General features: G+C 35.8%; 4 protein-coding genes and 1 long non-coding RNA gene across 8 annotated transcripts; 3 read left to right on the forward strand and 2 right to left on the reverse strand.

The window, feature by feature from the left end:
* Positions 1-12438: 12438 nt before the first annotated feature.
* LOC142541527 (uncharacterized) lies at positions 12439-18327 on the forward strand. Its single transcript, XR_012819367.1, has 3 exons — positions 12439-12747; positions 12841-13083; positions 18252-18327. It is a non-coding gene; the product is annotated as an uncharacterized LOC142541527 (long non-coding RNA).
* A 1120-nt stretch (positions 18328-19447) lies between these two features.
* LOC142543008 (ubiquitin-NEDD8-like protein RUB2) lies at positions 19448-20877 on the forward strand. The gene is made up of 3 exons (XM_075649963.1): positions 19448-19619; positions 19993-20252; positions 20582-20877. Exons 1-3 carry the CDS (start codon positions 19527-19529, stop codon positions 20685-20687), a joined length of 459 nt encoding a protein of 152 aa, XP_075506078.1. The 5' UTR covers positions 19448-19526; the 3' UTR covers positions 20688-20877.
* Positions 20878-23337: 2460 nt separating this feature from the next.
* On the reverse strand, positions 23338-27713 carry LOC142543009 (putative protein phosphatase 2C 59). 2 transcript variants are annotated; one of them, XM_075649964.1, is made up of 9 exons: positions 27603-27713; positions 26876-27194; positions 25850-25977; positions 25129-25227; positions 24873-25031; positions 24501-24587; positions 24314-24405; positions 24035-24109; positions 23338-23783 (listed from the first exon to the last, which is right to left on the reverse strand). In XM_075649964.1, the coding sequence occupies exons 2-9, from the start codon at positions 26956-26958 to the stop codon at positions 23625-23627; spliced, it is 882 nt and encodes a 293-aa protein (XP_075506079.1). In that variant the 5' UTR covers positions 26959-27194; positions 27603-27713; the 3' UTR covers positions 23338-23624. The 2 variants fall into 2 exon arrangements, with proteins under 2 accessions (XP_075506079.1, XP_075506080.1); XM_075649965.1 differs by lacking the exon at positions 26876-27194 and having other exon boundaries at positions 27603-27683.
* Positions 27714-50197: 22484 nt separating this feature from the next.
* On the reverse strand, positions 50198-57063 carry LOC142543011 (uncharacterized). Its single transcript, XM_075649966.1, has 14 exons — positions 56753-57063; positions 56445-56526; positions 55737-55974; positions 55428-55469; positions 55074-55145; positions 54791-54926; positions 54394-54551; positions 53532-53616; positions 52989-53176; positions 52602-52763; positions 52374-52523; positions 51991-52251; positions 51536-51808; positions 50198-50479 (listed from the first exon to the last, which is right to left on the reverse strand). The coding sequence occupies exons 1-14, from the start codon at positions 56805-56807 to the stop codon at positions 50234-50236; spliced, it is 2148 nt and encodes a 715-aa protein (XP_075506081.1). The 5' UTR covers positions 56808-57063; the 3' UTR covers positions 50198-50233.
* Positions 57064-58182: 1119 nt separating this feature from the next.
* Positions 58183-59916, forward strand: LOC142543013 (uncharacterized). Of its 3 annotated transcripts, none has more exons than XM_075649971.1 (3): positions 58183-58394; positions 58467-58561; positions 59778-59916. In XM_075649971.1, exons 1-2 carry the CDS (start codon positions 58299-58301, stop codon positions 58530-58532), a joined length of 162 nt encoding a protein of 53 aa, XP_075506086.1. In that variant the 5' UTR covers positions 58183-58298; the 3' UTR covers positions 58533-58561; positions 59778-59916. The 3 variants fall into 3 exon arrangements, with proteins under 3 accessions (XP_075506086.1, XP_075506085.1, XP_075506084.1); XM_075649970.1 differs by lacking the exon at positions 59778-59916 and adding an exon at positions 59341-59645 and having other exon boundaries at positions 58184-58394; XM_075649969.1 differs by lacking the exon at positions 59778-59916 and adding an exon at positions 59337-59645 and having other exon boundaries at positions 58186-58394.
* The last annotated feature ends 514 nt before the right edge of the window (positions 59917-60430 follow it).

The raw sequence follows: 60430 nt of genomic DNA on the forward strand, positions 1-60430 counted from the left end.
TCCGATTCCAGTGGTAGGTATAATTTTTGATGTTTGCATGTTAATCAGATAGAGTAATAGAATTACTCAGTGTGTAGATGCCGACGGCAAGGGACGTTGTTTGGACCCCTTTATGCAAATGCGAGTTCTCATCGACATTTCCAAACCTTTACATCAAATCGTTCGAATCGCTTTGGGGTCTCGCTCATTACCATTTGTGTCCATCCTTCGTTACGCACGCTTGCCTGATTACTGTTATAGTTGTGGCATCTTGGGACATATAGCTCCATAATTTACTTCTCTCTCGTTTACTCCTCATGTCTCTTACATGGACTTCCTCTGTGGACCTTGGTTATGATCTGAATCGGAAATTCCAATTGGCTTGAAACTCAAATTTTTAATGATTTAGTATTATGAATTCCGTGGTTTATGAATTTTACACAATATCATTCTGAAAAGTGTAGAGAACATCAAGATGATTCTAGGTTAATGAGATCGATATGATGATGGATATGATCAACAACTACGAACCAACAATCAAAAGATGAATGAATAATCCTACTCATGAATTTCCCACTCTCACAGTGTTACAATTTGGAAATTTTAATAAACCATTTCAACGGCGAGGTTGGGAGAACCGTGAAAATTTTGTGTTGGAATGCCCGAGGGTTAGGGGATACTCGATCGATCCATTTCTCGCGGATGGCTATCCGTGCGCACACCCATAGTTTGGTGTTCATTTCGGAAACCAAAAATTTTGGGTCTATACTTTAAAATTACAGCCTGGATACTCGACTTGGCCAAGGTTCGGCCACGGCTCGGGTTTGACTCGGACCAGAACCAGTCTTGTCCAGTGGTCAACAGGCCGGTTAACTGGGTCAACGGATTTGACCAAGAACTGTGACCATAACCGCCCATATGCAGATTTCGGATCTAAAATTCATCGACCTTGTGGGTCTGGTTCGAACCCATCAAATCCATAATATTTTTAAAAATCTTTTCTAAAAATAAAATTGATGAATGTTTAATTCTGTATCGATATCTGTGTAGGAATATAAATTGATGAAACATATGAAAAAATATAAAAAAATGCAAATTTCAACAGTATTATTGTGCAATAATCGAGAAAGATCGACAAGATGAGAAGAAAGACTCTATTAGGGCATCCGCATCCGTAGTAATTAATGTATGCTATTAACTTTCTATTTCTTCAAAAAGTGTGGGGTCTATGAGCCACATAATCATTATATTAACACTTTCCCATTATTAATACACACCCACTGTGGGGACCCGGACGCTAATTCATTCCTTAATTGTCTTTAGGAATAATTCAAACAATTATAATAAATAGGGTCTAAATTTTTTTTTTTAAATACAAAGCGGAAACGTAATGTAATTCAATTCAAATTACATATTAAATATAACATACAATTCTTGTATTATCTACAAAAATTCACCTAGGTTCAACTATATATCAGTGCTGAATCCTAAGTTGCTTCGAAGTCCGGATCTCCACGCTATCTAGTCCAGCCTCGTTCTCTTCTTGACCCTGATCTTATCCCACCTGTTGCCATGCACACATACAAACAAGACAACAGCCGGATAACTCCGGTGAGAATTACATTCTCAGTATAAATCATGTATACATGCAATCATAAAAACAATATAAAAGCATATAACAGATATGTCTAACATGTATTCAAATCAGAATATAAATCCATATCAAGAATAAATCCTATTCTAAACATGTACCATCATCAGGAACATAAATCAATATGTACCATATTCAGGAACATAATCAACATGAATCAATATAACTGTCAATTAGACTCATGACTTCACATTTAAGACTAGACTCAATCCTAGTCTAGGGATCCCGGTTTTCAGAAGTTAGCATTCTCATATCGACCAACAGTAATAGAAAAGACTCCAGTGCTATCCACGTCGATAGGGTATCGATCACCAGTAATAGAAGAAATACCAATTCTATCCACATCGATATGGTATCGATCACCAGTAATAGAAGAAGCTCGTATTCTATCCGCATCGGTATAGTATCGATCACCAGTAATAGAAAGAACTCCAATTCTATCCACATCGATATAATATCGATCACCAGTAATAGAAGAAGTTATGATTCTATCAACATCGATACGGTACCGATCACCAGTAATAGAAGAAGCTCCGATTCTATCCACATCGATATAATATCGATCATCAGTAATAGAAGAAGTTATAATTCTATCCACATCGATAGCCAAACATCCGGTGACAGACTTTGGCAGAATCGTCAATACACTATCTTGTGACATCGTGCAATGTGCCCGTGGCGATCCCACCACTATCAGGCACTTCTGTCACAAGATTACTCGTCTAATACCTACTGTCTATAAATCAAGAGAACAAGTACATCAATCAAATCAATACAATAAGGTAAAGTATGTGATTTAGGGAAACTCGAGCCAAACCTCACTCAAGTTGTGCAATCCCAACTCAACATTAATTTATACATTTATCTTCTCGGTCCGATGAAGATGAAGTATTGAAGTCAATCCTGTCCATTCTCAATCTGGTAATAACAATACCGAACAGACACAATATCAGTATATAACTCAATTCAACACCTGTTCTGATCAATACTCAAATCAAAACATAATCTGATCAATGCCAATTGACATATGGTATCACAATACAATCTCAACCAATATCAAATCTGATCAATATCAATTTACTGATGTTTTGACGGCATAAAAATACAGTCTCAATAATCTCGTCAGTCCCAACATCACAGATATAATACCAGAACTCATAATCGGTATCTGTTCAACTCATAATCTCAACGATAATATAAATCTGATATCGATTCTCAATCAAATGGACTCCAAAATTCATAACAATTCCATAATCAGTCCGTTTCTTAATCTGACTTCGATTCTATGATGTCTAACATGTCAAGAACATCATATATGACGGGTATTCAATTCCAACAACATCATAATTTCAGAACATGTCTAAACGTAACAAAACTTACGTCCAGTTGTAGCTGTCGTCGTTAGGAATGCGGTACTATACTCAGATTCAAAATCAGACGGGCGGATTAAAGTAAAAAGGCGTAAGGATTTGGAGCTTCCCTTCCTCGGTTCTCTCTTTTTTTTTCGTTCTTCTTTTCATGAAATGAATTCATATAATACATATATATATACCATGCATGCTCAAGGAAACGTGGCTCGTTCCTTCAAGAAACACGTCTCGCGCATATGCGCGACATCATTCGGCGCATATGCGCGAGACACCATTTCTCGGCGCGTGTGTCTCGGCATCTCTCGCGCATATACGCGCCTCACCTCGGCGCATATGCGCGAGGTTCTCTGGACAAAACATACTACAGCTCGCGCATATGCGCGCCATCACTCCGCGCATATGCGCGGGATCTTCTGCCCAACTCGCGCACAGCTCGCGCATCACGTCGCGCATGTGCGCGAGTGGCACCTCCCTCGCACCTAATTCGTGTCTTTTCTCGTCTGTCCCGGTTTGATCTGTTCCGTCTTTAATCACCTCTCACTTACCCATAATTCGTATTAATTATTGCCAAATCATTTCAGATTAATCTCATATTACTGTAAATATACCCAAATCATTTCCGATTACGGTAATCAAATTCTCGGGCCTTACATTTCTCCCCCTCTAAGATATGATTTCGTCCTCGAAATCACAGGCAATCGAATCAGATAAAGAAAGAATGTATAATAGAGGTTACTTCAGAAAATTCATTCTATCAAACTATTCTGATAAAATTACTTGCAAATACTGGCTATACAACATTCGTATATACCAATCAACAGCTCATACCAAATCCATATCATCAGCTGTTATCAAATCTATTTATCCCAGTCAAGGATTTACTCAATCTTCGGCTTTAAATACCAATCGTCACTATCCGACGTCGGCATATTAAGTCGGTTCATTCGAAGCTGGTGTTCATCCTTTTCTGAATCAACTTCATTTTCTTTATAAGATTTCTGCTTTTATTAACTTCAATCTCAGTTATCACCGTAATATAATTCTCATTCAGCGGAAATCTGCAGTACTCACTGTACAATGTCTCGTCTGTAGCTATCTCAATACTCGTTTGATAGCTATCATTATACAATAATTCATAAAGTGACAAGACATGAGGTCACTAGTGCTAAAATCCAGCACTACAGTTCCTGGATATCCTCCAGTATCTAGATAGTTCGCTCCGACTATCCGTCAATCTATAATCCATAGATAAAAATCATGCTATACATTCTGCCAAAAGTTTAAAATCAACCAAAAATCACGGTATGATATAATTAACTCTGGCATTCAATACCATCTGACCTCTTTTCTGACATATCTCTCAGTCGTCTTGTCATATCTGCACGTCATCCTGTACAATATACATATGCAGATTTGAACAATCGTTCAATAGTAATTACATCATATCACCGTCATAGCAAGATTTTCGATAGTTTCATCACAAAATTCATAGAAATGTACCCCCATTTCTATTCAAGAATCGATAATCTGTATAACCAATTTCCTGGTTTCTATCTTCCTGTCTTCATCTGTCAGCGATTTAGACATTTCAATATAAATTCTGACATAACAGATTTCGTTTAATTCCATCAAGACTGTCCGTTCGAGTTATCACACATTTCCTGTTACCAGAATAATACTGAATCTACTACTGGGTGCATCTGACAATACCTGTCATTTCAAATTCGAAATATCTGGCACAAACAAATCAGCTAATTATATAAAATAAAGCATTACCTACCTGATATTCTGATTGACACACTGTTCTGACTATCGAAATCAAGTTCTGAACAATCTGATCACTGTCTCAACTGTGCTACAATCAATCAGTATACTATCTTCAGATATCACAGACTCTGAATGCAATCTGGATTCATAGCCGAACAATTCTGTATACAACAATCTCAGTTCTCAGAATATTCAATACAAATTTCAACTGTTCGATTCAATCAATCATACGCTGCGAATATATCAAGATCTCATAGATACAACGAGCATACAGTCATCAGAACACTTCGGAACACAGGATTTATCAACCCATACACAGAACTGAAGTATTTCCCAGAGGAACACATGATCAGATGTAACTCTAATTCTCAGGCAGTAAATCTTCTAACTGACATTTCAATTCTTTCAATTCAATCAATATCATTATGTACAGAAGTCTAAAATGAAATCCATACCTGATATCAAATCAAGGCTGAAGTCGCTCTCCCTGATATAAGACAAACCCGGATTTCATCTGGAACGACTATAGCAACTCTCCTGCTATTGACAAATCATTCCCAGATAGGCTCAACTTCAGTAATCAACTGAATACATAAGGAATTACTCCATTTTTTTCGATAATCATCGAATCATACATAACAAGGATATCAAGGAATTCAAAATCGAGAATTCTTACCGTATCTCATTCGTTCATCAGCCATTTCAGGTCCGAATCTTACCATCTCCTGGCAAGAATCTATAATAGTTCTGTACTTGTTAGTATAATAATATCAATAATGTAATCAAAATCAGATAACACAAGTACAATACAATCTAATTCAATCTCATTCTCTTTTTACTGCAGTACACAATATATCACAGAATTCACTGATATCAATTCCTCTCCCCAAAAGGTACAAGGATCAGTACTGCAGTAATACAGATCCAGCAGGTACAACATGTATCAATACAACTCAGTCAAAGATAATCGTAGGGAATGCATTAGTATATATCAATACATATGCAACATAATCATAAAAGATTATTACCTGCCACTATATCATCACGTGTGTCCTGGGTCTGTTCCTCGATCACTACCACCAGATGATTCTACTCCCTGAAATCTTCGGGAACCTCTCTGTGGACAGACTCTAGCAAAGTGTCCTGGTTGTCGACAAACATGACAACTACCAAGTACACCTCTGCATTGTTCTGTGGGATGCCTTCCTCCACAGGTTTTACAATAAACTCCGGTGTAACTCGGGTTAGAACCACTGGAGCTAGATGAACCGCTCCCTAACTTCTTGAACTGCTTCTTTCGAGCTTTCAGCAAATCTTGCTTCCCACTCATACTGCCACTATCCAATCGGAGAGGGAATTGTTGTGTCTAGGGTTGCATTGCACACAACCTTTCTTGTTGTCTAATCAGACTCGCCTCAGCTCTTTTTGCTTTATTCAAAGTATCAGCAAAATGGTAAGGTCGCTGCATATTTATCAATGCAACTATCTCTGAATTCAATACTTTGATGAACTGATCAGCTACAGCTTCATCATTCCCAGCTATCTGAGGAACAAAACGCAGTAGAGTAGAGAATTTAGCAACATATTCTTCAATATTCAGTTGGCCTTGTCTCAAATTCTCAAACTCTGCTCTTTTGACCTCACGGTACGATCCTGAGAAGAATCTTCGATAAAATTCAGCTTTAAAGACTTCCCACGTAATCACCGTAACCCCGCTGTTCTAATACTCTTTTGGTTGTAATCCACCAACTCCTAGCGACCTCGTGTAACTGATTGGGCACTAGTTTAATTCTCTGTTCCTTTGGGTAGTCAAATGAATCAAACAGTATATCTATATCATCTAACCAATTCTTATACTCCACTGGTGTCTCATTACCCTTCAGAATCGGCGGTTGAAACGATTGAAACCTCTTCATCTGTGTTTCCATCAAAGTTTCTGTCTCATCCATCTGATCAGTCGAAATACTACCCAATTCTCGAATTCTTCTTAGAGGTATATCTGATTACCACAAGGGTTAGTACCACATGAGATAAATCAATCTCAGTCCCTTCCTGATCAGCTTACCTTCTGATCAAGAATTGGTTCTGATTCATTTTCAAATCAAATACATTACCAACTCAACTCAGGTATTCATGTAACATGTATTTAAAAGCAATAAACATAATAGCATGCTAGCATACACAATGTAATTCCACATTATAAGTAATTCACATGCTAGCAATCACATGCAGAAAAGAAAACTCAATCTACCCCACTCACTCTCTTCTATCTCAATCTCAAAGACCTACTGTTCTGGAACCTAATGCTCTGATACCACCTGTTGTGGGGACCCGGACACTAATTCATTCCTTAATCGTCTTTAGGAATAATTCAAACAATTATAATAAACAGGGTCTAATTTTTTTTTTAAATACAAAGCGGAAACGTAATGTAATTCAATTCAAATTACATATTAAATATAACATACAATTCTTGTATTATCTACAAAAATTCACCTAGGTTCAACTATATATCAGTGCTGAATCCTAAGTTGCTTCGAAGTCCGGATCTCCACACTATCTAGTCCAGCCTCGTTCTCTTCTCTACCCTGATCCTATCCCACCTGTTGCCATGCACACATACAAACAAGACAACAGCCGGATAACTCCGGTGAGAATTATATTCTCAGTATAAATCATGTATACATGCAATCATAAAAACAATATAAAAGCATATAACAGATATGTCTAACATGTATTCAAATCAGAATATAAATCCATATCAAGAATAAATCCTATTCTAAACATGTACCATCATCAGGAACATAAATCAATATGTACCATATTCAGGAACATAATCAACATGAATCAATATAACTGTCAATTAGACTCATGACTTCACATTTAAGACTAGACTCAATCGTAGTCTAGGGATCCCGGTTTCCAGAAGTTAGCATTCTCATATCGACCAACAGTAATAGAAAAGACTCAAGTGCTATCCACGTCGATAGGGTATCGATCACCAGTAATAGAATAAATACCAATTCTATCCACATCGATATGGTATCGATCACCAGTAATAGAAGAAGCTCGTATTCTATCCGCATCGGTATAGTATCGATCACCAGTAATAGAAAGAACTCCAATTCTATCCACATCGATATAATATCGATCACCAGTAATAGAAGAAGTTATGATTCTATCCACATCGATACGGTACCCGATCACCAGTAATAGAAAGAACTCCAATTCTATCCACATCGCGAGGTTCTCTGGACAAAACATACTACTGCTCGCGCATATGCGCGCCATCACTCCGCGCATATGCGCGGGATCTTCTGCCCAACTCGCGCACAGCTCGCGCATCACGTCGCGCATGTGCACGAGTGGCACCTCCCTCGCACCTAATTCGTGTATTTTCTCGTCTGTCCCGGTCTGATCTGTTCCGTCTTTAATCACCTCTCACTTACCCATAATTCGTATTAATTATTGCCAAATAATTTCAGATTAATTTTAGATTACTGTAAATATACCCAATCATTTCCGATTACGGTAATCAAATTCTCGGGCCTTACACCCACATTCATTTAATATCAACTTTCATTATTTATGGGTCTCACTGTTCATTTATTCATCTTTTTTATTTTATATTAATTAAATATCTTTCTAATTTTGTTTAAAAATTTACAATAAATATTATTGAAAATAAATAGTATTATTATTTTAAAAATAACTTAATTTCAATATTGATTAAAATATTATTAAAAAAATAAAAAAACAGTTGAAATCTTTGATATCATTTGGTTTTTTAAATAAAATATTTTTTTTGGAAGGATTTATTTTTTATAACAAAATAAAAAGAATAAATAATATATATATATATATATATATATATATATATATATATATATATATATATATATATATAGAGAGAGAGAGAGTTAAAAGAGCCGTTTGGCTTTTTTGTTTTATGTGAATTAATGAGATTAATTCTGATGAATTTTTATGTTGACATGACAGCCAAGATTAATAATGTATATCTCCACATTGATGCATTAATATTAATTGGTATTAATAATTACCCATTAATGCACTAATGTGTGTGCTCTTAGTAGAAAAGAAATAGAATCTAATGTTAATGGGTCGGGGATTAAATATTAATAATGGTAATATTGTGGGTTGGCCCAAATATATTCAGTCCAGTTTTTATTTCTTAGAATTCGGTCTCAAAGCTTTCCTCCGTTCAATTCCTTCTACTGCTCACAGCAGCTTGGGGCCGCCGTCGCCGACGCTGTCGCCACCCTAAGCGTTGCAGTTATCTGGAACCAATGCAATCTGTAAGTGAAAGCTGCTCTCTCTCCACTGTAATCCTGTACAAATTCTAACTTTTAAATTATTATGTTCCAGCTTTTATTATCCGCTCAAGAATCTTATTTTTTTCTATGATTACTGTGGGGACCCGGACGCTAATCATGTTCTTAATTATAATTGGGACTAATTAATCAATTATAAAACAGGGTCTAAATTTTTTTTTTTAAATGCGGAACGTAGTGAAATAAAACGTATATACATCTCAGTATAAAAGTACAAGTCCTGTACCACATACATTTATTCAACTAAGGTTTAACAGCTAATATCATGTGTCTAACCCTATCTCTAATCCAAGTCCGGAGCCTCCACTCTAATCACGATCTTTCCTCATCTCCTCGACCCTGAACCTGTCCCACCTGTTGTCATGAACACATACAAAACAAGACAACAGCCGGATAATTCCGGTGAGAATGAATCCCAGTATAAACAATGTAAACATGCAATCATATAAAAACATATACAAAAGCATATAACAAATATCATTCACATGCAGCCAATCAACAAACATGAATGATATAAAACTGTAAATCAACTAGTCATCACAGACTCGACTCAACTCTAACCTAGGGATCCCAATGTCTGGATATTGATAATTATATCGAATCTCAGTCGATAGGAATGAATCAACCCTAAACGGCATCGATATAATTCATATATCCAGTGTCTGGGCGAAACAGCCAAAGAATTGATGAATCAGTCAGTAATTAAGCGAATCAGCCAAAGTTTAGACGAATCAGCCAATAACCAGACGAATCAGCCGGTGACTAGGCGAATCAGCCAATGACTAAACGAATCAGTAGTCAATACATGCAGTGGCTATAAATCAATAGACTATAAGCATCAATCTCATCAATTACAAATATCAATGTAATAAACTAAGTATGTGATTTAGGGAGACTCGAGTCAAACCTCACTCGAGTTGTGCAATCCCAACTCAACATTAATTTATACCTTTCTTTCTGATACTCTGACTCTGTCGAAGTCTCGAACTCAAAGCCTGTCAATACTCAATCTGACAATAACAATATCGAGGGTACGGTATCAATACACCACTCAAACAATACTGGATATAATCAGAATTCAATCAAATTCTGTTTCAACGGCATAACATCATAATCTCAATATATCCAGCAATACCATATCAGTCAGATATCAATTCTAACATCTTATACTCGATAATCACTCAATCTTGATATCAATTCTTACTCAACTTAACTCTAAAAATCATAACAATTTCATATGGTATCTGTTCCTCAGTCCGGTTTCGATTATACGATGTCTAACATGACCAGAACATCATATAAGAATCGTATCAGATTCTGACAATACCATAATTTCAAATCATATCAAAACGTAGTAAAACTTACGTCCAGTTGTAGCCTACGTCGATAGGAACTCAATACCGAAGTCGGATTCAAAATCAGACGGGCGGATTTCTCACAAAAGGCGTAAGGATTTTCGGAGCTTCTCTGAATCTTTCTTCACGATTTCTTTCATTTCTCAAGATTAGATATATGTATATATATATATATATATATATATATATACACATACGTAACATGCAATAAGCCAAGTGGCTCGGTATGCCTACTGCACGTCTCGCGCATATGCGCGACTAATATCGGCGCATATGCGCGAGACCTACTGGTCTCGTGAATAAGATTCTCGGCAGCTCGCGCATATGCGCGACTCATCTCCGCGCATATGCGCGAGGTCCTCTGGACTTCGCTTGTACAGGCTCGCGCATATGCGCGAGGTCCTCTGCCCATGTCGCGCATATGCGCGCATCTGTGCCGCGCATATGCGCGAGGGCTACTGTTCCTCGCACATTTTCATGCATTATCTCGTTTTTCCCGGTCCGATCCTTTCCGTCTATAATCATATCAATTATCCTCAAATCATTTCAGATTAATAGGATAAAATTCTCGGGCCTTACAATTACTGTGTGGGAGCTTCCAGATTATAGAGTTATTTAAAGACCATATTTCTCTTTATTTGTTCGAAATACAGCTTCGACTTGATTGAATCTAGGTAAGAGCATTTTCTTGATTTTTGTATGTCATATTTTCAATTTCGGAAGCGTGAATTGACAAAACTTTCATATTTTTTTCAACATTTGTTTAGTAGGTGTGTGAACAGTATTCAAAATGAAAAGGAAATCTCGGATGGCGGAGGAAAGCCAAGTGGTGCGGTTGTCAACGTTTTAGATGCGTTGTTGAAAGGAAGTTTATATCGATTAAAAGCCATTAGGTTTGTTTTTTGTGACTTTAATTAGTTGTTTGTTCTATATCTTGGTCCCATATGAATTGCAGTTCAATGCTCGGGGATGAACTTATTATTTTTTAAAAAAAAAATTAACATCAAATTGAATTTTATTTAATTGAAATCAATGTAGTTTTCCAGACTGCTTTTATATACCCTTTTAGTTGAGGAGTTGTTTGCCCTGACTCAGTTTCATTGTTGTTTCTTGATTTTAGTTAGATAATATTGGTGTAATTTACAGTAGATGGTATTCGGAAGTTTGCATTGCTTGCGGCTTCTGAATGAAGGAATTTTAAGCCTGTTTTTAGGAGAGATTAAGATACTAAATCCAATATATTTCTACTCACACATTGGACCTTGCTACAGGAATCCAACTTTTTTAACGCTGAGTTAGTTGTTATCCACAAGACTAAGTTGAGGGTGTTGGGGGCAATTGGTTATTCTGTATATTAAGAGTAGTGTTGTAAATGGCGGTGGCTGTGGCAAGGTGGTCATTGACCGCCTACCGTCTAGATGGTTGAATTTTTTTAAACAGTGATATTTTCATTCCAAGTCTATTGGGTTGTTTTGAAGCCCAACAATTCACCATAGAAGACTCATGGCCCGTTTCTTAATGGGCTAAAGCCCAGTTGGCCCAAAAATACAAAACCCTATAATCGAATGGTTTCTTCTTGTCTTCTCTTTACATGCATAATCTGCTTTTTCTTTGATATTGTATCTCGTTTTTCTTTAAAACTCGAATCCTAGCTCAAATGACTTCTTCTTGTCTTATCTTTACACGCCTGGCCACACTTCTTTTCTTTTCTTTCAAGTTGATATCACATCTCTTTTTCCTTTAAAACTCGAAAACTTAGATCAAATGGTTTCTTCTTGTCTTCTCGTTACACGCTTCGGCCGTCTGTTCGCCTGCCTCCACCGTATTGACCGCCTTGCCCGTCGGATAGATTAGGGCCGCCTGATGCAAAGGCGGGCTGTCAAGGGCCGCCTACCAAGTTCAACCATTTGATTTCTCACAGACAATGCCTTATATCTCACTTGCATGTTGTTAGTCTTTTACCTCAAATTTTACCCTTACTGGATTTTAGCAATATATATTTTAAGAATTGGTTGAATTCTAGAATCGAGATGGACAAGGCCTTGTTGAAGCATTTTCCATCCATGACCAAGGAGAAAATGGCATTGGCTTTGGATTTGAGTTGTCTATGGTGGATCCTTTCAAATTGGATGTCGAGATGGATAATATCCTCCATCACTGGCATGAAAGCAGCAGATGCCCGTTGTAGTTGGAAGTGTGAATATGTTCGTAAACAGACGAGCATCGGATTCAACCCCACAACCTTGAAAGTTGAAGTTCTCTTATTATGTCAGGTGAGATACAAGTAAAGTTTTAAAATTACCATTTATCTATGCTATTTTCACCAGAACCTGGTGCCTAATCAAATCGTTCGAAATACATTTTAGGCGCATCCAGAAGGTGAAAAATACGTGCTTACATATTAAGATGCTGGAAAATTGGCGACGGTTTACAGAAACGAGAGGTAAATAAATGTGATAAGAGGACATGAGATGATTCCCATATAGTTCGACTCCAACATTAATTCTTGGATTTGCTCGAGGGTGATCCACACCTTTCATCATGTATATTGTGAATCAGCTTTGGACAAATGAATCCAAGAGTTGATATAGAATGATCCTATGGCCAATGTTGAAATGTCTTCCAAGCTGGCTAGTCAACAGGTGTAGGAGAAGAGTAGTTAAACATTTTGTTATTGGCCATAACAAAAAGGGATAGGCCATCTCCGGTGACACAGGGATGGGGAGGAACTCACATACCTATGATAAACCGTTGGGTGGCAGTTAGGAGAAAGGGGATCCCGGTAGCTGGTCTCCAAAGCGTGCTTAAAAGGGAATTCAGTTGCAAGTGAAGGAGACACTCTCTCTGAAAAAGACTCAGATTCTCTCGGAAACATAAGAAAGGAAGTGGAGGGAAGATCACAGCAAGAAAGCGTGGAAAAGAAGAATATAGATTGGAGGAAGAAATCTATTCTGTAACTCTTCATTTTTGATGTGTCTCTGTAATTGACTCCACTTCTTTGGTTGATAATAAAGGTTGCTGCTCTCCTCGTGGACGTAAGCCATTTTTGGGCTGAACCACGTAAACGTGTTGTGTCCTCCTTTCTTTCTTACTTGTTAAATTGTTGCATCGGGTATTATATTCGAACGTGTGCATGTGTGTATGTTCTTGGCTGGTGAATTGACATAACAAGTGGCGCCGTCTGTGGGAATCGAACCCACGACATGAGTTCAATGAAGTATGATATCGAGAAATTCACCGGGAAAAATGATTTTGGTTTGTGGCGGATCAAGATGCGTGCAATCTAGATTCAACAAGGATTGATTGGAGCCCTTATCGGAGAAGATGCATCTTCAAGCTCTGAGATGGGAAAGGCACATACCGAAGAGGCTCTAAAAGCACAAAGTGCTATCATCCTTTGTCTAGGAGACAAACCAATACGAGAAGTAGCTGAGGAGAAGTCAGCATCTGCAATGTGGCTGAAGTTGGAAAAATTGTATATGACTAAGTCTCTGGCCAATAGACTCTATATGAAACAACGTCTATACTCATTCAAGATTGGGGAAGGAAGAAGCATAGGTGATCAAATCGATGATTTCGTGAAGATTCTCGATGATCTTGAAAACATTGAGATAAAGCTAGAAGAAGAAGATAAAGCACTCATTCTCTTAAACGCCCTTCCTAAATCATATGAGAACTTCAGGGACGCCATGCTATATGGGAGAGAACAAACCATCACCCTGGAAGAAGTACAATCTGCTGTGCAAGCCAAAGAGCTACAAAGAAAACAAAGCAATCAAAGTGAACAAACAGGGGATGTTCTTATGGCTCGAGGCAGACCTGAAAAGAAACCATACAAGGGCCCAAGAAACAGATCAAGGTCGAAGAGCAAACCAAGACTCAAATGCTATCAATGCCATAGGGAAGGTCACTTTAAAAGGGACTGCCCAGAGAGGAAAATCAGGCCCCAAGACAAACCAAGATATGATGCAGAGGCAGCTGTAGCCTGTGAAGGATATGATTCAGCGGAAGCATTGGTGATAGCAGATCAGAACCCAATAATGAATGGATATTAGACACTGGATGTTCATTTCACATGTGCCCCATAAAAACATGGTTCCAAGATTTAACAGAAACAGAGGAGGGACTAGTTCTCTTGGGAAACAATAAAACATGTAAAGTCCAAGGCATTGGAAGCATTGCACTAAAGACTCACGATGGACAGGACCTTGTGCTTCGCCAAGTCAGGTACGTACCAGAACTAAAATGAAACTTAATCTCTCTTGTTACATTTGACTCTAATGGTTATTCATTTAAATCTGAAGATGGTATGTTAAAGGTATGCAAAGGTTCTATGGTAATAATGAAAGCCATGAAAAAACAATCGCTATATTTTCTACTAGGGAGAACTATAGTGGGGGGGACTGAGATTGTACAGAAAACTCTAGACAAATCAAACCTATGGCATCAGAGACTTGGTCATGTTAGTGAGAGAGGTCTTGTGGAACTATCTAAACAAAGCTTACTATGTGGGGATGAGGTTAAGCACATAGACTTTTGTGAATATTGTGTGTTAGGGAAGTCTAAACGAGCTCACTTCGGAATAGGCAAACATAACACAAGCAAGCCTCTAGAATATGTTCATTCTGATCTATGGGATCCCGCAAAAACAGAAACACATGGGGGTGGAAAATATTTTATATCCATAATAGATGATTACTCTAGAAGGTCTTGGGTGTATGTCCTTAAAACTAAGGATGAAGCCTTCATAAAATTTAAAGGATGGTTGCTGGCAAATGAAAACAAACGAGGAACAAAACTTAAATATTTACGGACTGACAATGGCCTGGAATATCTTTCAGAGCAGTTTCAAGAACTTTGCAGGTCTCATGGCATTACACGACATAAAACTGTTGCTGGAACTCCACAACAAAATGGTGTGGCAGAAAGATTAAACCGCACCCTACTGGAAAGAGTTAGGTGTGTGATTCTAAATGCTAAGTTGCCAAAGAGATTTGGGGAGAAGCTGTAACTACAGCATGCTATTTGATCAACCTTTGTCCCTCAAGTGCTATTAACTTCAAGACACCAATGGAGATGTGGAAAGGTGTTCCAGCAAACTACTCGGGACTCAGAATCTTTGGTTGCTTGGCTTATGCACACATCAAACAAGACAAGTTGGAACCAAGAGCTATAAAATGCATTTTTGTGGGCTACCCCGAAGGGGTAAAAGGGTACAAAGTGTGGAACATGGAACCAAACGGTCCAAGGTGTTTCAACACCAGGGATGTCACCTTTGTGGAAAACAAAATGGGTTATGCTCAAAAGGAAGAAAGGCAAATTATGAGGCCCGAGCAACCATATAATTCACAAGTTGAGGTGGAGCTGCCACAATTAACTACACAACCAGAAATTGAAGACCTGAACCATTCATTCAAGCACTCAGAAGATTCAGAGGATAATAATCAATCCAGAGAGGATCTAAGGAATTATACCCTGGCTCGAGACAGGAAGAGAAGAGAAGTTAAACCCCCCGAAAGGCTAGGTTTTGCAGACCTGACTTGGTATGCATTGCATGTAGCAGAACAAATAGATACCTATGAACCGTCATCATTCAAGGAAGCTGTGACTTGTAGCAGAAAAGACAAATGGCTAGAAGCTATGAATGAAGAGATAAATTCACTGATAAAGAACCAAACATGGCAATTGGTACCCAAAACAGAAAAACAAAGAATGCTAGGTTGCAAGTGGATTTACAAACTGAAAGAAGGAGTTGGTGGGACATAAAGTATGAAATATAAAGCTAGGCTGGTCGCCAAAGGATACTTGCAAAGGGATGGAATAGATTTCAATGAAATTTATTCCCCTGTGGTGAAACACACTTCAATCAGATTAATGCTTGCTGTAGTAACTCAGTTGGATTTAGAACTGGAACAACTAGATGTCAAAACCGCCTTTCTTCATGGAGAATTGGAAGAAGTCATCTACATGGACCAACCCGAGGGCTTTGTCGCCAAGGAGAATAAACACAAAGTGTGTCTATTGAAGAAATAGCTTTATGGACTAAAACAGAGCCCTAGACAGTGGTATAAACGATTTGATGACTATATGATAAAACTAGAATTCTCCAGGAGCAAATTTGACAGCTATGTTTACTTCAGAAATGGAAGGGGTCAAGCCATGACCTTCTTACTACTATATGTTGATGATGTGCTCGTTGCAAGTAACAGCAAAAAGGAGATTCAAACATTAAAGGATCAACTGAACTCTGAATTTGAAATGAAGGATCTAGGGGAGGCAAAGAAAATCCTTGGTATGGAGATAAAAAGGAGAAGAGACAATGGTAGTTTGTTTCTTAGCCAAGAATCCTATCTGCAAAAGGTACTGCAAAGATTTAATATGCATCAATCAAAACCAGTGACTACCCCACTTGGACAGCACCACAAGCTATCAAGTACTCAATCTCCATCAGATGAGGCAGAAAGTGAACATATGAACAAGATACCATATGCAAGTGCAGTCGGTAGCATTATGTATGGAATGGTATGCAGTCGTCCAGATCTTGCCTATGCCATAAGCATGGTCTCCAGATTCATGTCTAACCCAGGATAGCAAGCACTGGGAGGCTCTAAAATGGGTCCTAAGGTATGTCAAAGGAAAACCAAACTTGGGACTAATGTTCAGAAAACAAGTAGGTGTAAGAAATCCAGTGGTAGGCTTCGTGGATTCAGACTATGCAGGGAATTTGGATACAAGAAAATCCCTTACTGGTTTTATATTCACGGTATTTGGAACAGCAATAAGTTGGAAGGCAACACTCCAACCTGTGGTTGCCTTATCCACAACGGAAGCTGAATATATGGCTGTGACAGAAGCTATCAAAGAAGCTTTATGGTTGAAGGGAATCACAAAGGAGTTTGGGATAACACAAGAACAGGTTGTGGTGTATTGTGACAACCAAAGTGCAATACACTTGACTAAACATCAAGTGTATCATGAGAGGTCGAAGCATATCGATGTAAAATTGCATTTTGTTAGAGACATCATCTCAAAAGGAGAGGTCAAAGTGGAAAAGATCCAAACTGAAGAGAATCCAGCAGATATGTTGACAAAGACATTACCACAGACCAAGTTCAAGCATTGCCTGGACTTAGTGCAAGCTGTGGAATGGAGCTAAACATAGGAAAAGGGATTGGAGAGCAGCCATCTTGTAGACAAGGTGGAGAATTGTTGAAATGTCTTTCAAGCTGGCTAGTCAACGGGTGTAGGAGAAGAGTAATTAAACATTTTGTTATTGGCCATAACAAAATGGGATAGGCCATCTCCAGGTGACACAGGGATGGGGAGGAACTCACATACCTATGATAAACCGTTGGGTGGCAGTTAGGAGAAAGGGGCTCCCGATAGCTGGTCTCCAAAGCAGTGCTTAAAAGGGAATTCAGTTGCAAGTGAAGGAGACACTCTCTCTGAAAAAGACTCAGATTCTCTCGGAAAACATAAGAAAAGAAGTGGAGGGAAGATCACAGCAAGAAAGCGTGGAAAAGAAGAATATAGATTGGAGGAAGAAATCTATTCTGTAACTCTTCGTTTTTGATGTGTCTCTGTAATTGACTCCACTTCTTTGGTTGATAATAAAGGTTGCTGCTCTCCCGTGGACGTAAGCCATTTTTGGGCTGAGCCACGTAAACGTGTTGTGTCCTACTTTCTTTCTTACTTGTTAAATTGTTGCATCGGGTATTATATTCGAACGTGTGCATGTGTGTATGTTCTTGGCTGGTGAATTGACATAACAGCCAAGGAATGGATGCATTCAAAAGATGTAAAAACGATGATGATGATGCTGATTAATGTAGATTTTCTGTCTTTTCAATATATAATGAATCATCGTGGGGTTCATGGATTAATCTCACCGTCAACATATAATTAACGATAAAATAAATAGATAGCATCTTATCTGAATTTTGAATAAATTCAATATAAGGAATCTCATAAAACCCAAATAAATGCCCAATAATTCTTTTTTTAAAAAAAAAAAAATCAAACTTTATGCCTGATATATTGCAGGAACGCAATTGTTTATACACACTCCTGTGAGAGGGTATGAATGAATTTTGTTAGACGGGTCTTTTATGACAAAAATTTATGTGAGACGGTCTCACGGATCGTAAGAGCGAGATTATGAAAATTTAAAATAATATAAAAAGTATCCTGTTAGCAAGAGCTATTCAACACATATATTTTTATACTATAAATACACTGAGATACTATAATCTTCCATATCTCTTTTTTATTTTCCATCAAATAAGAAGAAAGGTCAGAGAGTTTGAGAAAACCATTTACCAAGAATTAAAGGGAGATTTGCTGTTGATTCCTTCATTGCTTATGATGATGCCTCGTTTTGTGTAGTCCCCACTGATCACTCGTGTTCCAAGTGCCGGAAGGTTCCACTATCTTTGAGGGTAGTGCCTCCACAGGATCTGAGCCATTGATTTTAAAGAAATTAATGGACCCCATGTATGTATGTATAAATCTGGATCTTTGATCTTTTCATGGGGCAGTGTCCCATAAGGTAGGATGAAATCTTCTCCAAGTGCCGTTGTTATCTAAGTCTTGGTGTTTTTGCAAGAGTCGATGCAAATTTCCATTGAAAAAATGGGGATCTCTTTTTAAGATATTGATTTTTCAATTATTCTCATTTCTTATAAATTAAATGATTCCACTACCATACGAATATTCAAGTTCAAAATACTTTTAAATCCAAAACTTTCTAACAACTCATTAAAAATATACATATTTTTAAAATATAATTTAAATTATTTGGTGCCAACTTTAAAAATATTTAAATTAATTTTCCATTGTGGCATTTAATTCTTAATTAGAAGATAGATATCAAGATTGGAGAATAATGCGTAGGGTCCATTTTCGGGTTGGCCCAATTGCGACAAATCAGACCCGCAAAGAACCACACATTATATAAAGTGATAGACCCGAATTGGTCCTGGCAATCTGATAATACAGACTCCATTTTCAGAGTGTGTTCAAGTTCAACAATTTGAGAGGGCTTGAATTCAAGATGCAGATCTTTGTTAAAACCCTAACTGGAAAAACCATAACTCTCGAGGTCGAAAGCAGTGACACAATCGACAACGTCAAGGCCAAGATTCAGGTCCGACACTTTTCCTATTTATGAATTGCTGTAGTCAATTTTTTCCCCTTTTGTCTCGATCATCATTTTGTTTTTATTTGAGTATTTTTATCCAATTATGATTTTTTGGGTCGTTTCTGCTTCTGTTCAGCTTGTTGGTTGAGTATGTTCTTTTTGTTTTCCTTTTTTGTGGCCGCTGATGATATTGAATGAATTGGGTGGATTCTAAGAATTTGTTGTGACGTTTATGTGATGATTAGTTTGCGTTGAATTGTGTGTATTTTTTAGAGCAGCTTGAATGATCGTTTGTTCAGTTGCTAATATATGCCATGATCAAGGATGAATCTTGCTTAGTATTCTACTACTAAACGAACATGTGAATTACTGGTCCTAGGACAAGGAAGGTATACCTCCAGACCAACAGAGGCTCATTTTTGCGGGTAAACAGTTGGAAGATGGCAGGACCTTGGCAGATTACAATATCCAGAAAGAATCAACTCTTCACCTTGTTTTGAGACTTAGAGGAGGAACGATGATAAAAGTCAAGACCCTTACTGGAAAGGAAATTGAAATTGACATTGAGCCTACTGATACCATTGACCGGATTAAGGAACGAGTTGAGGAGAAAGAAGGAATTCCTCCTGTGCAACAAAGGTTTGCATTGTTTTCTTTGATTGATATTGTGTTATTGTAAGCTTGGTTTATTTTCTCACTGATATTGTGATATTTTATGCCATATCAATGAAATTTTCAGTACCAATGACCAAATCTTTTTACCATTTGGAAGGAAGTACTTGTGGGTAACAAAAGTTCAAATTCACAATATAAATCTCCACTTATTTTAATAATTTCAAACTCCTAGTTATCTCAAATTTAGCTGCAGAATTATAGCCTCAAATATTGCAGAAATAAAATTCATATATAAAACAGGTATTCTCCAATTATCATTGCTAACATGATGAATCTGCCATGTTTTCCATTAGGCTTATATACGCTGGCAAGCAGCTTGCAGACGACAAAACTGCCAAGGATTACAACATTGAGGGTGGCTCTGTTCTTCATCTTGTTCTTGCTTTGAGGGGTGGTTGACTTTAGACAGCTACTTGGGTTTCTCGAACAATTTGCAATGAACTACTTAAATTTGATGTTTACCGTATCTCCTATATGTATTGTCTTCTTGCCTTGTGTTCTTGTACAATTTTGAATCGTGTAAAATCTCATCTTTGAATCCTCAAATTTGATTGATTGTTGTATATCAACTTATGGGTTTTGGCCATCACCACCACGTGTTCCGTAATTCTTCACTTCTTGCTGGAACCTTGAGAATAATTTCTGCGTTTTTACATTTGTGAACTAGTTACACACACACACATATATATTAGAAAAGTGCATGCGTGTGCTGTATGTGAGTGACTAACGTTTGAAATACGCTTACAAATTTAGATAATATTTAAAGTCATTTGAATAACATCTTGTTTATGAGTATTTATCTATATATACCTATAAATATATTAGTTTCTTTTGTGAGCTTACTATTTTGACCTCGTGTTTTATATTTTGACATAGTTGATGGGGTTATTTTAGTCATTGTCCATCTTAAGGAGTTCCATTTGTGAGAAGCTTACTATTTTGACCTCGTGTTTTACATTTTGACATAGTTGATGGGGTTATTTTAGTCATTGTCCATGTTAAGTATTTGAGTTCCATTTGTGGCTTACTATTTTGACCTCGTGTTTTACATTTTGACATAGTTGATGAGGTTATTTTAGTCATTGTCCATGTTAAGGTTAATAAGATTTAATTCATTTTTATGTTTCCTATAAAAAAAAAGATTTAATTCATTTTGTATTTATGTCGGTAGAAATTGACGTCTTATGCATTTTTTGTTCATGTGTTTGTTATGTTCTTGTGACCTTCCATTTGTGAGCTTACTATTATGACCTCGTGTTTTACATTTTGACATAGTTGATGGGGTTATTTTAGTCATTGTTCATGTTAAGGTTAATAGGATTTAATTCATTTTAGCATTTATCATTCAATTGTATTTATGCCGGTAGAAATTGATGTCCTGTGCATTTTTTGTTCATGTGTTTGTTATGTTCTTGTGACCTTTAGTATTATTACCTTAATATTCTTTTTTTCACGTGTTTATTATATTCTTGTGACATTAGTATTCCCTCTGTATTCTTTTTCACTTGTTTTATCATTCTTCTTCGCTTTTTTGTATATATATTGTTTTCTTCATGTTTTTCTTTTTCTTCTTTGCTACATTCGTTTTTTGTTATTTTCACCCTATTTTTTCCTCTTTGTGGCATTTGTTTTTTAGTCATTGTACATATTAAGTTAATATGATTTAATTAATTTTAGTAGTTATCATTTAATTGTATTTATGTTGGTAGAAATTGATGTCTTGTGATATTTATTTCTGGTTCATGTGTTTATTATATTCTTGTGATCTTTGGTATTACCTTTTGTGTACTTCATTTAAGTACATTGTTGTTTGGACCTTGGTAAAATCTATTACTCTATTAATTTATATTTACTTTTTTCCCTTTATGAATGATATTTGGATGAAAAAAAATCTTTTATGGTTTGATGGACTTTGTTATTATATCATAATCAGGTTGATTGAAAAGTTTGTCATATGAACAAGTGAATATTATGTTTATGATTTCATCTATTGTGTTTTGATCTGTTTAGATTGACAAATACTCATAAATATGATATTATTCGAACAATTTTAAACAATATTTAAATTTTGTAATTATGTTTTGATCGTTAGTCAACCACGTGTAATGCACGTGCACTTTCTTAGTCAATTTAAAGAGATCACAACACAGAAAAAAAAAAACCATCATGACTATAATTAAGATATGTTCATTTATCCATACGACATATTTTACAATCTGCTTCTAGATTGTTTTGATATAATGAGACTCAAATTATAAAAGATATATCAATCATAAATGAAAAACAATAAAAAGAAATTAATAGAATATTTAATTTTAACAACGTCCAACCATAATTTATTTAAATGGAACACACTAACTATATATATAGACATTTTTAGAACTCCACCACCAATCACTCAACTATTGGGTAGTTCTCAAACTCTACAATCACTTCATTATTGGATATTTCTAGCACACTAAATTCTAGATATCAATTTGAGAAAATTAATTATTCATTTAAACTAACGCATAATATGACATTAACAACATGAAAGTATGACAAAAAATGTCAATACAATCATAGAGTCATATGTATCTTATTCGTGAAACAGGTCAACATTATCCATATTTATAATAAAAAAATAATATTTTGATATAAAAAATAGTAGCCAAAATAAGATATACATCTCATAAATTTGTCCTGGGATATCATCTCACCTAAGTTTACTTGCCGAGAGAAATAGTCCTCGCGACAAAATGGGGCACAGTTAACAGCTCTTCTACAATGTGCCATGTGGCAAATAATTAGGAAAACCACAATGGAAGAAAGAAATATAAAAATTGAAAGAAAGAAAGGAGAGTAGAGAAATTGACATTGTGCGTGAGACAAAGTATTAATCGTTTAATATCAGCCATAAAAGATGAAAAATACCAAAAGACTCAATTAATTGTTTATAAAACCATCTAGACCAAATATTATATCTCATATTTTTATACTTTAAACCATGACTGTTTTTGTTACATGCTTAATTTACTGTGAGTCATATTGATAGTAAAAGAAAGATATAGAAGAAAGAGAGCACAATCTCCAACAATCTGCAAATTGTGGCAAAAAGATCTTCAAATAAATATACATACCAAAGGCTCTAAAAATATTACAGCAAATATTATCAGGTCTAAATCACTTCTTAAATAAGGAGATCTGAGCCAGACTGGGGCCTATGTTGTTTCTAAACTCGAGTAAAGTACAACTTTCTACATATATGTTGGGTATGAGCTATGTCCCCCCTCCTCCATAAAGTATGGAACCAGATTAAAGATGTTGAAACAAACCATGCCAGAGATATATCCACCTTTAACCAGAGTTACTATTCGAGGGTTCGGGCTGGTTAGCAAGAAACCGGACCACAACAATGGTTATGTTATCAGCACTGCCTCTCTGATATGCTTCCTTCATCAGCAGTTTCGCTGCTTCTTCAGGTTCTTGGATCGGTTTAGTCATAGAAACGGCTTCCTGAGAAAAAATATGTTATATAGGAAAAAAGTTGAATACGTGTACTCGTGCCTAAATCAAGGTGAGGACATCAAATAGATGCATGGATGCAGAAGGGAGCAAGTTATGGTAATCAGACCACTCCCCTAAATATATCAAATTTGAGTTTTTTTTTTCTTCTAAAAATATAAGTTTTGCACTGTCAAACAAATCTGAAATACTAGGGCCTGTCCCTGGATTCAAGAATCAAAAATTATGTACAGATGCGTCACCTCGTTCGTTACTACATCCCAAAGTCCATCGCTAGCGAGGATAAGGAACTCAAGGGTGTCATCAACTTTTTCCTCCTGTGGAATTCAAACAATGATATTGTTGGTTAGATGTTGGATTTCGTTTGCAGCTTCTTATATAGGCAGAATTTTTTTTTCAAATTTCTTTTCAACATATTATAATCTGCTAAAAATTTTCAAGAAATGGCTACATACTGCTTCAACAGTGTCGATTTTCTCCTATATGTATACATTTTCTTTACCGAAATTCTTACACCATACCCTAATTTCTGGATCAGCAACCACATACTGCTTCAACAGTCTATCACCAAATGCACGAGACACAGCAAGCACTCCTCCAACTCTCCAAGTTCCTGCAGGCAATACCGAAAGAAAGGAAAGGCAAAAGAAAATGTCACGTCATTCTGCAGAAAGCTCGGACAAACAGAACATGGCCATCTTTCTTTACCTGCCCACATCACAAAACCTCCGGCATCTTCAATTCGCTGTCTCTCATCTGTTTGGTCTGGTTTGTGATCTCGAGAGACAGCAATGGCTGCAAGGTACAAATAAAAATTTAATCAGATCATACGATATACACCGCAGAATATCTTGGACTGACGAAATAAGAATATCTATGGCTAATCGGATCCCACAGTATGACATATCTTATAGTTCAATACATTTATGGCTCCTGATTGCAGGTCTTGTTAAACCCGGTACTGATGTAAATAAGTTTTTAGTTTCCCCCAAAGAAAACAAAAAAGAAAATTATGTGGGGAAAATTGAGTTTGTTTCAGTTCATCGCAAGTAGATTGATAGATAATGCTTGTTCTCTTACCCTTGCCACCCCTAGAAATAACAGCCCTCGAATCCCCAACATTTGCAACCAACAAACGGTCACCGACAAGGATTGCAGTGGAAGCAGTCGACCCAGCATCCCTATTCTGATTGTTTTCTGATTTCAGGAATTCCGAGTCTGTATGACAGTATGCATCAGCTGAAAAAGGAAACATACCCAAAAATGAGGTAAGAGCGAGAAAAAAATGGCTTATAGAGCGCTAAGTCATAACCATGGTGACAATACAATCACATACCTATGGCAGATTTGGTGTCAGAAATAAACTTTGGGTGCCTGATCAGATTGCTAAAAAGGTTTTGCTTGACATATTCCGCAGCTCGAGCTCCCCCATGACCTAAATAACAAAAAAACAGGGTACATACGTAAATAATGGCTCCAAACCTACTCTCTCTCAACAGCAAAGATAAATCATGAAAATTTAAAAAAATCTGACATTATGCAAATCGGACGGCAACTGTTCATGCAAACCCGTAACCTATGGAATTACCATCAAGTCATATGGTAGTAAAAGAGAGACCTTAAAGTATTAGGTGGAAGAAATTTGTCTGCAACTCCATACCATAGATGTATAAATTTTACTGAATTAATAATTAGTGAAGCTTTGTTCTGAGTAAACTCTATAGCAAACTCATTTTATGCATCCTTCAACCAATTATAATAATATTTTCCTTATGAAAAAAATGAAGTTTTTGATAGCTGTTGCATATAACATTTTTGCCATTTATTGGGGCTAGGCCATGAATCTTCTACTTGATAAAAAGGGGAAATCACATCCAACCATATCCAAGCTCCGTGAAAGCTTAAAAATATTGAATTTGAGGACGAATATATGGGTGTTACAAACCATGGATGAAAGAATGGGTTCTTTTCCCAAAACTTTCACCAATGCACAGAACAGCATATATGAGCCAATGCCTAGTGTGTAGTGTGTATGAGAGAGAGCGAGAGAAATAGACCGTCAAACACTCCGAAGAGACCAACCACCTCTCCCTCCACACCATCAATCCTTGTCTCGTAAAAATCCTCCATTGAAGATCTTTTACCCGGAAAACTCGAGTATCCATAGCTAAATTTTCCATTGTGACTGCAAGAAGGTATAGTACATCAAAGTTACACAGCAGATTGCATAACCTTTTCTTATTGCATAATGGCCATATCTCTGATATCCTCGAAACTCCAAACTTCAATAATGAACAAGTTTGAGAAACTAGAAAGAAAAATTTGAATGAATAAATCATAATGCTTGAAAACTACAACCACAATATTATACCAATTTAAACAGTTATAAATAACATGATTATTTTCCTAGTTTAGATTTACGCCATCAAATTCCTCAAAACAAAAAGGACGGACAATTTATAAAGAAATGATAATACATTGTCAAATACGACAAATTAGTTAAGTTTTTTACTTAGCAGACAAGGTGATCTCAACGGTATCCACACACGCACATTGACAAACATAGCCCGCGTAGGAGTTTCCTTTAGCAGACGTAAGCAATTAAATGCTGCCTCATGGCGCATGCTTGAAAACTCAATGATCAAAATTCTCTTGACATGTGAAAACAAACCCCAAATCTCAGTGATTTGCCGACCCGACAGCAACTAGACCGAGATTTTCAAAACAACAAATCAAAGTAAACCGCACAAGACATCACCAAACAAAGCCACCGACAACTTTTGACCTACCAAAATAAAGATTGACACACAAGTCATCGACAAAAAGGCAAATGAAATTTTACCACCTCCATGACATTCATACTCCATACAAAGCCCAACTGCAAGTTCAATTTTAACACAAGATCATGCAAATTATTAAATGAATACTATGCACACACGCACATGCAGCTGCAAGGTCCAATTCAAATCAGCCAAACTAACAAGTATTTTGGGGTAAAATACTCACCAATAACTGTTGATTAGGACTTCGGCAAGAAATATCAAGAACGATAAATAGAACGACTAAGTCAAGAATATAATAACCTGAGGCCGCCGCCACTGACCGGGGCATCACCAACATGGATTTGGCTTGTTGATTGTGGCAACAGAGAATTCAGATAACCCATATAACGAATCTTTACCTTAGAACTTCAATTTTCCTTTATGCCTTTTTTTTATCTTTCCAAATCCAATGAGAAAATCACCTAACCTTTTCCTATTATATCTGTGGCTAACAAATCTAGACAACCCAACATGGGATTTTTCTTAGCAAATTCGTGTAAAGAAGAGCACAAACGAAGAAGTCACACGATCACAGCATGTGAGGTATTTTCAATTCCAAAATCGGCTTTCAAAATTCAACCTGCCAACCATAATAAAAAGATAAATGAAACATATCCCATCAAACTTGATATTCATGAGTAGATTTATAAGAATCTACAGACATATTAAGAAGCATAAAAATGAAGAACTACCACATTTAACCCACAAATCAAATTGCAAGGCTAAAGAATCTAAAAAAGACGAATAATATTTGCTTGTGTGCATGTGTATCTGTTATGATACATCAAAACCATAAAAAAATTATCTTTTCCTTCTACATACATATTTCTGGGCCGCAAAAATCAAATACGGTTCAATAAACTTCTTGATCACTTAATATCATTTTCGAACGGATATAAGAATACAGAAAAGGAATACATGAAAACGATGTATCATAAATAGAATGCTATATTTTGAATGTATTTGTATACAGATTTAGACAGAGGACCTGGAAGAGGCAGGAGTTGGAGAAGAAAACCATGATTATAGAGAAGAATAGCTTAAAAGATAGAAGGGAAAATGAGAAAAGTCAAGACCCAAAAAAAGGGGGCGATCTTGTAACAAAATGAAAATATTGGGACATGTCTATTGTCTAACTAATAAAGAAAAAAGAGTAGGTTTTTGTGAGACGATATTACGGATCTTTATCTTTGAGACGGATCAAATTTATCGATATTCACAATAAAAATTAATACTCTTAGCATAAAAAGTAATATTTTTTTATGGATGACTCAAATAAGAGATCCGTATCACAAATACGACCTGTGAGACCATCTCACACAAGTTTTTGCCAAGAAAAATTATTAATACCATTTCCACCTATCCAATTGTGTAAAGTTTTTAATATCTTTTCGAGTAGGTCTCTTGTGAGATAATCTCATAAATTTTTATCTGTGAGACGGGTCAACCATATCTTTATTCACAATAAAAAATAATACTCTTAGCATAAAAAGTAATATTTTTTTATGAATCACCAAATAAGAGATTCGTCTCACAATATACGATCAGTAAGACCGTCTCACACAAGTTTTTACTTATTTTTTCTCGGTTTCTCTACTAATATCATAATATATTTTCAAGAAACAGAAAAAAAAATCTTTTCAGTATTATGATGATAGTTTTTATTCGATTTTTTGGGATTTATTATTATTATTATTAGGCGAAAAAAGAGGTGATTTGAGGGGAGAGTGAAGGACAAAAATTGGTGTAACTTTGAATTGCGGTTGCCATACACCTTGGCTCCCATGCATCAAAAGGTGTCCATCTCAATTCATTCTCAATTAATTCCAACCACGCTGACATAGTATTTCGGGGATTGTAAAGTGTTTTTTAGAAAAGATGAGACTAATTGCCGTGATAAACTGATAAAAACTGCCGTACAATGTGAACAATCAATGTTTAGTTAAAATGCTTCAATAACTTCCTCAAAAAAAAAATTTGTTTTAATAATTCATTAACGTAGCCAAGCTGCTTGAATCGATGATATTTTTGTTATAGTTTTTCTCAAAAATCATGTTTATGCATCATAAATAAATATGTGGAAGCAGATCAAACGTTACATCTGGTCATCGAATAATTTTTAAATATTATGTTTTTTTTTCGATTTGAAGTTTTATAAGCACTACAATCATATGTGGATGATATAGTAATATTCTTATGGGATGTATACTTAGAACCTCAAAATATGTTATTTATAGGTATTTCTCATATTATCAATGAGCTGATCGGGCGCTTGAGAGTGAAAAGAAAGCGCGTCTCAATTTTCTAAAATCGAAGCGATAGATGTGATGTTTGTCAAAAATGTAGGCTATGGTCGTCGTCAATGTCGACATGTTTATTATTCTTTTGAATATAATTGATATAAGCTTTTTTTTGTTGCATTCTCCCATTTGACCCCTAGATATCTTATTATTTATTATAGGAGAAAACAAAATATATGAATCTCAGCTTCCATAGTAGAAGTAGCAGTCAATATCTACTTTGCACTCCTCCAAGATACAGCTCCACTAGCTATCCTGAAAATATATCCTAAAGCGGATTTCGTAAATCAATACATCCAGCGTAGTCTAAATCATAGTAGTTAATTACTTCCAAATTTTCAGTTCGTCTGAACATAAGTATATAATATTTGGTCCCTTGAAGGTACCTTATCTCTTTATTTGCAGCTTTCGAGTGGTCTAAACTAGATTTTTATGGTATCTTCCCAATATCCCAACAATAAATGGAATATCAGGTCTAGTATAAACCTGAGCATACATCAAACTTCCAAAAACATGATCATAAGAAATGTTTTTCATTTGTTTCCACCCTCGATCATTCTTTGGGTATTGACTCAAATTGAACTTATCAATGAGAGCTATACTAGGAGAACAATATTTCATCCAATATCTTTCTAAAGTTTTGTTGATATATGGTTTCTTGAAACAAACATAGAATATCTCGAAGTGTCTCTGTGTATCTTAATGCCAAAGACATAAGATACATCCCTCATATCCTTTATATCAAAGTTTTTAGAGAGAAAATGTTTGAACTCATATAACAAACTCTTGTCATTGATTGCATTTAATTTATTATTCAAATACAGAATAAGGAAACAAATCTTACTCTTACCGATTTCCAGTATATACGTTGATCCATGAGATTCTATACGAATCCGAATGAAGAGATAACAACATGAAATTTTAAACACCATTGACTGAAAGCTTGTTTCAATTTATATATAGATTTCTTAAGCTTACATATCAATTGTTCACCTTAACTAGAGAAGAATCATTCAGGTTTGTTTCATATAAACATCTTCATTTAGTTCTCCGTTGAGAAAAATCATTTTCATATCCATTTGTTGTAGACCTAAGTCAAATTGTGCAACTAATACTAGAATTATACGAAGAGAATCTTTCTTAGATACAGGAGAAAAAATCTCCTTATAGTCGATTCTTCATATTGAACGAATCTTTTAGCTGCGAATCTTGCTTATATATTTCAATATTGCCTAATGAATCTTTTTGTTTTGAAGACTCTTTACATCTAGTGATTTTTATACCACCAAGCAACTGAACAAGATCTCAGATTCCATTAAATGGCATAGAATCCATCTATTTTTCATAGCATTAAACCATAATTTTGACTCATTATAACTCGTGGCTTGTAAAAATTTTCAGTATCATTTTATGCTCAGATATTAAAGTTTGATTATTGTAAATACACAACATAATTACTAGATATCGCCGATCTTCTTATTCTAGTAGATTTCTTTGGTTTTTTGGTTAATCAACAATTTCTTGTTGTTATGAATAACTTGATCTACTCCAAATTTAATTAATGATTTGTGGAAATTTAGTAACCACTTGTTTAACAACCGTTTCGCCCTGAAGGGTGTGAATAACGATCAATCTATCACTTGAATAAGAGGGTTGTGCATTAATGAGATCTTTCTAAAAAAACTATGTCATTGGAATGATCTCTCCCATTAATCAAGTCATTCTCAAAAAAAAAATATTTATTGATTCCACAGTTCTAGTATTGTGATATAGATATTAGAATATGTACCATTTAGATTTTTCGGCATACCCGATAAAATATTCACTTATAGTTCTTGGATCCAGTTTTATTTCAGGAGGTTTGTAAAATTGTATTTGTGAAAGACAACCCCAAACACATATATGTTGCAAACTCGGTTTCAAACTTTTAAATAATTCAAACAACGTCTTTGGGACAACTTTAGTTGGAACTAGATTTAATAATATATACAATAGTATTAAAAGCTTCAGTCCACTAGGATTTAAGAAGTTTAGAGCTACTAAACATGCTCATCACCATATCCAATAATGTTCGGTTTCTTCTCTCAGCTACACCATTTTGGTTTGGAGAATGGGCATAGTATATTGGGCAACCATCACATGTTCTTGGATAAACATCGCAAATGGACCAGGTTCATTTCAATTCTCAGTGTATCTACCATAATATTCTTCAGCTATATGGGTTCTCACGATTTTAATTTGTTTTTCACATTGTTTCTCCACTTCAGCCTTAAAAACCCTAAAGGATTCAAGGGCTTCGTTTTTTTATGAAGCATATTGATATATATGTATAGTGAGTAATGATCAATGAAAGAGATGAAGTATTTCGGACTTTTCATGTCCATATCAGGACAAAAAATATCTGAATATATGATTTCTAATATTTATAGTACTCCTCTTGACACTTTTTTTTAGAATTATTGGTCTGTTTTCTCTTGATGTAGTCCAAAAAAATCTTAAAATTAGTGAAATCTAAAGTACTAAATACTCCATCATTCAAAAATCTTTCAATCTTCTATATGGATATGTGTCACAATCTTCGATGCCACAATATAAATGAATTTTCATCTATAATACATCCTTGAACATGCATAATGGTGTTATTATTTTGTAAAGAAATAGAGAAAATATCATCGATCATAGTACTATTTCTAATAAGATTTGATTTATAAAATAAATTTATTGATTCATCCAAAAATTGAAAGGAATAACCAAGAGTACAAGATTTGAAATTGAAATTATATTCTTAGAAAAACTTATAAAATAAAAGGTCTTTTCAAATTTTAAAATAAAACCACTATTCAACACTAGGCAGCTTGTCCCAGTAGCCTCTACATACGAAGACATCTTGTTTCCTTGATAGATGTTCCGCTCATTTCCTAGAGATTTCTCTAGGCTTTGCAAAACCTGCAAGATATTTGTAACATGAGTTGTAGAACTAGAATTAATTCATCATGTGTTATAAATCATATCAACCATATTAGATTCATAACAGACAAATAAAATATGAATTCCTTTATTTTTTTCAAGTCAATCATTCAATTTAGTGCAATCCTTCTTCACATGTCTTGTCTTTTTACACAAGACACTTGGATTCTTTCTTGATGTCAGGTTGTTGTAGAATTATTCTTTTCCCTGGACTTTGGCTTACTTCTTATGATTTTCTTGTGTAGTCATAAAAATATTATCGCTTGTTTTCATCGACAACATTCCTTCATCTTGAACACACATGGTCATTAATTCGTTAATTGACCACTTATCCTTATTTGTGTTGTAGTAAATTTTGAAAGGTCCATATTGGCCTGAAAGAGTGCATAAGAAAAGTTTCAGACATTTCTACTTAAAGTGTCTTCATTCGAGCCAATATGTCCGACATTTTCATGATGTGATCTCGCACCGCTCTCACACTAGTAAGCTTTAATTAAGAGAGTTTCATAATTATATTGCTGGAAAGTGCCTTATCTGAAGACTGAAATTGTTCATCAACAGCATTCAGTAATTCTTTAACATTATTATGTTGATCGACCGAACTATGTATACCAGCTAAGATTTTGATCTTTATGAACATTATGCAGAGTTGATTAAAGCGCTCCATTTTTCATAAAGATCAACATCGTACGGAATGCTGTTTTTAGTAATAACATATGATTTATCTTTCCGTGTATCATAATCAATATCCATCTACCCAAATTGAAGAAGAATTATTTCATTCCATATTTTATAGTTATCGCCCTTAGTTCAGGAATGTCATATTTCATATCAGGAAAACTTGCAAATTGCATAACTGTATAAAAATTAATATGCTTATAATTTTAAAATTTTGAGGTAAATATAATGTTTGACTAATGTAAATCATGTCACAAAAATATAGCGACATAAAACTTGCATGTGAGCTAAATTTTAAATTCAATAAGATATTTCTATAACTTTATGATAAAACTATCAAAATATAATTTTCATTAACTCTTAAATATTTGATATTTTAACCTAATTAGTTATATAAATATAACAAAAATCTATGTGGGGTAAAATTTATTATGTTTATATAATTAATTATAATCAATATGTCTATTATATTATCCAAATTCACTTAATGTATAATTTTTCATGATTAAGGGTGATGTGACTATTCCTCAGTTATTTAAAATTGTAGGGTTCACTGAACAAAATTTTGGTTTTACTCAATCATTTATAAAATAATTATTTAATAATACAATCAACACATTCCAAGAGTGCTCCCAAGAAAGATAGATTGAGCTAAGATCCTTTAAATATCTAACTCTTAGATAGAGCAACATTCTTTAGGGAGACCAGTGATAAGTCAAGACAGTTTAAACCAGTCTATGAAGAACTCCATCAGATTATGATTTCTTATGTCACCTTATAATTATTATTCAACTTAATTATTCACATTTATGTGAATCTTTATAAGCCAATTTATTTTTCTTATTATTATTAAATAACTTTATATTCACATTTTACTTGATATGTTTATTTATAATTATATACAACTTAATATAATTTAATATGAACATAAAGTGAATTTCCCGATGAAAAAATATTTTTCAAAATTTCCAATAATAAATGCAGGCATAATATTAAATTTGCATGTTCATATTAAATAAATAAATATCTATATTATTTGACATAATATATAACATGAAAAATTAATTTGTAAACATGTATTGAAAATTTCATAACTTGAAACTTTATAATCTAATTCCAAAATTAAAATTTATTGTTATTATTTTAAGTTACGAAATAAAAAATCTCTAAAATTGACAATCAATACCAAGAGCTAGATCCTTAATGATCGTTATCAAAAAAATTCGATTCGGATAAAATCGTGCATTCAAATTTGTTCCAAATAGTAGTTCAAATTGCAATAGGATGGTGCTTGGGTTTGTGTCATCAATCATGCATCTCGATAGCCGACAATGTATGTCAATGCCCGTATTTCGTATTCATAATTTTGCGGAATTATTAAAATTTTTCTAAATGAATAAATAACTTGTCCAATTTATAAAATAAACATGTAAATAATTTTAACTTTAAAATAACAGCGGAAGCAAATATTTTTTTCAACCAACAATTTAAAAATAATCCAACGTTAACATCAACTTAAAAATAATCCAACGTATTAAAACTGAGTTTGAATAATAAAAGGTGCATAAATTAAATCATGAAATCATGAGGTCCTCGGGTTTACTACTGCTGTCCCAAGATCGCTCACTGGTCTCCGCCCGCGGTCTCGACCTCATCAACACCTACAACAATCAAGTCTAGTGAGTCTAAAGACTCAACATGTATATATCTTGAATAACAAGTAAATATATCATAAAATCGCATGCAACGTAAAAATAATGTATCGTAAAGCGTACGGTGAAAATAGCATCATGAATAATTATAACTACGTGCATATCTGAAAATCATACGTAAAAGCTTTGCTCAATAGAGCTCTGTCATGTCATATCATAATTTTCTGGTAGAGATAATGTTTCTAAGCAAGTGGCCCATAACATAACGTAAGCGCCTGATCAGACTAAACCACAGTATACTGAACGGTAGAGATCAATCACAGCCCTTGGACTGGATGTCTGTACCCATACATAATCATAAACCGGTCGTAAGTCACCAGGCGGAGAGGTCCTCGGTTGCGCCTACCGACTTCCAAACCCATAAGCATAAGGTGGCCACAAAACATATAGCATATATCTCAAAAATAAACATTTTATATTTTTATGCACGTAATATAATTATAACCTTATTTTTACCGGATGAGTTGGATCGCTCCAGGCTTGCTGCGACTTACTACTAATATGTGACACATGCAATAAATAACTTGACAAAAAAAACTTAACAATAGAACCAAAAACGAGACGATTAGAGCCAATAACTTGATTTTTAACCATGGCTTCGTATCAACCCGAACCAACATTAAACCGACGTTTAACCATGATTAAAATACCCCAAACATACTGAAAAATATGCATAATAACTGTAAAAAACGAAAATAGGTGAAAGGAATCCAAAAACATAAAACACTCTTTCGAGAGTCATTTTGGCACCTTTCACCGTAAATTCTCGTACGACCTCTAAACTCGACCAAATCACGAACGGCCAAAAACATGACTTTTCTAACTCATTAAGGTATTGTCCAGTCCAAGGCCATGGGCTAAAAGCCAACCAAGAACTCAAACCAACCTCAAAACTGAAGATGAAAGTTGCTGTAAAAAAAAACCAGCAGTGGCAACTTGTGCGTTTGTGGTGTAAACTCTGAAATTTATTGACCAATGGCTTGAGCCACCTCCCAAGAACTCTTACCAACATCCTAAGGCATGGCTTGAACCATGGCTAAGGGCTAAAAGCCAACCACAATCTAAACCACACCCCAAAACCGAAGACACACTAATACAGGAAATGGAAAATTCGAACTATGCACTTGTGTTGTTGTTTTAAAAATTTTGAGGGAACCATGAACCAAACCTTGAAAGGACACCTTGGTCACGTCCTAGACATGGTATGGAAGGGTTCTAACCGTGGCTACAGTCCCTAGGACAGCCATGATTCGAACTTTCACCTTAAACCACCAAATGATAAAACCTTGGACTCAAATTCTGTACTTAAGGAAAAGTTGTTGTCACTACTTTGTTGGTGTGTGTATGGATGTAAACCAATGAACCAATAACACTCTAACACACTCTAATTCATGCCTAGTAGCAGCCATGTGTGCCTGGAACCGAGCAACTCCCTGTAAGCAACCAAAACACACCAAACCGTGATGTGGAAAAACAAGAGAGCCAAGAAATTTTGTGCAGATTTTTGCTTAAATGTTACTGTCATTTTCGTGATGCTGCTTGATTCATGAACATATACTGCTTAAAATTATCTAATATGACTTGATTGAAGAGCAAAGAAACAATATATACATGCCTGGAAATTGTTTTGACACGAAAAAAACCAATACGACGAATACGAGCGACGGAGTCGGAGTTGTGTTTGCTTTGTTTCCTATTTTATTTCTGCAGCTATGCACGATTTTCAGCTGTGTTTCTTCTGATAATTTCGAGCATATTAGTGTAGATGATGTTAGGGATGAAGGTGAATGATATAGGAGGTGTTAAGGGGTCATAATATGCATTTAGGTGGGGAGTTACAAGTGCAAGAAGTTGAATAATTTGAAATTCTCCTCCTTCCTTGTTGCCGATGGATTCTTGCATTTGTTTTTGTTGCATTACACTTGAGTTTGCTTGTAACTTGTTGAGGAAGGATTAAGGTTAATTATGGTGTTTGAATTACCCATAACTATGGAGCTTAAAGGTAGAAAGTGAATGCACCATAAAACCATTTAGTGTTAACTTTGAATGAGGTCTACTATAATTTTTGAATTGTCTTAACCAAATATTATTACTACTTCTTGCATGGTATAATAGTGTTTTAAATCTTTCATTTTAAATTCTTAAGGTTTAATACACTTATTATATATATTTTTAATGAATTACAATTTAATTTAGAATAGAACATTGCATGGCATGCTTGACTTAAAATTTATGTATTTAAATGTTATGTTTAAATTTCTTGACTATTTTATACCTAGCTTAATTCATCCTCCATTTATTTACATATTTTTTTTAAGCTTTAATTAAATATTAACCAAAAGAACTTATTTATCAACTTAACTCTAATTAATTTATTAAATCCCAAGGACATTCTTTTTCTTTAAATTAAATTATTCTTTGACTTAACTTAAATTTAGGATTGTCTTTCTTATTATTAATCTTATCTCTAATCTTCAAACTCCGGTCCATCCTCGCGTATTTAACTGAAAAGATAAAACTAAACTTTTGCATTTAAAATAAATAGTTATGACTTGTCAAATATCAAAATGAATTAGACCCTTCATATATATATATATATATATAAATCATTTTTAAATTTAAATAGTAATAATTATGCATGGCTTATACGTAGTCTGATTTTCTGGTCGTTATAATGTATCTCGATAAATGGCATATAATAATTAAGATAACCAACAATCATATGATTGTAAATCGGAATTCAAATGTAAATTTTTTTCAAAGTCACCATCTTCATTATATATATCTAAATATTTGAATAAACTGTCAGAAAACTTGTTGCAATTTTCAATCAATTTTTCATAACTTTTCTCATTTCATATCAAAATTTCAAGAATGAATTATCATTTTCAAGACTTCAACTGAGATATACTCAGAAGAAATTCCCGAGTAAATTTTTTAATATTATGATATTTGAACTTCAAGCTTCAAGTTTTTTACGCTAAACTTTCATAAATCATATAAGAATTACAGAAAACTGAAGAACACATGTATTCAAGGCAGATGTATCAAAGTTCTGACACCAATGTTAGAGTTTTCCCAAAAATCATGTTTATATGCATATATGAACATGATTAACAAATATGTAGAAGCGAATCGAGCGTTACCTCCGGTCATCGAATAATTTGTAAGTATACTGCTTTCTTCCGATTTAAAGTCTTCTAAGTACTACAACTCTCTATAGATGGCGTGTATTCTTATGAGGTTTATACTTAGGGACCTCAAACTCTGCTATATATAGATATTTCTCATATCATCGTCAAGATGCGCATGCGTGTCTCAATTTTTAAAGTTGACACGACAAGTATATCATTTGTAAAAATACAGGCTATGATCGTCGACAATACTGACGTGTTTATTGTAAGGTCTAGGGAATTCGAGCTACGTAACCTGATTGCATGCAATCTAGTTTTTACTAAAATATTTGTTTAATTAATTTAAAACATTAAATGTGTGATTATTGCATGGATATGTGTTTCATTTCATAGTTTATTAAAATTTCATGTATTAGGGCTTTTAGTAGTATTTCACACTCGAACGAAGAACGGAAACCAGAGACAGTTAAGGAAAAATATTTTCATTAAATAATTATTTTTAATTATTTAATATATGGTGTAAATAAGGGTATTTTTGAAAATGGGCCTTGGTAGGTATTTTTACTCATCGAGTCATATTTTAAACTGGTACGCAAATTTTAGCGAACCGGCAGATTTTTTGAGGTTTCGGTCAATATTTTCAAAAATGTACCTAAACGAAATATTTTTCGAGAGATTTTTTGGGCTTAATGAGATTATTTAATGCATAATGGGCTCAAAATTCTACTATACTTCATTATTTTAATTAAGTGTCTATTATACACTAATTATTTTATTAAAACCTACCTTCAAAACCTTAAACTTACTCCTTACTAATTTGGCCGCCCCTTTCATCAACCTCCATCATCCTCATTCGAATTTCAGCAGCTCTCCCCTTAGGTTTTCTCAAGATTTTTGCAAAGAACTCCTTCCACGTCTCTCCGGTGCAAGTTCTACGCGTATATCTCATAGGTTTTGAGCTTAATAACGCAAAGGCACGTCTATATCTTGTTTTTCTCATTATTTACATCAATATATGTTGGTTTGTATGTTTTTGCATGAGAAAATCTTAGTCGTATCATGTTGTGTGCTTTTTAATCGATTTTGACATGAAATATGCCTACATTTTTTATGTAACTCGCATTTTCATGGTTCTTGTGCAAGGGGCTGCTAGGGCTAGGTGTTAAAGGGTTGTACACGTCAAGGGCTAAGGCGTCAAGGTGATGGAGTTGGGGTGTGATCCAGTTTGGTTGAGGAAGATCGGGTCTAGGGCATAGGTTGATGCATGGGGATAGATCGGGCAATGGGAAGGGAATTGGCTGTAGAGGAGTCGATCCAAGCCATGGTGCAGACCCTAAGGGGTCTGAGACGTGGTCTAGGAGGGCTCAACCACAGCTGGTCATGCTATAGTAGCCGATCGTAGAGCAAGGGGCGAGTAGGGTAAGGCGTTGGCTTGTTTTTCGGATTAATCACGTAGGGCTTAATGCATGGATAGTAAGCGTGAGTATGGCTGGTCCAGGAAAGATTCCACGGCCTGATCTTGGTCCTAGGTAATGTTGGTCCAAGGCTGGTTCGAGTTGGTTAGGTCTAGGATCAAAATTCGAAGGCTTAGCGCATTAGAGTTTGTAGGTTCCAAAGGGCAGAAAATTCCAGTAAGGGGCGGCCATGCTTAGGGGGATCAAAAGGGCTCGAATTGAGATGTTTATGGGCTGGTAGGGTGTGATAAAAATTTGGGAAATTGTGGTTGAGTTTCGAGTTGATTCGGGTTAAAACTAGGACCCCGGTCCATGTTTTAAAATGAATCATATAAATTATGGAACGGCTCGAGGTTACATCTAAGAATTGATTATAATTATGTTTTGAGGTGTCTAAGGAGTTTGGTTGGCTTTGGGTCGAAATTTTGAGGTCTAGGGGTAAAATGGTCAATTAGGGTTTCCAGAAGCAAAATGGCCATTTTACACCTGGGTCGAGTTAGCAGTCCTGACAGCGCCCCGATCACAAATTGATGTTTTAAATGTATATGTTATCATGAACATGAATTTTTATGGAAATATGAAAATATGTTGCATGCTTGGTTTTAAGAAAATGTACGTATATGCATGATTTTTATAAGTGATGAATACGATTACATGTTTTTGGAGGAAGAGAGTTCGTTGTGACTAACACGAACATGTAAGGTCAAGGCTCAGTGGATGGGTAATACTGTCACTGATGTCCCCGCCGTCGGGTACGGCGGTTACACGTAAATGGATCCATTGATTAGAACTGATACAAAAGTCACAACTAATAAACGAAATTCAAATAAAGAAAAATTGAACACATATATGTTGATATGATGTCATCTGGACACGTTTATGATTTGTCATGTCATGTTTTTGCTTATGCTTTTGAGATCATAAAATATATTTTAAGTACAGTATTTTTCGCGGTTGCATATTATGTATATGTACTTTGAAGGATCGGTTCTAACACCTGCGAGGGTGCTTCAAACACAATATTTTCCACGAGCTTCAGTAGCTCGTGTGCTAAGAATTTAAACACCAATGAAATAAATCGAGTTTTGTTTTTAAACCAAGCGGAAGACGCTCGAAATAATTTTTCGTTAAGAAAACTGACTAATTTGAAAGTCTTTTAACTTGTGTAAACCGAATAACTGAAATAAGAAGGATCAGTTCTTGCATATATCAGTTTAGTTACGATGAGAACTGAACTAATAACAGCTCGAACTGATCAAATCAGTTTGAAAATAATAGTTAAATAGTTAAGTACAAAAGATATGTTTATGGATGTTCGGAGACTTCAACTACTCCTACGTCACCCTTCTACCACCTCGAATATGATCCACTAGAAGACTTTGATTTATACAACACCTTGTACAAACCCACTCAGCTTAGGACTTACTCTACTGCCTAACTGAACTCCTAGTCTAGTAACGTCTCTGTGTTAAAGACTGCATACACAAGTTTAACGTCTTTGTGCAAGACTCACTCAACTTATCAATAAGCTTTACTCTCTGTATACGTGAGTGATTTTTGTTTGAGTGTGTGAGAACTGGTCTATGAATAGAACACGAAAGTGCTCTCACATACTGAGAGAATTGTGCTTCTAATCTAAGCTAATAGCACGTTGAAGTGTTCCCTCAAATCTGGGCTGATTGCTTCTTGTAAGCTGATATATGTTGAGTGTGCCCTTCTACTCCTCTTATGATTTTCACACACACTTGTTTGTTGATGGTATTGATCTTGTATTTATAAAAGCTTCGTGACCATACATCAAGGCTCATCAAATATGTTTGTTGCAGTTGAATCCGTTCATCGATATTTGTGACTTGTCCTTTCTGATAGTCATTCTGGAACGTCTTGACTTTAAGCTCTGCTGCAACGTTCATTATTGTCCTTTTGACTGGACAATTGCTTTACTTAAATGCGCTCAGCTGGATTCTACTTAGATAAGCTTGTCGTGTTCTGCAAACTGGTCGGCTCCTAACTGATGTTCTGAACTGGTCTTGAACTGGTGTGGTGAAATCAGTTGGCTCGTCAGCTGAACTGATTTCACTGCTTCAATTGAACTGGTCAGCTGAGCTCTTCATCAGCTAGCCGAGCTTCTGAAGGTCTTCTGCTGAACTACCTATCAGCTGGACAATCAGTTGAACTGGTCTTTGATATATCAGTTGATCGTAGGGGTGGGCGCGGGTCGGGTTTTCGGGTTCGGGTGCCCGAAATTTCGGGTACCCGACACCAAACCGAACATGTCGGTCGGGTACCCAAAATTTTGCGTATTTTCGGGTACCCGACCGAAAAAAAAAACATTTTTTTAAAATTTTTTAAAAAATTTTTTTTTGAAAAAATTTATGTATTTTTCATATTTCACAAAAAATAATGTCATTATATCATATTATGGCTAATAAATTAAAAAACAAATGTATTTTTCACATTTAACAAAAAATCATGTCATTATATCATTTTATAAATAGTCATTTGTCATTTTATAAGGGTTATGACTAGCCACAAAAAATACATGTATATTTTAATTGAATAAATGGATAGACCCATAAAAAAAGTAAAAAAAACAAAAAAATTCGTGTACCCGATACCCGATCGTGTATCGGTAAAATTACCCAAACCCAAACCGATATTGTCGGGTACCGACAAACCCGATTTTTATAAAAAATACCCGGCCCGATCGGGTCGGATCGGATACCCGATATCCGAGAATAAATGCACACCCCTAGTTGAATGGGTTCAATTTGAGCTATCAGTTGGTGCTTTCAGTTTGCATCTCGATAGCTTCGGTTTAGTGATTTATACATACCCCATTTCCATCTTCTGAAATCTATCAGACTCTTCCATCTCATTCAGAGCTAATTTATACAGTGCTAGCTAATTATTTGGGCAAAAGAATGGTTGTGTTCTCAATATGAAGATTACAGAAGTTGCAGCTATAGGCCAAACTCTGAATATGCACAGCAAGGTAGCCGCTCTGTTTATGTGTAAGCAGTGGGTGTTGCAAGGTGTCACTCATCAAAAAGTCATTAAAACATATTCACAAACATCTTGAGTGCAGTTTGAAATGTGACATATTCTACAATGTTTTTGTGATGGAGGATTGAGAAAAATGGTGAAATATACCTACCTTGAGAAGGTATGACTTGATGTAAAAGAGATTGATGATGGCAATTTTCAGAAACTTGGATGGCATCACAAAGGCGATGTAATCGACGGTGATATGGGACATGGGATCTCCGTGAGTGGTTGAGTAGTTGTCTCAAAGTGAAGGAGGATCTGTTGTGAAAGCAGTGAAGAATTGGATGAGTTTTGGGGGAAGAAGACAAGGAAGAAGTTTCGGAAGCATGGTGTTGTGAATACACTGCTTTCTTTCTTTTTCTCCTCCTCCTCCTCCTCATATATATCGTATTATGAATTTGGGTCAACTTGTAAATGGGTCAATAAAATATATTTGAATTATTAAAAATAGCCAAATTTGGGCCAAATTGGCTACGTGGCAGTTGTTTAACCCAAATCTTGAAAGCCCACTAAATATAAGAAGCCTGCAAAATGTGGAGAGGCCCAATGGACGAGCCCAAGAAGGTGTTAGTTGAAGACCATGATGGAGGAGTTGATCCATGACGCATCATGGACGATCGTGGAATATGGCCGGAACTGCTTCGCGGAGTTGATCAAAAACATGAAGGAAGAATCAGAAAAGGACACAACAAACACATCCAACAAATGCTACAGCAAAGCTCTGCAGAATTCTCTCAATTCTATGTCTGTTTATTTCAATGTCAAACAGTCAAGTATTTGAATTTTTTACATATTCCTTCAACTTTCTTGTAAAAATGTTGATAAAGTTCATAGCGACATAATTATATTTGATGTTGTTAATGGATTCCTCTTGTAATTTTGTCATATTCCTCATTTTGTGTTTGCCTTTTGAGCCATTTCGAATGAAGTTAGAACTTACGATCGAATCGATACCTACAACGTTTGGTTAAAAGAGTCGGATTATTTCACAACTTTGGAACGATCACGTGCCTGGCACGCCCCACAATTTTTGAGTCAAACAATATGATTAAGACTTGCGAAGCCAAGAGTGAAGACGAGAATTAATGCCATCCATAAAAGTAATTAGAAGAACGAAGATGCTCAACAACTAGAAGATACCTAAAAGAGCTCCTACAGAGAAACATGCGATACCCAAAAAATTCGACTGACTGATATCATCACCTCATCAATATAAATATCGGACTTAAGTTGATTAGCCCTTAGCCAAAAAAAAGTCCCCAAACTCAAGCAAATACCTCGAGAGGATAGTAACCGAAAGACTATCTACTTTCGAGAATAAAAGCATACCATCAGCATAAGTCTTAAAAGGGTTGACATTGCTCTCTGTATCATCAAAAATTATATTAAAAATTTAAATTTTTAAAATCACCCAACTGTCATTCACTTGGTCATCTTCCATCCTGCTTAGTAGATGCTCTTCTTCCACTTTGTTATGTTGCATTATTATTTGAGCATTCATAGTTTTGTTGATCAACACTCCATTATTCATCACTTTGTCCCATTTATTTCGCAGGAACATCGTTGGAGAAATCGAGAATTTATCTCAAAGGCCAATACAAGAAAATACATTAAAGACCAATAGAGATGAAAATTTCTCATGGTGGTAGTGCCGCTGGCAAATCAAAAAGAAAATTACCAAGCTTTGATGAATATCTTTGCAACCAGCTAAGCATATACGTATGGAGTGCCATGCACATTGAGAGGAAATAAAACATACAGACTAGGTATAGTAGCTGTACTTTTTTGCACTTGTTTGCCATTATTTGACAAGTGTTTTTTCTGATGTGTAGAGTTGAAAAAGTGGCTTAAAAACCAAACTTTGTTCTTGGAAACATGTTGTTAACATAATACATGCTGCTTGGGATTTGTTTACATGTATTAGTATTTTTGGCATTTCACATTTACAAGGGAAACTCTGCCAAAATTTTCTAAAAACTAAACAAATGGCAAAAAGCTTGTTTTCTTCAACATTGATGCAAACATGGCGGGTCAACACTATTTGTTACTAATCAACTGTTAAACAAAATTTTTCAAACAATACTCCTCAAGGTTTCAAGATATGCCAGAAACAAACTTCATTTTATCATCAATTTGGCCAACCAACACAACAAATATTCCTCTCAAAATACATCAACTACATCGGATTCCATGAGCAATCATTTTATTTATTCACAATGCTCCATCATTATTTACAAACAACTTCAGCAAGGAATGATTTAAAAGCATATTCCTCACATATTTACAGAAACTTCTTATGAGTCAATATGACAAAACTTACCAAAGTGACCATCTAGCCTACTTTGTACAATACTTCTCATCTATTCCATCTTTATGAACAATCTGTCTCCGGTTGTCGATCTTTCATCTGATCTGGAGCTAAGATTTAATCCTCTATTTGCAACTCTTCTTCCTCGCTACCTCCACATTCCTCCTTAAATATTATTTCAGCTCCATCGATATCCCACAACTCCTGAGACTGAACTTCGTTCACCAGCTGCTGCATTTTGGCTTTATACTCGGAAGTTACAGCGACTTCCACCTCTTTTTTATTAAACTTAGTCATTGACCTCCTCGATAATAGGTCGGACCATGGGTCTAGGAGAGACCATGGCAGTAGGTTTGAGAACCTTCTCAACTGCTTCTTTAATCTTTTGAGTGTCCATGTACACGGCTCCTGGTTGTCCATGCACCTTGTAGTTATGAAACTTAATTGGACCAAAAGCTTCATCATAATATCTAGCTTCTACGACACTGGAATTAGATTGATACGGCTGCAAATCAGCCTGTACCACTTACATCTCATCCCCTTTCCACATCAACAATAATTGGTGCATGGAGGATGGCACACAATGATTGGAGTAAATCCAATCCCTCCCTAACAAAGCATGGAATCTAGCACTGGAATTGACCATGAAAAAAACTGGCATCGAGGAGCGAGACCCCACAGTAATATTTGCTGGCAACACTGCCAAAGTTTTTGTAGATTCTCCAGTAAAAGCCGCTACAAAGACTTCGGTAGGAATCAAGTCTTCTACATTCTTCCCCAACTGCTGAAGGATTCTGTATGGTAAAATATTCACAGCACACCCATTATCTATCAGTACCCTAGACAACGAATTTTCATTAACATGAGCTATGATATAGAGTTGTTTGATATGCTTAGTCATCTCATTGGTAGGTCGTTTCATCAACACTCTTTTCTCTTCATCCACAAGAACACCAATGCAATCATTCAAAATATTGGTTTGAATGGATTCCTAACACTTTTGTTTCCAGTGGATACACTGGGTTCGAACATCTTTTTGCGTTTAAACTCCTCTGGCAAACATTAACGAGCCAGTGGCACACTCGAATGAAACGAAAATTTGTCCCACCTTGAAAGTAGTTTTCTTTACTAGTTCACTGTCTTCCTCTGATAACAAGTTGTCACCTTCTTCCTCATTATCTTTAGTAGCCTTCCTCCCAAATTTTTTCTTCTCTTTGAACTACTCCTCCATCTTATACATGCGCTCAGCAGCTATTTCTCTCAACAAACGTCGTTTTTGGGTCCGAAAAAGAGGTTTTGGGAACTTTGGATGTTCTACCCGTTTCCATACGTCGTTGGGGATTACTCTGGGAGTGACAACAAAACGGGGTTTACTTTCATATTTTCTATCAAAGCCTAGAGGTGCTAGCCTCTGTATCATCTTCTGGAATACCTGCGGGTCACTTTTCTCTCTCTATTCGCCTGCGGGTCACTTGTTATCTCGCCATTCGCCAACCTAGGAAACGAGCACCTTCTGAGGTACTGGTTCTCTGGCCTTTTGGCCATAGATTCCCTATCATACCTCATATTTCTTCCACTATAATGCACACAAACCCCACTGTAATAGCGGTCTTTTTCATGAAAATTTTTGTTTTCTTCATCTTTACCTCAAATATCATTTTCCGAGGCACCCAACACTTCTTTAAAGTAAATCCCACCTTAATGGACCTATCCGCACCTCCACTCCTTCTTCTCTCATTGAGTAAGAAACACAAGTCAGTACTTCTCACATTCAAATTGGCTACCGGGGGAAAAAAAATCTTCATCCACTATCATTATTTTTTTTTCTCGAGAAATTTTAAGACTCCCTTGTTGATTCTTTCCTGCGAGACATTTTTGAAAGCCCAACAAGCATTAGTACTATGGTTGAAGGAATTGTGATACTTACAGTAATCTCTGCATTTCATCTCCTCACTGGTGGGTAGCTATGATCTGGGGGGAATGTTATAAACTTTTTCTTTACCAAGTGATCAAATATTTCTTCTATCTTTGACGCATCGAAAGTATATGTTGTTTTCACTAGAAGAATGTTTTTCTTGGAAATTTCTTTGCTCTTGCGTCTCAAGAAAGGGACGATGCGTGATCCAAAATTTGCCACTTCCGCAAAAGTGACTTCCTCAATTTCTTGGAAATAAGAGCCTACCGTATTTTTTTTTTATGACTCTCCTCCTGCAATAATTCTTCATATTCTGATACTTTGGCAGCAAGCTCATAAAAATCGCGGAATTACATCCCTTGGAACTTCTTTCTAAGTTCAAAATCAAGCCCTTGATATGCCATCTTCACATACTATGATTCAGGAAGGAACACTCGGCATCTAGTTCTCACTTTTTTGAATTTATAAATGAAATCATTAGAGGATTCCCCCGGTTTTTGGACCACCCTTGACAATTCCGCTATACTAATCTCAGGTATTGTTCGGAAGAATTGTGAATTGACGTTCCATATTATGCCAAGTCATAATAGAATTTTGATGCAGCGTCGCATACCACGTGAAACCAGTGCTAGTCAAAGAATTGAAGAACAATCGTAACTTGTAATTTGAAAAATTCTCCAAATTTGCTAACTCCCCACATTGGATTGTAAACCTTGCTACATATTTCACGCTAGATTGACCATCTTCCCTAGAGTATAAAGTGAAGTCTGGAATGCAGTATCCTCGTGGATAAGGGTTGTCACGATCAACGATGTCAGGATACGGTTTGTGAAACTCTAGTCGGTCGATTGGCCTCAATCCTGGGCCATACAACTCTTGAATAACATCACGTACCGTCTCAAAATCCAACACTGGAGTTTGTCGTAATTGGTGTGGGGGTTAAATTGACCCCCGGGTGTTATTCCTCGAATTTGGTACTGCATACCCGTGCATTCCCCCATCACCATACATCCTCGGATGCAAGTTAGGAGACGTCACAGAAAATATATTACCAGCCACTTGTTTATTGTTAATGCAATTTTGGTATTTTAACCCCAATTCCTCGTCCTTTTTGTGCGAAGGAGTATATCTTCTTTCCCTGGCAGATTCAGGAATCGGTGCTACTCCCAAGCGGCGATTTTAACCTGCTTGAGAAATCCTCGATCCTTGGCCTTGATCTTTAAACAATTTGGTGTCAGTTTCTTGAAGTTTATCATTTTCTGGTGTAGTAATCTCTTCTTTTACAGACTTTTTTCATTCCTTTACTTCTGCCACAAATTCCATGTAGCGAAAGCTTTGGTCATTTCTTTGAGATCACTGCGGATATTTCTCTCCATGATCAACATGAAGTTTGCTGGAAGTCCCTCACCACCAGAAAATGAAATTCATTCCTTCACAGCCTCTTCTTCGAACCTATGTACCAGTCCTTCCACTGATTTTCCATCAGCATCAGTATCTTCTTCATGTGAACGATGGCCCTCCCCCTGTGAAGGAGGAATTCCTTCATGTTTCTCATTACGCTTTGGAGGCATCGTGTCCCATCGGGCGTGCCAATTTGTTTGACTCGAAAATTGCGGGGCGTGCCAGGCACATGATCGTGCCAAAGTTGTGAAATAATCCGACTCCTTTAACCAAAAGTTGTAGGTCTCGATTTGGTCGTAAGTTCTAACTCCTTCGAAATGGCTCAAAAACGCAAACACAAAATGAGGAATATGACAAAATTACAAGAGGAATCCATTAACAACATCAAATATAATTATGTTGTTATGAACTTTATCAACATTTTTACAAGAAAGTTGAAGGAATATGTAAAAAATTCAAATACTTGACTGCTAGAAATTGAAATAAACAGACATAGAATTGAGAGAATTCTGCAGAGCTTTGTTGTAGCCTTTGTTGGATGTGTTTGTTGTGTCTTTTTATGGTTTTTCCTTCCTGTTTTTGTTCAACTTCGCAGGAGCAGTTTTGGCCATATTTCACGATCGTCCATGAAGCGTCGTGGATCAACTCCTCCATCGTGGTCTTCAACTGACACCTTCTTGGGCTCGTCCATTAGGCCTATGCACATTCTGCAGGCTTCTTATATTTACTGGGCTTTCAAGATTTGAGCTAAACACATATGTTGTGAAGTTTGAGCTTGTTAGATCGGTCCTCCAAGAGGTGGAGTGTTTTTGGTTATCCATTATGCCAGTCCCTTAGGGCATCATCGATCGTATCTACAACCTCTGCCGATCATATCTGGAATTCTAGTCATGTTTCTTGGGCTTCTTTGGGTGGGGCTTAGGGATCTTCGGAGTTGGAACAAATCTCTACTCTTTTTTTAATGAAAATATATTTCATTAAAGGGTAAATAAAATTATATACAAATATAATGGGATAACCCAAAAGAAAGCCTATAACTCACCTTCTGAATCTATCAAATAGCTACATTGCCCTACACACACAGTCTATTTCAAGTACTCAGGGCATACCCCGGATCAACATTTACCACTACTCGAGGAATATCCCCGATTACTAACATAATATCAAACGATTTGTATCTCAATCATCAAAATGACAAACACATACCCAAATGACTGAGATAACATGTGCACAACCGTAAAGCTCGCACCATGGCCCGTAAAGGCAGCCGCCGTCACATATACTATATTGCTATTTGTCCATATGATATACTATACATGCGACTGGCACCAAGTATGGGTGCCGCATCCTCAAATGTTCTTGTGCAGAGACCATTGCTAATAGTAGGTTAAATGTTGCTGCTCGAAGTACCACTCTGGCATCAAAAATCTTAAAATAATAGAGTCAACGTCATAGCAAAACGATTTTCACAAAGGAGGATATACAAATACACGAGGCGTACCCCGGATTTCCAGTAACAAGTACCCCGGATTTCCAGTAACAAATACACGGGGCATTCTCCGGGATTCCATCAAAAAAAAAAAACAAACAAACAAGTGCCAAACATATCACCCCTTCGTCACATTACCACAACCCCTTCGTCACATTACCGCACAATGCCATTTCCCGTTTAGAAATAGAGTCTAAAAGACAAGATTTGAATTTTCCTCAAAATGGCTTCTGCCGCCACACGTTCATCATCGAATAATTTCCGGTTCCTCATGTCCCAGATGTGGTAAATGGTTGCAGCAATTGCCGCAACCCTAATCTTAGCAACTCTTGAATTTCCACGATATACACCTCTGAACACAGTTAGTAGTGCATGAGCCGATCCCATCATTTTTTTTCAGTCCCAACCAAAATTTGACTTTATTCCAGACCTCATTTGTTATTTTACAGGAGAAGAACAAATGCTCAAACGATTCATTATCCTCATTGCAAAGAACACAATTCTTATCCTGAACATACGCTTGATGGTCCTTGGTAAGAATTTTTTTTTTATGAGCAAATATCCCAAGGGTGTATCATGTCTCTCTCTCTCTAGAATGGATTTATGGGACTGGATTGTGAAGCGCTCTGATTCTCCTCTTATGAAGCCCATTCTCATGATTAGGAATGCATCAGCTTATAAGTTCTTCAGACCTACTCAAAGCATGCATTCGCTCTTTGGCTTGCTGCGCTGGGAAAATTTCTCCACCCATGATAGATTGTCTTTCGTGCTGGATAAAAGTTGCTGCCTCAGTCATACAGGTATGGACAGTCTTGATCATCCATTCTTTGATTGCTAGCTACTTCAGCAAGGAATTATGGATGCGAGTCAGGAAAATGAAGATAAGATATGCTATGACGACTCTCCAAAGCGCTCTCGAATGATTCAGAAATCATTCTGAGGTACCTCAGGGATTACTCAGGCTCGAGGATTGACTTTCTCCGCGACAGTCATCACATTTGGACCGCCAGAAATGCCATGTCCGAGGGGACTGCACCAGATATTGATAGTTGTTTGTTCCAATTCTAGATGTTAGCAGATTATCTATCTTGTATCGACTTTCATATTTTTTGGTCTGGGTATGCTGTATTTCTATTGGCTTTGATTAAGTAAATTAATTTATTTACTGAAAAAAATAATAATAATGCAAAAGGAGATAAAAAGTTTTATTATGTCATAAATTTGGAGGACCGTCCTTCACTGACTTGTGAATAATTTGGGAAATACAAATCCATAATGTTTCTGGCAATTTGTGGCAAGAATGTGATGATAATGCTGACACTACATCAAATACAAATCTTTGAAACTCCGGTTTCAACGCAAGACGTATGACCATAGCTGTCCACGCATCCGGAGCCAACTTCACTGCATTTCTTAGAGATTGAAACCCAGCAACCACTCTCAGTAGTGTTTTGTAATCCTGTGAATGGAAAGAGAACGGGGTTTAAAACTTTAAATAGAAACAGACATTGTGGCCCTAAAAGTAACCAGGAATTCAACATGTTTATGCAGCAAGACAGACCCATATGTGAATCAGGCTTCTTGTCTCCAATGACAATGCAGATAGCCAAATAACTCACCAAGGAATCTAAACATCAAAATTCAACTCTAGGTACCGTGTTCATGTCTTTTGTGTATGACATATTTTGTGAAGGACATGGTCCATTCTTTACATGGATGGAAAATGAAGTGGGCTGGTCGATATCCTCCGCAGCTACACGGTAGGTTGGCATGATACAGTCCCAAGGAAAAGGCAATAAACAGCTTATGGAGCTAACATAAGCCAGAGGATTTACAACCTGTTTGGTTTTGCTTTCATAATTTTCCACTCCCAAAATAGAAATAAATGATAATATGATGCAAGTTCCAAAGATACTCTCCCATTACAACAGCTAAATGAGATAACAAAGGGGGGAGATTCACCCTTTTCTTGGTCGTTTCACAAATAATTTCCAACAGCCAAATAGAAACAAAAATATATTATCATTCTCTTCCCTGAAAACATGTTTCTCCCTCCTCTTCACATCTTCCAACATAATCATTATTCACTATTATTCAATTCTCACCTCTTCAAAATATCATGTTATTACATCATTCTCGAAGTTGGAAAAAGGAATTTTTAAAGTTTAAAATTATTTTATATCATGGCATGACATCATCATCAAAGAAATTCTGACACTACGTTGCGTCTACGATATAAAAAGCCCTCACAAAAAATAATAAACACGAAACTTCTTCTCCCACAAAACATTTCCATCCATTTCTCCAAAAGATTTTCCCAGTAACTCCAAAAACGAAATCAAACACATTAGTCCATTCCAAAAATATATTCTAATCTATACTGCAACTTGATCACCTAACCATTCTTCAGGGAAAAAAATCTAAAAGTAGAATTTAAAGAATATATAGAACCTTGAACATAAAACAGCTTCATAAATATGATTTATGTAAAAGATCTCAAAATACAGAGACAAACCTCTGATTCTGATATTTCAACTTGAAATTTTTTGTTGGAAAAGCGAGAAACTACGTCATCCTCGAGAAATGTATCAGCTGCCTTGAGGATATCCCTAATTAGAAAAACCCGTACCCTTGAGCCTTTTTTGGACAAAATAAATTGGAAAAGATCCTCAGTCGCAGATACTACAGCACGAATATCAAACGAATTCCATCCTAATGAACTTGAAAAGATTTCTTGGGGTTTCGATGTCTCATTGACTTGAGAAGCTTGCTCGGATATTGCTAATATCTAAAAAATGTGGACAGACAAATAAAAATTGTAAACAAAAGGAAATGCTTCAATTCAATAGAGATAAATATTAAAAACCTCAACATGGAGCTCAATAAGATTGGACCAAGAAATGAAAAGTAAATAGTTACAGCATTCTGACAAGAGAAGTGTGAAATCACATCATAAAATAGAGAAATCACCAATTTTTCTAGCCGATTCCATCTCACTGAGCCATCATTACGGATGAGGAGCTGACCCAAGATTTTTCTCATGTCTGGACTTGGGTCAACCAACAACCTACCAATAACGAATGGATATGCACTCTCCACAACTTTAAAATCAGGATCCAAGATTTTTGCAGTTCCTTCAAGAGATCCCAGGGCTCTTATCACAAGGGCATAGTCCGGAGGAAGAGAGAAATTGAATTCATACATAATATTGTATAGCTGATTCATTATTCCCTGAGTCCAAGGAGGATAATATTCAGAGGCATTATGAACTAATGAGCAAAAAAACGAAAAATATGATCGACACTCTGCATATTAGTTTCTAATCACACTACAAGCAATTTAGACTTACTAACCCGAAAATCCTGGGATAGTCTCGTTCCATCACCAAAAGATGCTTGCAAAGCATCTGAGACAGAATATATATCAACCCCTTCAGGTAAAAATCCTAGAGATAAAAAATCATTTGCCAACCCCAAAGAGTCACGATTGACAAAGTGCACAAGCTGACACAAACACTCATTCCAAATAAGTCAAACATAAGATAATATTTCCATAACAAAAAGGACAACAATTGTTCTTACCACTCTAATGAGTCCCACGCGATAGTGGCGGGGAATATCACCCATCATACCAAAATCGAAATAAGCAAGGGACCCGTCCGCAGTGGCTACAAGATTTCCAGGATGAGGATCAGCATGAAAAAATCCCACCTCAAGCAATTGCATCAAAGAGCAATACAAACCCTAAACGTTGTGATCAAGGATTAGAAATTAATTTACATACACTAACTGGCAGAAGTAACCGACACCAGATGAAACTGGAGATATAATAATATAAAATCATGTGATATCAAACACCTTACCTTTAAAATAGTAAAAGAACCAGGCGACTAAAAGCTAATGAAAAACATAAACCGAAATAATAAGTACAACAATGCAGAGAGCTCATCAGGACCTTGGCAACTTTACCTCATGTATTAGTTGCTTTCGATTTAGACAGGCCTCACTCAGACGATTTTCATCTGTAAGCTTGATCCCATCAATCCATTCCATGGTGAGCACAGCTTTTCGGGTTAAATTCCAATATATTTTGGGCACTTTTATACCACTTGCTTTCTGATATGCCGTGCTATCTTTTGAATTAGTTTTGTCATTACCTGGTGATTGACAATAACATTTAAGTTGAAGGTTATACTGATGAATGCATACCATACAACATGAGATTGACTTGGAAGGGAAATACTGAAGTTTTGAGAGGGGAAGTTCCATTCTTAGCTAAAAATTTTACCACCAAAACTGAAAAAAAAAATTGATTATCATAAATAATAGGGAGATACAAGGAAATATTTTGTCAAATGCTTTTACATAGTAAGTTCCGCAAATCCAAAAATAGCTTTAATACTTGGTACAAAAGCCAATAGAGTGTTAAGTTCATATACAAACTCATGCTAGCATTCTGAAGTTATTTACCCTCAGAATGAGATTAGTTGTCTAAGCTTTAGAAGAACGTACGGCGGTAAAAAGCATAGAGATCAGCGAAGCGCTCAGCATTTTGACCCTCCAAGATGTAGTCAATTTCCTCAAACATATGTCTCACCTATCCAATCAAGCAAAATCAAAGAAATTGAGGCACATAAATAGACAACCCAACTCGAAGTTGGTGCTATATGACATAATGAAGTTGATAGAATTTTCATCGTTAAATATCATCATCTTAAAGTTTAATCTGTTCCATCCATCTAAATAAAGAACTCATAAACATTTATTAATCTCCAAAGAAATATAACACACGTGAATGAATTATTATTCAAGAATAATGGCAGAGAAAGGAACGATTTATATTCCAATACTATTCATCAATACTTCTTAATGAGCTGAATCGTGCTATACACACCACACCCATAAGAACAAATATTACACAACATCAACCATGCTTCACCTTTATAGCATAATCTTCTCTTTAAGCATGTCATATTTATTTTGTAACTTTAACTATTATTTCAGTGTGTAAAGTATCGCTGATTTTGCTCAACTTTGTCAACAAAATTTTATCTTTCTGGTTAGCATAAAGGTTTTATGCCCCTAAAAGTATCAGCCTACCAAGAAAATATCAAGAAATGATGTAAAGCATATAAAGCAGGCAACTAATCATCTCAGAGTTCAGGTATCATCAGGAACTGAAAGAAACTCATCAGGCAATCTGTAGAATTTACTTCTGGCTTATTTACAACACAAATACCTTGTGCATGTGAATCGCAGATGTTCAATGCGAGCTAGAGTGTATACAAATTTTCTTGAAGAAAATGTGATAGCCATGATAGAATTACGTCTGACGTCCTAAGGCTATCAAAAGTTACACAATCAAGAGGCTCACCATTTCATTCACTGCTACTAACAGATCTCTGCGAGCTTTAGCAAATCTCCTCAGTTGACCTCCAATCATACGAAATAATAGGGCATCAAGGGTCAATAAATGTGACATACCCGGCCGCTGAACTTTGACAGCTACTAGCTCTCCAGAATGCAGGTGAGCTGCAAAACTTGAAACGGAAAACACAAATTTAGTTAAATTAGATACAGTCATCCTCAATAGACCAATGGAAAACACAAATTTAGTTAAATTAGATACAGTCATCCTCAATAGACCAATAAGGGCCTCTTATTCTTCCCAATCTGAAAATGGGAAAAAAGGCCCTGAAAGAAAACCAGACCAATGTAAAATGGAATGGGGTGCATAATCGAAAATCTGATTCAGATCTCAATTCTCTAACCTTTATAGACTTGTCCTAAGGATGCTGCCGCAATAGGCTCCTCACTGATATCAGCAAATATCTGCGATACTGGCATCCCCAACTGTGACTCGATGGATTTAATGGCAACATCCGTTGGAAATGGAGGTATTTGGTCCTGATATTAGCGTTGGCTTCAGTTGATACATAGGAAGCAATAGAAAATTTCATGGGCCAGGTTTCATGAAAGTGAACCAGAAAATTTCTGTAGCCCGTTCCAGTACTCGACCAATCTTACGGAATAAAATTGGAAACACGGGCATACCTGTAATTTAGCAAGTTCCAGGCAATATACAGTTGGTAAAATATCTGGTCTTGTGCTCAAAGCCTGTCCAAGCTGCAAAATCGAACGGCACATCGGATGAAACAATTCATCTACATCAAACTTGCCATTAAATAATGTTTTATCATAGACAACTTTGAATATGAAATTTGGCTCCAGAATGTCTAATGTGCATCTGTTATCTATATCGCGTAAGGTAGTCAACAGCTCAGTAACATGATCAAGAAGCAAAACTGATACCATATTAAAAAACCAAAAAAATGCAGCTCTTCTCGAAAGAGAAAAATGATACAACAGCATAGAAACAATAGGATAAGATCATAAAATATAACTTGCCTTAACATAAAAGGGCCCCAAGCGAATAAGAGTTTCACGGAACTGAAAATGACAAGTTCGGGAATTTATTAGTAAGATAGAAAATGACAGTTAAATGCAGCAATCAATGCAGTGGCAGATGTATAAAATTTAATATTTATCATAAATTACCAACTTCTGTATTCACAATCTAAGCAATAATACAAATGCTTTGTCAAACCACATTCACAAAGTTTCAGCACAGAGGATTAACCCAATATGTTTTACAATCTGTTCTGGGAAATGAACTATTTTCACTTCTTGTTGCGCAAGTAAAAAGTAGAAACCAACCTTGACCGAACGCTTTTTCATATCTTGGACAAATAAGCGCCAGATGGTTAGCTTCAACACATGGAATGAAATTATCGCAGCTCTATACAAAGCCAAGAATGGGCCAAATCGGTAAAACATGGAAACACTTTTCAAACCAAGTGCAAGTCCAAATTTTGTTTCAAGCGACTCTTTCCTCAACTTTGCATACTCTGCAGATGGCCTTTCACCGTGCACACTGGAATAGCCACTGGAAAAACTGCATCAAATCCAGTACAGAAAATATGAGAAGCTAGAGAGTAAGGTCAAAGTTGTTTCAAGACTGTATGGATCAACTTAATTAAGGGTACTCCAGAGTAACCGAATATTTGGCACATCTAAAAGGATGCACCTGCAGAATGAAGATCCCCACACATCACATTCAAAACTCAGGTAACAACGACATCAATTGTGGTATTTGGTCAAATTTCTCATTCATCACAACAGAAATAATGGATGATGTATAGCTCCAAACAACAAAGCCACAAACATATTGCAACATGCCTTCGAACAATAAATATATAATTCAAGTGTCATATAATTCTGGTAACACAGGTATCCCAGAAACACAATAGACTGGGATACCACACCATATTGTCTTCGGTTGTAATCAAAGCTCAAACAATGCTTATTTCCATGACTGTCCGGAACTATGGGTGCAAAAAGCGTCTTACAATGTTTTCAACATACCCTCTCGCGACAAGATCTTTTGGCCCTCTTAAAAGCATCCACTTCCATCGGATAGTCTCATAAGAATTCACATTCCGAAGAACTGCAAAAGCCCCAGAAAACATGAGCATCAACGTGTACTCACCATAGAAGAGCACAACATACCAGATCACGTATTCACAAATCTAGAAAGCGTAAAGCAAGGAAAAACATTCTCAACCCCATTCACTTAATTCCACAGGGAACCACCAAATCAACTATAAATTGCATATAACACCAGATACAGCAACAAATAATGAGCGGTCCCAAAAAAGCCAAGAAGGAATTACTCGCGCGGTGAAGTGGAAGACGATTCCGTCTGAGGCACGCAGCAAGGCTCCTCATCGACACAGATGCTGCATGTATGAATTTTCCTCTATGTTTTATAAAATTTTGTTAAAAATCCAAATAACGATTAGATCACAGGCGGTTCGTTAAATAACGGAAGCGGAAAGCTCTGCTGCCATCCGTTTGCGCGTGCTTAATAGAGAGAGCGGCGGCGAGTGCAGCAGCCCAGTTTGATCTCGAATTGCACAGAATTTCGAATACGTACGCGTGGGCTGCTCTATTGGTTGACACGTAGAGCAAGTGTGGGGTTATAAGGTTATGTATGGATAGGCCCTGTCCCGAATCTAGAGTTTCTCCTCAGATCCAAACCCAATTTCTAATTTTAAATATATATATAATTTTTCGTTGCAAAAATATGTGTAAGACGGTTTCATAGAGCGTATTTTATGAGACATGTATCTTATTTAGATCACCATAAAAAATATTATTTTTTATGCTAAGAGTATTACTTTTTATTGTGAATATCGATAGGGTTGACCCGTCACACAGATAAGATTCGTGATATTGTCTCACAAGAAATCTACTCATTTCCGATGACATCTATCATCACGATAATTTTGTAAAATGTTCTATTCATAAAAAATTAATTTTTTATATTAAAAATACTAATTTTTATAATATATATAAATCCGATTGAATATCTCATAAATATTGATACATGACAACATATGACAAAAAACTCGCTTTAATATTTTTGTGGTAAATTAGATGCTAAGGTCGGACAAATCACTCTAATTTGCATTTAAATAAATTTTACCTTTTTATATAAAATTATTTAATGATTGTAATATAAAACTAAACAACAAAGGATAGTAAATTCTAAGGAAAAAAATATGCGAGGGTTAGGGATGTAATCGAGTCGAGTCGAGCCGAACTCTTGAATGTTTGAGCTTGACTTATTTATAATCGAGTCGAGCTCGAGCTTTATTTAACAAAATTTATTCATGGCTCACGAGATTATTCAAATTTTTATCAAATCTAAACGAGCTCAATAAATATGAATTGTACATTTAAATATTCATTAAATTCATTAAAAGATAAATTATATATTTAGAAAAAAATATAATATTCTTATTAAAATTTATCAATTTATTATAATAAATAAATTTAATAGATTTTTCTATATATTTCATAATTAATGCGTTAAATCAATAAATTAAATATCAAAATTATTATTTTTCATCTAAGATATTACTTATAAATTTACTAGCGAACATGTTCACGAACTAACGAGTCCAATATCGTAGAGCTTGAACTTGGTTCGTTTATCTTAACGAGCATCATTAAACGAGCTCAAACGAGCGTTTATCGAATCGAGATTCGAATATCTCACGAACGGTTTGGTTCATTTACGTCCTCAGCGAAAGTACATGAAGATAAATTATTGATTAATTTGAGGGCTTGAAAGTAAATTGGAATTGGGCGCTTCTCCAGCGTAGGCTCTGCTGAAGAAACACGCACAAAACACAGTAGGGCTTTAGAAAAAGAATGGCGAATGTCCCTAAAACTTCGATTCGTCCATGGTTTCTGGAACTGGTGCCTCTCTTGGTCGTTCTTCTCATCGCTGCCCACGTAATTGCTCTGGTGAGTTTCGCGATCGATGCCTTTAAACGATCTTGTTCGATCGATTCCATGTAAATTGATGCGGTTTTGTAGGTTTACTGGATCTACAGACTAGCCACTGAGAAGCAACCCCAAAGAGCGAAAAAGATAAAACGCTAAGTTCATCCATTTCCAGGAATATAATAGTGGTAAGAAGACTTGCTGGAATCTGTTTAATAGGCCTACTTATGAGTTGTATTTCAAATTTTCAATACTCTGTGGTTTGTTAAATATGGAATAAAGAAGCGAACTTTGGGTTGTTAAATGTCATTAAGTTTTTTGAAAATTGTATATATAGAATTGAAGAATCCACTTGTTTGAGCTATATTTTTTTGCTAAAGTGGTAGGCATTTGATCTTAACTTGGTATCAAACAACCCAAGTTCTGATCATATCCAAACCCACCGTTATGTGTTTGATTGTCTATTAGTCAACTAATAATCTCTTGTAAATTTTATGTTCCATATAATTATTCATGGGCTTGAGGGGTGAGTTAAATGTTCCATATCGGTTAGATTAACTCCTTGAGAATTGTATTTATGGACTTGAACAATCCTCCCCCTTGAGCTAGTTTTGGGGATGAGTTAGGCTAAATCTCATCTCAATTTTTACATGGATGATAACCTGCAATGCCCCTGCCTTTGCCGGGTTAATATTGCCAGAAATGTTTATTTGGAGTCCGAATGATAACTTGGCTTAACTGAATTTAGAAATACAAATAATATTAGATGGTTCTTGGATTGATAACGTAACCCAAATGATCATCGAGAGTTGAGACTGAACTCCATAGAGTAGGTGGCTTTGTGGTTCCTGCATTGCCTTTTTTATATAGAATGCTTAACCATCAAGATCTTTAAAGAGTTGCTATTGTTTGTTTCTTCTTTGGATGATCTCTTTTTTGATTATTTAATCGGTGCTTTGGTAGGAAGGTTTCACGAGAGGAGGCGTTCAGATTCAATTTCGATAGCTTTTTAGCTTGTGCTTGTGTGGTATCTGTTGCCGAATATTGTTCTGTATCCTTTTGTTGGCTGCCATAACGTAATTGTCTTGTCTTATACTTGTTAAATCTGGATTTACCTTTCAAATATTTATTGTTACTCATAATCAATCTTGTCATGTGGGTTTTCAATTTCTACAAAACTAGTTTTAGCAGATGGATAAACGCTGAGACAATGGTTGTTTTTTCGGGAAGTTATTCTTTGATTGGAACATAAACCGAACCCATGTTATTTTAGTGTTGTGTTTGCCAGTCTTTGCCAAGGATCAGTCTCATCTGCTGTTAATTTTTCTTGAAAGAGCCACAAAAGTTGAGTAGGTTTTCAACACCAAAAGACATTTAAATAACTACCACTTACCTTTTTTTCAGGATATGTGCATTCTTTAACGCAGACAAATCATTTTCATTGGTCATCATTGCGGGCGTAACTTAAATTGTATGGTTCTTGTTTTTTTTACAAGATATAATATTTTTCATTTTCAGTATGAGTTTTCTGAAATCCTTTTTTTTTTTAAAAAAAAAAAGAAAAAACAAAAATTAGCATAAATCATAGCCAGCCTCGACGTGGACTGGTGACTGAACACCAAAAACAAAAAATATATGGTTTTATTTGTTTACAGTGTAAGAAAGTTTAAATTGTTTTTGTCTTCATTTGACACTTTTGCCGTGGAAAACTGTGTGCATGCCAACTCCATGCCGTGGAATCCCACCGTTCAGCTTCATTTTTCATTATTTTACTGCTTGCTTTTAAAATAATTAACACAATTATTATACATAGTACAATAAAATATATCAACACTTCACAAAAGTGGTTTGGAATATCAAGCATTGTTCCAGGATACATTACAATATTATACTTTTGAAACGTAATGAAAAAAAATATTTTTTTTCCTGATGGAAAATAAATAAACATGAGATATCGAATGTTACAATTTTTTTTTGTTATCCAAAAGAGTATATTTTTTTATGAGATATTCTCATAAATTTATATTATTGAGATGGGTCTTTCGATCTATATTTGA

This window comes from Primulina tabacum, chromosome 4 (genome assembly GCF_025594145.1).
Source record: "Primulina tabacum isolate GXHZ01 chromosome 4, ASM2559414v2, whole genome shotgun sequence".
Classification (NCBI taxonomy): Eukaryota; Viridiplantae; Streptophyta; class Magnoliopsida; order Lamiales; family Gesneriaceae; genus Primulina; species Primulina tabacum.

Bases quoted from the DNA above. Each gene is read 5' to 3' on its own strand.
- LOC142543008 (XM_075649963.1), top strand. From the start codon at position 19,527: ATGCAGATCTTTGTTAAAACCCTAACTGGAAAAACCATAACTCTCGAG. The intron at 19,620-19,992 runs GTCCGACACTTT...TACTGGTCCTAG, and splicing joins ACGTCAAGGCCAAGATTCAG to GACAAGGAAGGTATACCTCC. The intron at 20,253-20,581 runs GTTTGCATTGTT...GTTTTCCATTAG, and splicing joins ATTCCTCCTGTGCAACAAAG to GCTTATATACGCTGGCAAGC.
- LOC142543009 (XM_075649964.1), bottom strand. From the start codon at position 26,958: ATGGGTTATCTGAATTCTCTGTTGCCACAATCAACAAGCCAAATCCAT. The intron at 25,228-25,849 runs GTCTATTTCTCT...TTTGTTATTTAG, and splicing joins TCTCTTCGGAGTGTTTGACG to GTCATGGGGGAGCTCGAGCT. The intron at 24,406-24,500 runs GTAAAGAAAGAT...TATTGCCTGCAG, and splicing joins AGGTTTTGTGATGTGGGCAG to GAACTTGGAGAGTTGGAGGA.
- LOC142543011 (XM_075649966.1), bottom strand. From the start codon at position 56,807: ATGAGGAGCCTTGCTGCGTGCCTCAGACGGAATCGTCTTCCACTTCAC. The intron at 53,617-54,393 runs GTGAGCCTCTTG...TTGATTGGATAG, and splicing joins TAGTAGCAGTGAATGAAATG to GTGAGACATATGTTTGAGGA. The intron at 52,764-52,988 runs GTAAAGTTGCCA...CACAACGTTTAG, and splicing joins GAAAGCAACTAATACATGAG to GGTTTGTATTGCTCTTTGAT.
- LOC142543013 (XM_075649971.1), top strand. From the start codon at position 58,299: ATGGCGAATGTCCCTAAAACTTCGATTCGTCCATGGTTTCTGGAACTG. The intron at 58,395-58,466 runs GTGAGTTTCGCG...GCGGTTTTGTAG, and splicing joins CTGCCCACGTAATTGCTCTG to GTTTACTGGATCTACAGACT.